The 72,089-nt window shown below is 41.8% G+C and overlaps 1 long non-coding RNA gene across 1 annotated transcript; it reads left to right on the top strand.

The window, feature by feature from the left end:
- The first annotated feature begins 30,589 nt into the window (after window positions 1–30,589).
- Window positions 30,590–68,909, top strand: LOC128791633 (uncharacterized). The gene is made up of 3 exons (XR_008432099.1): window positions 30,590–30,657; window positions 68,337–68,442; window positions 68,626–68,909. It is a non-coding gene; the product is annotated as an uncharacterized LOC128791633 (long non-coding RNA).
- The last annotated feature ends 3,180 nt before the right edge of the window (window positions 68,910–72,089 follow it).

Raw genomic sequence — 72,089 nt, 5'->3', positions numbered from 1 at the left:
TGGAGAGAGATGCAGTTCTTTCTTGTATTGTATGAGGAGTTTTATGTTTTGTACCAGCTTGCTGTTAAGGCATGGATTGTATGAGCTGTGGAAAAGCATGCCATGAGAGGGAGAGAGAGTTAATATAGAGACTAAAAAGTAATCTGTAGGAACAAAGGGAAGACTGACTGTCAGAAATATGAAATTGCAGCATTCAGGTTCAGGAGGATACCAGTGGAAGGGACAAGTATAATGTACTTCCCATTATGACTTTCTTAGTATTGTCTTAGGTATGTAATTTCTGGGATATTGTACCTGTGTATGGCATTTTCTGTCCACCTTCCCTTCTCCCTCAGAACCCACAGATGAGAAGACAATTCCCACCTTCCAGCAGAATGAACACAGTGAAAGTGCTGGGGACATAGGGGCTGCTGAAATGCCTCATGTGGCACTGGGATACAAAGCCAGTGCTCCTCTGAATCACAAGAAACAATGGAATAGGAGCAATAATACAGATAAAAAGACAGCTTAACATATGGCATCTTGGATCTGGGAGGCATCCTGCACCATGTGGAATTTCAGGATGCGGCCGCCAGTCAGGGCCACAGGCCCCTGAACAATTACACCGGCCCTGTAAGTGAGTTTTGTTTCCCTGTCAAACAAAACTCACCAGCCCAGGTTCCTGATGTCAGTTTGCAGGAGGAGCTTGGCACTGTGAAAGCAGCCTGAGTTGGTGATGCTGGCAGCTGGGGTCAGGGAGGCATCCTGCACCATGCAGTATTCCAGGAGGTGGCCGCCCACTCAGGACCACAGGTCCTTGAACACCAACACTGGCCCTTTTCCCTGTGAAACAAATGTCACCAGCCCAGGTTCCAGGATGCACATGGGTCTGTCAAGGCAGCTCAAGTTCCAGGTGGTGGCTGCTCGGGTGTGCATTATGTCCTTCACTGTTCAGAATTTCAGGAGGCAGCTGCCCAGTCAGGGACACAGACCCCTGAACATGAATGCAGGCCCTTTCCCTTGTGAAACAAAAGTCACTACCCCAGGTCCCTGATGTAAGTTTGCAGGAGGCGCTTGGGACTGTCAGGACAGCAGAAGTTCCAGGTGGTGACAGGTTGGGTCTAGGATAGGTCCTTTGCTGCCCAGAATTTTTGCAGTCGTCTGCCCACTCAGGGCCAGAGGCCCCTGAACAAAAACACCAGTTCTTTTCCCTGTGAAAGGAAACTCACCACCCCAGGTTCCTGATGTCAGTTTGCAGCAGGTGTTTGGTATTGGCCTGGCAGCCAGAATTTTATTGTGTATGGGAGATATGGAGTGCTCCCTCCTACCCTCACCTCCTTCCCTCAACCCTCTTCTGCTCTTTCCCTGTCTCCACCCCTCACCCGTACTTGTACTTCCAGCCCACCCCTTCCCCACCCTCTCTCCACCCTTCACCTGTCTCCATCCTGCCCCTGCCCCATCCCTCACTCCTCCCACCGCCCACGTGTTACTTCCTGCAGCCGCACGTGGGAGCCTGAACTCGTGGGGATAGTGCATCTCTTGCATCAGGACAACACCCAAATAGAACAGGCAGGGACGGCGTCTGTGGGCTGCGCGGTGTCACCTGGGGCACCTGGGGCTGAGGGGAGGGGGCAGAGACACAGAACATGGGGGCAGCTGAGAGGCAGAAGGGGTCTTTAGGAGTAAAAAGGGGGGCTCCAGGGTGGCACGGAGACGCTGAGAGGCTGCGGTGGGAACCTGAGGGTGACACAAGGAGGCTGAGAGGCAGGGGCTGTCCTGAGGGACAAAGTGGGGGGTGCCTGAGGGTGACAGGTGAACCAGCCCTCACAGCACCCTTAACCTCACCCTTAAAACCACCCCTGCCCGGGTGGAAAGTGCACAGTGGAGGTTAGGGGGCCACAGGACAGTGTCGGGGGGCTTGGGGTGACACACAGACATTGCGGGCTGAGGGGCAAAGAGGGGGGGACTTGACAGGTGGAGAGCTGACCCTGAGGGTTAGGGGTACAAAGGACAGGACACAGGGTACCAGGAAGGGTTAGGGTACAGCAGCAGCCCTCACCCCAACCCTAATCTCACCCTAAACACACCCCTAGAACACCAGTGTTCCTCAACAGCAGCTGCAGGCAGTGACCCTAGTGCTGGGCCAGCCCCAGAACCCTCCCAGCAGCTGCAGGCTGTGACCCTAATGAAAAGGTAGGGATGATGTTTGCTGGCTAGAGAGTGACTGGTAGGGGCTGGGGACTGAGCACATTTTAGGGTTTTATTTTAGGGCTTTTAAAAGATATTTTAGGGTTTTTTTTTTTTTTTTTAGGATCTTTTTAGGAATTTTCTGGGAATATTTATGATACTTTTAGGACTTTTTCAGACCTTTTAAAAGATGTTTTAGGGTATTTTAAGGGCTTTCTTAGTACTAATTAGAATTTTTAGGCTTTTTATTCTGGGGTGTTCTTGGGGCCTTTTTAGGGCTATTTAAAATTTTTAGGGCTTTTTCAGGACTATTGAGGGTATGTGGAGGACTCTTAGGACTAGAGTATTTTTATGTTTTTTGAGGGAACTTTTAGGTTTTTTAGGGTCTTATCAGGGCATTTTAAGGATTTTTGGGGTATTTTTAGAGCTCTTTTAGGAATATTTAGGGATTTTTTTAAAGGTTCTTTGAGGATTTTTAGGTGTGTTTTAGGGTTTTTTTTTTTAAGTAGAGTATTTTTATGGTATTTTAAGGGTATTCTGAGGCTATTATTAGGTTTTTGTGGGGCTTTTAGGACATTTTGAAGATTAGGGTTTTTTAGGGAATTTTAGTAGTTTTTTTAGGGTCTTTTTAGTGGCTGAGGGGCAGCTTGAGGGGCATTGTGGGGGCTTGAGGGTGACAGGCTGGGAGCTGAGGGAGGCACAGGGAGAGGGACAGTGGGTGACAGAGAGATGCTGAGGGGGGCAGGGGCAGCTGGAGCATGACACACAGAAGCTGGGGGCTGAGGGGCAAAGGAGAGGGATTAAGGGTGACGCACAGGAGCTGAGGGGCAGCTGAGAGGGGGCTTGAGGGGCAAAGGGGGGGCTCGAGGGTGACACACAGAGCCTGAGGGCTGGGGGGCAGAGGGAGAGTTGAGGGGTAAAGGACAAGGGCTTGAGGGCTGGACAGTGCAGTGGAGATCAGGGCTACAGGGTACAGCTTAGGAGGCAAGTTAGGGTACAGGAGCACCACCTCTCCCCCCAGCCCTAACCTCAGCCTAAGCAGCCCCCCTAACAACAGCCTTTCCCTTTTCAGCCCTGCCAGCAGCAGCACCACACAGCAACCCTAACAGCGAGAGCACACCGGAACGCTCCCGCTGGGACAAGGCAGTGACCCTCACACCAGGACAACGACAGAACCCTCAGAGGACAACGGGACCCACTGCAAAAAGGTAGGGATGACATCTGTGGGCTGGAGAGCAACAGGAAGGGTTTGGAGGCTGAGCAGGTTTCCTTGAGTGTTTTTGCAGGACTATTAGGAATATGTAGGGGATTTTGGAAGGCTTTTTAGGACTTTTCTGGTATCTTTTAGGGTATTGTTACACCTTCCTAAGGGCTGTTTTAGAATTCCTTAGTGCATTTTTAGGGTCAGGATAAGGGTCAGACGGGCTGCCCGCTGGAAATGCAGAGTATTACTGGAATGTAGTGCAATGCTTTGGAAAGGTGCCAGTGGAGGGGCAGTGGGCAGGGTCCCATGCTGCTGGTCTGAAGGTCGTGATTTCTGGGCCCAGCAAAGTGGTTGTGGTAAGGGCTACATGCTGGCAGCTTTCTCGAGGAGAAATCCAACACAGAAAAAAATCAAGCGCCAAGTTTTGTACAGTCCATTTCTAAAAGGCATTTGGAAAAAAAAAAATCCCCTGAGTATTTGGGGGTGGCAGATGGGGTCTCGGAAAAATCCTGCGCGGTTTCAAAATGGAGGAGGCAAAAGGACACTCGGGGCCTGACGCCCCAGGGGGAGTGCTGGGCCCTGGTCACAAACGAGAGATACCAACGTTGTGAAAGCAAACTCAGCAGCCCAGGTTCCTGATGTCAGTTTGTAGGGTTCCCTTGGGACTGGCAGGGCAGCACAGGTTTGAGGTGGGGAGAGCTTGGGTCTGCGATACACCCTTGTTTATTTGGACTTTTTGGAGGCGACCAGCCATTCAGGGCCAGTGGCCCCTGGAGACAAAGATCAGCCCTTTTCCCTGGGAAAGAGAAGTGGCCAGCCCAGGTTCCTGATGTCAGTTTGTAGGGTTCCCTTGGGACTGTCAGGGCAGCACAGGTTTGAGTTGGGGGAAACTTGGGTCTGGGACACATCCTCAATGCTTGGATTTTTGGAGGTGTCCGGCCACTCAGGGCCATTGGCCCCTGGAGTCAACGATTAGCATTTTTTCCTGGGGAAGAAAAGTGGACAGCCCAGGTTCCTGATGTCAGTTTGTAGGGTTCCCTTGGGACAGTCAGGGCAGCACAGGTTTGAGGTGGGGGCAGCTTGTGTCTGCTACACATCCTAGATTGTTTGGTTTTTTAGAGGTGTCCGGCTGCTCAGGGCCGCCAGCCCCTGGAGACAATGATCAGCATTTTTCTCTGGGGAAGAAAAGTGGCCAGCTCAGGTTCCTGATGTCAGTTTGTAGGGTTCCCTTGGGACTCTGAGGGCAGCACAGGTTTGAGGTGGGGGCAGGTTGGGTCGGCGACGCATCCTTGTTTATTCGGATTTTTGGAGGTGGTCGGCCGCTTAGGCGCACAGGCCACTGATCCCAAAGACCAGCCCTTTTCCCTGGGGAAGAAAAGTGGCCAGCCCAGGTTCCTGATGTCAGTTTTTAGGCTTCCCTTGGGACTGTCAGGGCAGCACAGGTTTGAGGTAGGGGCTGCTTGGGTCTGCGACACATCCTTGTTTCTTCGGATTTTTGGAGGTGTCCAACCACTTAGGGGCACAGGCCCTTGGAGACAAAGACTGTCCCTTTTCCCTGGGAAAGAAAAGTGGCCAGCCCAGGTTCCTGATGACAGTTTTTAGGGTTCCCTTGGTGCCGAGCCGTGAGGGCTTTTAGCCACTCGGCACGAAGCTCGGATAGCTGGTACATCTGAGGGTCCACCAGAAGAACGGGAGGGACACTCGGGCTGCTGAAATCCTGCTCGTTTATTGAAGGGTCGCAGAAGGGGCAGACAGGGAGACAACGAAGCAGAAGGGAGGCAGATTCCGAGAGCCCCGAAGGGCGGGGTGAGGATTCTTTTACTACGTAGGGGTAGGAGGGTTTAGCATTCGAGGGTACAGTCGGGAAAAGGCTAAAGGGAGGGGAAATATAACATTAACCAGTGGGAAAAAGGGAAAGGAGTGTTCTTGGTGGAAGAACCAAAGGGAAAACGTGGAACAGAGAAGATTCTAGGCTAAGGGGCAGACTTGAACAATAACTGACAGGACAGGGGGAGGGTACAATTCTCTTACAAAAGGGGGTGGAGAACTCATACAACTGCTGTTTTCCATGGCAACCCTAGACTGCCTTCCCCAACCCCTCCTCCTACACCTTGGGACTGTCAGGGCAGGACAGGTTTGAGGTGGGGGCAGCTTGGGTCTGGGACACATCTTTGGTTGTTTTGAGTTTTTGGAGGTGGCGGGCCAGTGAGGGCCATGGGTCCCTGGAGACAAATACTGGCCTTTTTCCTTGGGAAAGAAAACTTGCCGACCGAGGTTCCTGATGTCAGTGTGTGGGTTTCCCTTAGGACTGTTATGGCAGCACAGGTTTGAGGTGGGGGCAGGTTGGGTCTGGGACACATCCTTGATCGTTTTGATTTTTTGGAGGTGTCTGGCCACTCAGGGTCACAGCGCCTTTAAGAAAATTCTGGCCCTTTTCTCTGGGAAAGAAAAGTGGCCAGCCTAGGTTCCTGATGTGAGTTTGTAGGATTCCCTTGGGACTGTCAGGGCAGCACGGGTTTGAGGTGGGGGCAGCTTGGGTGTTGGACACATCCTTGATTGTTTTGATTTTTTGGAGTTGGCCGGCGGCTCAGGGCCAAAGATAATGAAGAAAAAAAGCGGCCTTTTTCCCTGGGTAGGAAAAGTGGCCAGCCCAGGTTCCTGATATCAGTTTGTAGGGTTCGCTTGGGACTGTCAGGGCAGCACAGGTTTGAGGTGGGGGCAGCTTGGGTCTGGGATATATCCTCGCTATTTTAGATTTTTGGAGGCGGCTGGCCACTCAGGGCCACAGGCCCCTGGAGACAAAGACCGTCCCTTTTCCCTGGGACAGAAAAGTGGCCAGCCCAGGTTCCTAATGTCAGTTTGGAGGCTTCCCTTGGGACTGTCAGGGCAGCACAGGTTTGAGGTAGGGGTAGGTTGGATCTGGGACACATCCTCGATTGTTCGGATTTTTTAGCAGCGATGTCCTACTCAGGGCCAGTGGCCCCTGGAGACAAAGACCGGCCCTTTTCCCTGGGGAATAAAAGTGGCCAGCCCAGGTTCCTGATGTCAGTTTGTGGGGTTCCTTTGGGAGTGTCAGGGCAGCACAGGTTTGAGGTGCGGGCATCTTGGGTATGGGACACATCCTTGGTTGTTTGGATTTTTTGGAGTCATCTGCCCGCTCAGGGCCATAGACCCCTGAGACAAAGACCGTCCCTTTTCCCTGGGAAAGAAAAGTGGCCAGCCCTGCTTCCTGATGTCAGTTTGTAGGGTTCCCTTGGGACTGTCAGGACAGCACAGGTTTGAGGTGTTTGCAGGTTTCTGTCTGGGACATATGTTACGTCCTCCGGAATTTCCTGCGATGGCCGCCCACTCTGGGGCACAGACCCCTTGCACCAAGACTCGCCCTTTACCCTGTGAAACTAAACTCGCCACTGCATGTTCGTGACGTCAATTTTCATGATGCGCTTGGGACTGTCAGGGTAGCGTGTGTTCCAGGTGGTGGCAGGTTTGGTCAGGGACATATCCTTTTTCTTTCTTATTTTTTGGTGGTCGCTGCTTTCTCATGGCAGAGGACCCTGGGCAGAAACACAGCCTTTTTCCTTGTTAAACAAATCTTTCCACCTTAGGTTCCTGATGTCAGTTTTCAGGATGTCTTGGGACTGTGAAGACAACCCATATTCCAGTGGTGGCATGTTGCATCTGGGTTGCATCCTGCACCGTTCGAAATTTCAGGTGACAGGCACCCACTCAGGGCCACATGTTGCTGCTCTGTCCTGTGCTTGTCAGCAGTGTGATCAAAAGTGATACTTTCCATTGATGTGGTCTAAGGGGACAGTTTTTTGGGCATCCCTTTCTCCAAAACTGGCTCAAGAACCTCTCCTCTCAAATCGCAACCCTGCACCCTGCTTTCCTTCCTTCTTTGGGTCGTAACCCTCAACTTATCTCGGACATCTGGGGATGAGAATCATTGTAGGATTCACAAAATTAGGCCACCTCACCATCTGGCAAGTTCCTGCTCTCACCGGGCTGTTGTCTCGTAGTCTGGCCATATAAAGAAAACCCAACATCACTACACAATCTTAGCAAACTGGCATCAGGAAACTCAGGGGGTGAGTTTTTCTGTGTAGAATTTCTCCCAGACCAAAACTGAGAGCATCTAACTCTAACCCTAACCACAACAACTTAGCAGGGTCTAAAACTTACAACCTTCAGACCGGCAGCATGGGACCTAACCCACTGTGCCACCACTGGCCCCTTACTAAAGCATTCCACTGCAGTCCTAAAACTTTGCCTTTTCACACGGTGTTTCCTCTGACCCTGACCACAATCTTCAAAATATGCTAAAGAATCCTAAAATATCTTTGAAAAAACCCCAACAATACCCTAAAAAATCCCAGAAAAGTCCTAAAAAACCTTCAAAAATTCCCTAAATATCGTTAAAAGTCCTGGAAAAAAACTCAAAAAAACATGCTCAGTCTCCAAACTTTGCCTCTTGCTCTCTAGCTCACAGATGTCATCCCTACCTTTTTGCAGTGGGTCTTGTTGTCCTCTGAGGGTTCTGTCATTATCTTGGTGTTAGGATTGCTGTCTTGTCCCACCTGGAGAGTTCCAGTGTGGTCTTTGATGTTAGGGTTACTGTGTTGTGCTGCTGTTGTTAGGAGTGAAAAGGGAAAAAGCTGTTGTTAGGGGGGCTGCTTAGGGTGAGGTTAGGGCTGGGGTGAGGGGTGGTGCACCAGTACTCTAACTTGCCTCCTAAACTATATCTTGTACCTCGAGGTGATTTTATGATGATGCTCTATTCCCTAATCATCTGCTTTATGCCCAGAAGTGGCTGCTGGAGCTTTGTGGTGGGTCTGGAGCAGTGGCGGAAGCCTTGGAGCTCCTGTGCGGGTTTTGTTCAAGGCCGGTCTCCTGGCGCGCTCAGCATGGTGCATATCAGTGTTGCTTTGTTGCTCAGACAGCTTGGTTTCTTGTTGGCTTAACGAAGAAGCTTCTTTTCTCCCCCTTTCCCAGGCCTGAAGAGAGTGCAGCAGCAATCCTTCAGCAGCCTTTGTTTTTTTCTTGAACTGCTTGGCTTGGTTTTGGTCTGAGGTCAGACAATCACTGGGAGACCATGGCTGGGACCTGTGGGAGCCACAGGAACCACTCTGCCTGGCCCCAGACCTTTGGAAAAGCTGAACCAAGACAAAGGGCACCAAAATTTACCAGCTTCATCTGCTGTGAGGGGGAGACCAACACTAGAAGTTCAGCAGGTTCCCATCTGTTTTGCTCAAGCTGTTGTGTGAACTTTTCCCTTCCCTGAGACAAAAAGCCAGTGCCATTTTGTTCCCCCACCACATGGCCAGCCAAATTGTTTCTTTCCCTGGTATTACGTTTTTTTTTTTTTTTTTTTTTGTTCTGCTGTGGGAGTGTGGGTGTGGGGTGGGGGTAGGTAAGGTTCTGGTGGTTCAATATCTAGCATCTATTAATTTTTTTTCCCGTACAGGAAAAAAATACAGGCACTTTGTTGGTCAATTAACAGCTGGTTTTTTGTACTTTCACCCACTGGTTTTCATTTTCTCATTGGCAGAAATTGGATTGCTGAAGCCCTTTTTCTTTAGAGGAAACACTCATTCCAGAGCATTTTCTCCTAAACTTGTCTCTAAACCGAGACACATTGTTTTCACTAACAGGAGAAAATACAAAATAAAAGTCAAAGTAAGAGGAAAAATTAAGTGAAATGGCACTGCTGCTGTCCTGAACTACAAAGGCATGTTGGCAAAATATTAAAAAAAACTTTAAGATGGGCTTGCTCTTTAAAAGGGAGTTCTCTAAAATGGGTATATAATTTAAAATGGAAATGCATTGGAAAGAATCTTGAGAAGGGCATATAAGCCCTATTTCATAACCTGTAATTGTGCTCTTCAGCTATAAATTGGTATTTACTAAGCTCTTAATGCAAAGTAAGAGTATGCTAATAGAAATGCATGTTGGAATCTGATTCTGAAAATCACAGGAAAAATCCATGATCAGGAGTATTTAAAGCTCTACTTGAGCCACTGGCTGTCACTATTTTCATAATTTCCTCTCTGCTTTTGGTGTCAGGTCGATCCTGAGCCTCTCCTTCCCACCCAAAGTAATTTCCAGTCTCTTGCCTGGAGTGTGAAAGGCAGCATTTTTCACGTGGGACTAGTGGGTATCTCTCCTCCTCACTGCCATCCTAGTCAGATGTCTGGAGGCCACCTGGACCTCGCAGATATGTCTTTGCTGCTCCTTTCAGTGGTTGCTGAAGCATGTCTGCATCTTCTTTATGACCCAGTTGCTATCATGCTCCAGAAGCAGCCAGGACTGCAGACTGGTGTTCCCTTTCTCCACTCCTCCCTTACTCCTTTTTTTGTGCCCTCTAGATACACTGAGCAGACTACTGCTGTATGCTGCAGTCAGGCAGCTGGTTGCTTTTCTAGACCTATATCCCCATTACCTTGTGCCATAGTCCAATTTTCATGTGGGGGTAATTTTCTTCATTTGTTATACCCTATTCCAGCATAAGAGAGATTGTTTGGGGTTTTGGCAATATTATTGATGTGGACTGAGTGGTGGCTTTTAATATACACAGTAGCAGTGGATGGTATGTCAAAAAAGACTGTTATGTGTCCTGACAAATATGCATGAGCTGTGATAGATCAGTAAATACTGGAGATAGTCAGTTAATGTTTTCTTACAGATGAACAGAGAACTTGCTTTAGCATGGTTCAAGGGAGTGTTGGCCATGCTCATGATTGTAGCTGTAGAGAAGTTAATATTGGTGGCATCCTCAGCAGATCACATGTAAAGATTTTTCTTTTTGTCTTTTGGAGGGTTTTGATGATCAGCTGATATTATATGCTGCTTGACTTCATCAAAGGAGTTTTTGCTCAGTGTACAACTTCCTATTTTTACTTTTTGATTAGTTGTGTGTCTGTCATCGACACAGACCTTAGTATGACATGTTCCCTACTCTCTGCACAGCTACTTACTATGTTCTCTGTGCCATGCTCAGGGCTGAGTTTAAATGTATGGCCACAGCTCTGTCAGACTCCCTTTAGCAGTGTGTGGGCTCTGGCTGTGCAAAACAGTAATGCTGCATGTGTGTGACAGAACTGCACAGCTCTAAGAAAACAGCTCAAAAGGAACAAAACCTCTCCAGAGCACTTGCAGCAGTTTCTGCACCCATCACATGATGCAAAAGAGCTATAGCAGATTAAAATAATGAGCTGGACATTGGACAGTTGCAAATTCACCCTCGTGGGGAGGAAGAGGAGAGGTCTGAGGACTGCCTTCATCAGCAAGCAGTCCTCATAGTACAGAACCTTGGCATGAGGACAGGCTGCAGCACTGCACAACCTGAGGGATGCTGCTGCCAAAAGCAAGAGGTTAGTTCCTACCTGGCAGCAGCTTCATGGCAATTATCAGGCAGAAATGCTCCTGCCCCATGACAAAACTGAGACAGCTTGCCCTACTTCCATGGAACGGCTGAAATAACCTCAGAATTACTCTTTAGAGCTCAGTGATAACAAAGTGCATCCCCAGCGGCTAGTAAATGTTACCTGTTCCTTTATAATCAAAGTCAGTTGTTGGTATATTCTCACCCTGTGTCCCTTCTACTGGGGACACAGGTACCACAAGGAAGCTCACATCACCTTCTGCTATGCTGAAAAGTATTCAGTAACCCGTTGTTACATCTTTGTACGCCGTAATACTCTGTTCTGGGATCACTCTTGAATTTTAAATGCCTGGATGGGAAAATTTTAAATGCTTATCTTGGATTCTGGCAAATGTAAGAGAAGAGTGTAAGGGTATAAATAATTTTTTGCCCTCTGTGAGCTGCTGACCAGTGCATCCAGCACTTGCTGCACAGGCTGAGCCCCTGCATGGAGGGAGATGTGTCCCTAAAGCCGCCTCGCTGAGCACTGACTCCTGTATCAGCAGCACCCTCAGTAGTGCTACCCTGTCTGCCTCTGCCTGCTGCCAAGACAGCATTTGCAATTTAGCATTTATTTTCAGCTCCAAACTATCTGCTGACCTTGCAAGAACCAAATTTCCTAATCCAACAAGTGTTTGTTGGCCCACAGTTCATTTAATCCCATCATGGAATGCATTTCCATTATCCTCTATTTGTCTCTATTTCTGGCAACCTCATGGTGGCTCCAAAATTACTTTAAAGGCTGAAGCTCTTTAGATTGGCTGACTTGTTCAGCCCTATAAGGCTGTTAAAACATGTTATCCTGCATGAAGTGTTTGATGCCTATGCATGCACTAAAAGGAAACAACAAGCACTGTTCCATCGCTGCTAAGGAATGAAAATGACAGATTAAGAGACCAAGGCTGCCTGCCATTAGTCATGCTGAAGGAGTCACATTGATAAAGTGTTGAGAAAAAGGCTTTGGATAAATACAGCATTGTGAGGTGATGGTCTGAAGAGAGGTAGAGTCCCCAGGCAGGTGCAAAGGAGAGATGCTTTATTCAAAAACCAGACCTTTTAAAGCAGTTAGCCGGTTATCAGCTACATAGTTTTAATTCATAACAAACATAGTCCGACCAACCACCATACACCACAATATGAACATGTAATGGTTATATAATTTGTTTTTCTAATTCAGCTGAGTCACTTTCCCATAGTCCTTTTCTGCTTAGCTGAAGTAGCAAACCTGAGCCATGATTTTACAAGGTCTTCCCTTTATAAGGTTTTACTTATATGCAACACAGCATCTTAAAGACATTTGCAATATTGGGGGTGAACATGTATTTATCATTGTTTGTTCCAGGGTAATTCAATTTCACTCACCTGAAGAAGATTATGGCGTATTTTATGTCTCCTACTATTCTTACTGTTCTATAATTGGGAGTAAATAGACAAGTTTATGGCAAAGGATTTGCTCTGAAATAACCATTAACTTTAACAGGGAATGTGGGGCTGTTTCTTTTAGATATCTTCCATATAAAGATCTCAAAACATGTCATAAATAAAAATTATATGAGAAGTTCAATAATTTCTTTGCTATTATTCTCCACCCCTCTTCCCACGCCAAAAAAAAAAAAAAAAAAGGAAATTAGGGCACTTTGAGTGCAGATAAATTTATTTACATCAACAAATGGCAACCCGTTTGCTAAGGTATTTTCTGTGCATTTTATAATATGGAATAATCCCCTTGTGAGAAGGGACATATCTACATAAAATATGCAGGCACATGTGCATAAACTGCTAATATGATAAGCAGCTTTCCTTATAATGTGCACTTGCACATGTTGTATTAGCTGTAGCATTTTTCTTGTACGAGTGGTGCTGGTAAGCTGAAATTATAACCTTAAGTTTTTCTTAGGGGATTTTAAATTTTTTAAGCTCATTCTTCTTCAAGAAAAAATGCTAAAGGACTGGCATGCAGAACATTTCATAATATGAATATTTAATACTTAAAGGTTAAAAGCAGGAAACACATCAAAAGGTGATTGACAAAAATGTTTTTCAATAGGTTACACACAGGTTGTGACCCTGAGTAGCTCAAAAACAAATGCTATTGCAATGTCTGGAAGTCAATGGGAAGAATGTGCTCTTTCATACCATGCAGGGGTGGCACGACTAGCAAAGCCATTTGGAGTCACTGGGCATTTTAAACATTTCTACAAAAGGGAGTTACAGCACTACCAGCCTTCCAGGAACTAATAAAACTGACTGCATGTTAAATCATTGCACCTCTCCTGCGCTCTCAAGAGGAGAACAAAACCAGGCTGCTGTCAGGTTTATAAAGGCAGATGGGTTGTTTTGTGGTGGATAACTCAGGCTCTTGCTGACCTTGCTTTCCGAAGGGCAATATCTTTGCAAGGCTGAACTACTTCTAAATGCTTTCTCCACTATGTTAAATATACACACAATTTCCCAAGCAGGCTTCCTAAAGAAATACTTTATTACATATACTTAATTTATCAGTGGAAAACCCCATGCTGCAGTCATGGCTCTGTATTTCTTTATATTATAAAGAGGAATTTCTGTTGTCGTTGACATGGTGCCTTTGCTGAAGTCTGTCAGATGGTTCTTCTCCTTCAAATCACACAGCATGAACTGGCGACTTTTTAGTGCCACTGACTTTCTGGGGGTTGAGGCTGAAATTTCCTTTTGGCATGTAAACCTGCAGAAATGAGCATTTATTCTACTATAACACACTGACTGGGTAGCAAAGCCTTCTCAGTCAGGAATCACATCAAATTCATGGCAAGAAGGGAATCCATTGACATTGTAGGATCTTTTTGAGAAGTTCAATCCATGAAATCCCATAAATTTTCCTTATCTTTTTCATGTGAATACACCTGGATATAAGTGATACATCCTGGTGCTATCTTTCCATTTCCCCTGAGCTCTGAATTTTTTCTCACAGATACTCCAAAGACAGCTCATAGATTCTTTCCTCTCTGCATCTTAACAGGCAGTCTCCACTGTCCAAGTGCCTATGCCTCTCATCTCACTTTCAACCTTCTGCATCTCCCTCTTAACTTCCTTCCACCTCCCACTGCCATTGCTTTTTTGAGATCATACCTAATATACTCTGGGCTGGTTTGGTGTTTTTTCCCTCTGTTGCTTCCATGCCCTAATTTCCCCTTCTCCATCCTTTCCACTTGACTGGTATGGCTTTTTAATCTTGCCCTTCTCACCAGTATGAACATTTCACCTTTGTCTACACTGACAATACACACAGTTGTAATGCTGCTTTGATATTTAAGGAGAGCCCTAAATATAAGTGAGTGTGATTGAGTAGCATATTCCCTTGGATTTATATACTGTAATATTATGCACTAAGGCCACTGTACTATTAAGTCATGAGGAGAAGAGTTCTCATACCATGTAGAGAAATGTTTCTTCTAGTTTCAGAAAGTGCAGAGATGTTATTATCTTGTAGACCAGGGCTTCCCTGGGATCACCTGGTTCCTTCTTCAGCAAAACAAGAGGGGAACAAGGTCATTGTAAACTCTTGAAACCCCTAAACCCCTATAACAGGTCATGTTAGGTGCTGACCCTTAGGGAAATCCAAGTAAAGACATAGTTCTGCAATAGAAAAGTATGTGGACAAAGAAGAAACATATCTATGGATGTACCACAGAAGGAAAATTATGTTTTCTTGGCATGACAAATATCCTGGCTTTAGTCACAGTTAAGGGATTGCCATATTCAATAAAGATGGAGAAGCATTTTAGCTGAGCTCCAAAGAGAATATTGTATGTTTAAAGTAGAAGTACACTGCAGGGTCCAGCAACATTTAACTGAGACTTAGCTGCTCAGAGCACAGAAGGTCTCTGTGGCCATCAATCTGTAAATGCACAGCAGTTTCTCAGTGGGAAATACACAATAGGAAAGAAAAAAGCTCTACTTAGATACATGGCTTTTTAGTAAGAAAGTATGTCACCAGCTGGGAAGTACTCTGATTTGCCATCATCCTATCAAATCACCTCTCTGTGCTTCCAGCTTGCACTGTTATGTGGAATTTATTACTGATTTCCTCTGTGAGCTAATTAGATGACAGTGGTAAGTATTCTTTTCTTGCCCTTGCTTGAAGTTGCTGACTCTTTCCTCTTACCACCTTCTCTTCGGTCATCTGGAAATACTATCTTCCCTTCCTCACATATTTGCAATTATTCAGCTCTACAGTGAAGTGTTGACAACTCCCAAAATATTGTTTTCATTTGTTATTGGAACTTATGATAACCCAAAGAGTTCTATTTTTTTTTGTGCTGATAATGTGTAGTTTGGAAAATTTTGCTTTTCAGCTTTAAGCCCTTTATGTACGCTGAAAAGAAATCCCATAAAAACATAAATTTTACAGAGTCAAACACTGGATAGCAGAAATTCAGAAACTAACTGCTCTCTCACCTGAGGCTCAGAATGATGTGGTTTCTCAAGTGTGAGTTGGGACAGTTATTGTAGAACGAGTGAAGCCCTGATTAAGTGGAGGGGATGAAAACTGCTTTCCATGTGAGGTTTCTCTGGCCAACACAAATCAAGCAGCCCTTCCTCCTCTCAACACATGTGAGTGCCAGCATCGCTAAGGTATATTCCTGACCATTGGCTCTCTCATCAGCAAAGTCTCCGCTTATTCCCTTTCCCTTGGTAGGTTAATGATAAGAGATGTTTCTCACCTTCCCTAAAATCTAGTGCCCTAGCTTGTCCCAGATTTTCCAGCAGTTGGTAGTAGTTATTTCATGAGGTGATACAGGCAATTAAATATAAAACTGTGACCATTCACATGTGATTAGCTCAGATATTTTTGTGATTTTCTTTCCCCAGCCCTGTGAGCACACCCTGTGCGGCAGGAAGCCTGTCCTTGCATCAGGGAGGGTATTTCTGGGTTTTTTCAATGGCCAGTTTTATTTCATCCACAGAGTTACTGACGAAAAGCATGGAAAGGGGAGTGCTCACCTAGGCCTTTGGTCGGCTTATCCTCCACCTGACTATTACTTTCTTTAATTAGCTCAACCTCCTTTCTATGGAGGGCAAATGATCAGGGATGTGGCATATATTGCAAGTATTTTAGCCCTGCAGTTCTGGCCTGGGCTCAAGAACATGAGAGATGTTTTTCTGGATCCCCTGGGAAACAGCCTGCTCTTGAAAATGTGGATGTTGGAAGATGAGGGCCTGCAAAATTAAGGAGATAAAAAAAGCTGGAACAGAGCATAGAGAAGGTAAGAACTGAATACTAAGAGTCTGCATGGTAAATTGAAGGAGTAGATGGTAAATGCTTCCATACATGAATACCAATTTTTTACAGCAAAAGAAGGAACAACTTAGCATGCAAGTAGTAGCTGGTGTCTCCCACCTCTGAGAAACATTATTTTCCTCTCCTCTTCTGTCTGTGAGGCAGCCAGTGAAGATACATAAAAGCTGAGACTACTTGAAGTCCAAGGAATACCTGTCTCTTGTGAGCATCCAAGTAAAAGTATTTAAACAAAGACAGGCAAGACCTACTTACAGGATGCTGTTTAACTCACAACTCTGCTGATCCTTGCCAGACAGGAATAAAAAGAGGACTTTCACTTTATGTTTTTCTTTCAGTTTATAAATTTTATGTGTGCAAGTGATGATAATCAGGAAGAAAAGCAAAGTACATATTTAGGAATTTTAAAAGAATCCAGAAAATGAAATTTCTTCATGAATAATGGAACAAATATTTTCTCAGTGGGGAGAAATAGAATGGGGAAGCTTGAGGTTGTTTCTCTAGCTGTGATTGCTGTCTCACTTATTTACACAGCAGCAGCTCTTCCAACTGGGGAACACAAACACGTATGGGAAACCAAACTAAGGTGACTGAATCCTAGAACGGAAAAGCTCTCTTTTAGTTTCTAAAATGGCTGCGTGAATAAAATGAAAAAAAATTAATATCTACTGAAGTACACAAATAAGATTCATGCTGACTTCACAAGAATCTGGATCTTAATCATCCAGAGGAGGGTCTGCAGTGAGGATAATAGTCTTTATGGGGGCTGTACTATTATAGGTGTCTTTAGTGCTATGATGGTGTCACATGTATTTGTAAATGAACATACTTGGTGGTTTTCTTTGCACTTGACCTTGTTTCCCCCAACTTCAAATAATGTTTTTTTTTCCTAGTTGGAAGGTGGTAAAATGCTAATGAATGCATCTGTTTCCAGTTTTAAATTTAAGTAAGTAAAGTAGAAAGTAATCTACTTTCAAATGAGAGCAAGATTCAGTAGTGTCCAAATCAGAAAAAAAACCTCCAACCTTAAACCATATTTTTTTCCTTCTTCTGAACTTACTGGTGAAAGAACCATAAGAAATCTCTAGATTTATAGCAGATATATGCATAAAACTGCCCATTGGATATGTTATGGAGGAGTCAGTTATATCTCTAAAAAGTATCTTTATCATATACTTGCTGGTTATATCTGACTGCAGATGATAAAGGAAAATTATGCAATTTCATTAAAAAAAAAAACTTATCAAATGTTTGTGGAGAGTACTGGTTTGGGTAGTATTAATCTCTTTAGTTGAGGAGGTTCTTTCCTCATTCTGGGACAGTTTGGCTTGTGAAGAGCCAAACTTAGGTGACTAGGTATTAGGTGACTTTAAAACTAGGTATTAGGTGACTTTAAAACTAGGTATTAGGTGACTTTAAAAACAGCCACACAAACAGAAATCCAGAACTGCATATTAAAAGACACAGTGGCACTACATGAGATCCAAGAAAATCCCATGTCTTGTGGATTTGGCATGGCAGCATATCAGACCTTTCAGAAGCCCCCAGCCGGATGCACACGGGTGGCCGCTGGCATCTTGGGGAGCTGTGATACACCCCTAGAACTGCCTGTCCCTGTGGTGGGTGCTGCTGCCCAACAATCTGGGATCCAGCTCTGTTCTCATCCTCAAATCTCTGTCTGAGTGGAGAGGGTGTGTGTCCTGATGAGGTATTGATGCTTTTCTTGATTTTCTCTGTAAGACCTTCATCAGGAACCTGTTCCTTGAGAGCATTATAGGAACAAACCTATGGGTTTCCTTAACTAAAAAGACCTGCAAAAAGTAAAAGCATCCATAGTACATTTGCTGAACATTAGGGAAAAAGAGATCCTCAGATACTACTATATGTTTTTTGTATTTATAATGCAAACAACATTTTTTATTTTTAGATAGTCTTCCTAGCATTTAAAGAACATATGTCTTAGGCATAACTCAAATTGCTGTAAATCAAAATCTAGTGAAGAATTGATACTTTAAGTAAAGTTACAGTTGTATATTAAAACAAGGGTGTTGATGAGATTTTTTTCAAGGAGTCTAGTAGAAATAGACAAGAACTCTATAAAACTTCAGGGGCTTGTGGCTCTTGCAGTTTCTCAGGACTCTTCTACGGCCCATTCTTGGTTCCCTTGTTGTACTGTTGGCGCAATACAAGCCAGAAAAAATCACGTTCTCTGTTGGTTTTTCACTGAAGATAATAGAAGAGGAGGATGAACTTGAGTAATTGTGATGGAGTAGTGAGCTGCTTATTTTGTATAGTAATGAGATACACCTCGAAAGAATTTAGGTTCCAAATTAGCATGCAGGAAGGTATAGAATGCCAAGCAGCTCTGGTAAAGTAAATGAATTAAAGACTCTGACAGCAAATAGTTATTAAGTGTTGTCCTCAATAACACAATAACAATGCTCTTTTAGAAACTTTTTTATCTTTGTGACATAGGTGGTAGCAGTCCTGAAAGTAGCTGATAGATCACAGTCAGGAAAGTACAGCTTCCAGAACAGAGACACATGAAAGCAGGGAATCAGTACAGACTTTCAAAAGCTTTATCTTAGTGTACTTTTTTAACCAGGGTAAACAGATCTGAGGCCAGATCTGAATAATCTGGAAGACTGCTAAAGAGGTTTAAATATACTTTATTTTCAGCTTGAATCTTCAGATGTGGCTGAAGTTTCTGCAAGCTCTGAAGGTTGTAAGCTGTTCCAGCAGTTTCATGAGGCTTGTACTTTCCATTCATTGCTGCATAGAGCTCTTTGGATTCTTTCCTTTGTCCAGGTAATTTGATAGAAAGAAGGTTTGGGCTATTAACTGACAAGAACTGTAGAATTTGGAAAGTGGTAGTTATAGTGTGCCTGCAGTGAAGGAATAAAAAATTTTTGGTGCAACTAATGCAGAATTGATATCTTGAGGGAAAGAGACTGTTTGAAGAAACAGTTGTTTTCCTGTGTATGATATATATTGGCTTTTAAAGTAATACTACTGAAAACTGAAACAGCACCTACTAAACCAGGGACTGCATATGTGACTGGCACTTGCCAAGCAGTAATTACCAGGAGAAAAAGTCATTATACACCATATACACCAGGACTTTGTGCCTCTGTGAGGCTTCCTTTATTTCAATTTTTTGGTCATGTTTCATGTCTGTTCTTCATTGCCATCCCCAATTATGTTCTCCTCCCTATCACAGAGTCCTATGTTGCCATTTGGCAGCTCTAATTATAGCAAGGATTCTTATCAGATGCCTGAAAACTGTTAATGAAATGTACTCTGCTGAAGCATTGAATATTTTTGTAAACTAAAATGGTATAAAATGAATCTTTACAGTTACTTTACTCTTTTCAGTCACCTATGAAGATACATCTAAGTTGTGGAGTGTAGAACCAAGTCAAGGCTTTGATCACGGCATGTCTCAGGAGCATTGGAATGCTTGTTAACTCTGGCTTATCTCCTGAGTGTAGTTGTAATATTTCCTGTCTTCTTGGGTATAGATTTGGAGTCCATGCATCTGTGAGGTCAGGTGTTTAGACATCTATGTCTTTGTGTCTCTGAAGATTTGATTCTCTTTAGTTTTTTTCTGATACAATGCAGGAGGTGTGGGTGATATCTGTTCCAACCATCAGTGCACCTTCCATCATCATTCCTGGGAATGTTGGCTGCTGGAAGTAGCAGTAGAGGCAGCTAAGAAGAGAACTCCTTTGCTCAGCTGTTATGAGCTTGTTTCCTTATGTTCAAGTCCTAGAATTGATTCTACCAAATCATAATTTTTCAATAAACTCAGTCACAAATGGATGTCAGAGGAACAGGCATGTATTTGGCTGTTAATGCTGAAGTTAGTGTTCTGCATTTTATCTGATTCAGATTCTTACGCATGTAGGGAAAAAAATAGGCATATTAAGGTGTGTAGAAACAAAGAAGAAATAATGTTTCAAATGCTGCTGTAGCTTGCAATCAATTGGAATGCATTTAAATACAGCAGCTAAAGAGAGGTATTAAGAAGAAGTGTTTTGCCCCTGCTGCCTTGTTAGCCTTGCTCATAAGTGCTTTGTGCTCATAGTTCTGGGAGCAGGATGCTCTCTAATGTATCCTGTGTCTCTTGGAGTAATGGGAAGCATGTGTTCCCTTAGCACTCTGACTGATGTTGGCAAGCACTCATGGACCATAGCCTTGTCCCTGCTGCTTGGGCATGCTGCCACTACTGCATGTTACCTACTTGTACAGTTTTCAGCTGACTGAGGATAGTAATTTGGTTTTGAATATTTTTAGTTTGCTCCCAGTTTCACTTGACCAAGGCTGACTAAACAAGTTCATCACACCAGGACAGATGGTCTTATCTTGATGGCACTGCTTGCATGATAGAACTTCTTTTCCCTTATATCTTCTTAAACTGATGCTGAAATAGCTAACAGTGTTCATCTGACAGATTCCCCAAAGAAGCAGCAGCTCTTTTTGAGATACGATTCTGCTCAGACCTTCCTGCAAGGGTCTGTGGGCTAATGAGACTTTGAGGAAGCTCCAGGCTGCATTCATCTTCTATATCCTAAATGATACATTATTATCTTCAAGCCAGTATAGTGAGTTCATTTGTTTCTACTTTCTGACAACTTAGAAGGAAGGGTAAAAGTTGGGCTTCTTTCACTGTTGTCCTCCCCACAGGCTGATGTTGGAGATGCAAGCTTCCTGCTGCCATCCTCCCTCTCCTCCTTTACCTTGCCACTTTTTTCATAATGACTGAATATTTTTATTCCATGTCTTTCATCTCCCAGAAGTTCCCTTGAAATGCTCCTCGAGTTTTGTGAATGGAGAAGGTAGAGAACTGAATTCCACATTTGTTACCTGTGATTGGAACTAATGAGAACTGAGTATCACAGGAGAGATGATAACAGTCTTGGTCTGTGCTATCAGTTACAAGCCTGGCCTTTTCTAAGGGCTTTTGTAAAGCAGTTGTCTGTTTTCACTGGGAGCTGTGTATAGCAAAAATAGCTGTAACTCAGTCATGCAGATGGTTAGAAAAGCATCAGCTGAAAAAAAAAATCTTTCTCCCCTCTGAGAAATTTCTTCTTCAATACACCAGGATTTAGGTTTTCTTCTAGATAGTAAGGTTTTTAACATATATAAGTTTTCAATTGCACCTCAGCCACCTGTATTGATTTATTGGCTGGGAGAAAGGAAAAGCTGCTCTGTGAATCCTAGCATTTGTTTCATGCAGCTGAATACTTAATTTGGGATGTATGACTATTCTCACAATACATTTATAATTTGATAAGACATTATGAAATGCAAAAGAACATTTCTTTAAAGAATTGTATTTCAAATCAGATTTCCTTATGTGATAATCCAGAGTTGATGTCTTAATTTTACCAATCTAACTCTGAAATTAAGCTTCTGTGTGGTACAGTGAAAGCATGGTCTTTCTAGGATTGTTCCAAAGCATTCAGCTGGATTTTAGGGAAAATGAAACAAGGCTTTTATTTTTTTCTCATCAGATAAAATCATTTGCTCTTGTCTGCAATTACTGGGAAATTGCTAATTGTAAGGGTTTTATGCTTTGCGAGTGGGGGAATAACTAAAGATAAAAAAGAGGGAGGTAACTCAAAATATTTGGTTTTGTCTTTGTAAAGAAAGCCTATTTGTCTGCTGTAGGACTTCGAGTTTGGTTGCTCTCCTGCAAGAGTACTTGCTGCTCCTTGATTTAAGAACTCTTAGGGCTACTTAGTGATACAAGTGAATTCAAGATGATTTTTGAAAATAATATTTGCATGTAATAAAAGCTAGCTGATAGTAAGTAAACATTATTTCATCCTGATGAGGGGTACAGGCTTTTGAGGTAAATATTGAGAGTTATGTGACTCCATGCCTGAAGACACTTTCCACCTTAGTTTGGCCTTGAGGGCGTAATTATTTTCCTTCTCAGTGCAGGCATTGCTGTCATTCTCTTATGTTTTACACCCTCATAACTTGATTATTGCTTGTGGCTGTATCTTAAATCAATCTAGAAACTTCGCTTGGTGCAGAATGCTTAGTAGTGTACTGAATAATAAAGCTGGAACACAGCAGAATTTAATGTTCTCGGTTCTATTCTGAGTGAATTCAATGGTATTTCTGCAAGGTACCATGTGAACATTATTGGTGACAAATGCTTCTCTTGTCACCTGCCACGGTTGGTAGCACAGCAGGCTTCCCTACATAGCTCTGCAATCTGATTTACAGAGATCTTATGGGTGGGCAAAATATCCTTTAAGTTGTGCACAACCCCCCTGTTTTTCCTGTGCTGGCAAGACTTGTCAGCAGAGGCAGGAAATTAAGTGGGCACCTGTATCTCATACTGGACTAAAGTTCTTTAATGTCCACAGGGAATGGAACAGGCTTCACCCTTTGGTCTAGGTGGAAATTCCACATTGACAAACAGCAGGAGATGCAATTTCTCCACTTTTAAGATGAAAGATTGGTTTGTGTCTGGCTTCAGTTTGAAGTTAAAACTCCAGGGAGACTAAATATTTTAGTCATCACCCTGTTAATCTATTCCCTGAAGTAATACCAGAAAGCTCTACTGTACCTTATTCTGTCTTCCTTTCCCTAGAAGATGTGTCTGTGCAACAGTATTTCCTTATCAGCATATATCCTGGGAATACTGTCTTCCAAATGGAAAGCAAGAGAGTTTGTGTGTCTTGATTTGAGACAATTTAAAGAGGTGAGCACTCTGAAATAGGTAGCCTCTCCTTTTATTCCAATTAATCCCAGCTAATAAGGAATGAGATCCAAGTAGATTTGAGTGAAAAAATAACAGTTTATTAGCAAACAGAATGCCAACAGGCAGGGGGAAAAAAGTAAATAACTGCTAGATACCAAAATGCTAAATTTCAACCCCACGGGAGCACGGGATGGGACTGGTCTGTTGACTCTGGCATGGGGTGTCCTGTCCCCCAGACTTTGCTTGCTTTTTTTTTGCTGCCAGCAGGTTTGCAAAGTTCATTTTGAAACAGTTTCTAATTATGAAATGCAGTTTCTATGAATGGCTACAGCTGCAAACCCAAAGCTGTCACCAAAGAGTGAGAACTCTCCATCAGGGCTGGCTCACTGGAGCAGGGCCTCCTGTGGTGACCTGCAGGCACCCAGGGCAGTTCGAATCCACTGACTGCAGCCTCTCCAAAGTAAGGAAAAAAACCCAAAAATTAAAAAAGGACCCAAAAAGGGAAGAAAAGAAGAACCTTTGCCTGAGCAAAGGCCAAACAGCCCGTGAAGCAAACACCACATGGTGAAAAGCAGGAAGCTGTCTGGGCAGAGTGATTTTAAAAAATGCCCATGGTAGCATCTCCCCACAAAAGGTCCCCACTGCAGGGTATGAAAGAGACAGGAACAATTTTTAGGCACAATAACTGTGTAATACAATATATAACATTCAGGATTACTCCAGGACACCTGCACAGAGACTTGTATCCTGTCCTAAGTAGTCTGCTGGGTAGAACTAGTCAGGAAAGGGTTTGGGTTGTTTTTTTTGGTGTTTTTTTTTTTTTTTTTTTTTTTTTTTGGTTTTGGTTTTTTTTTTGGTTTTTTGTTTTTTTTTTTTTTTTTTTTTTTTTTTGTTTTTGTTTTGTTTTTTTTTTGTTTGTTTGTTTTTTTTTTTTGGTTTTTTTTTTTTTTCAATGTATGATTGCATGTGGGAGAGCGAAACTCATATATATGACTTGGAGCAATCACTTGACTTTGGGTCCCGTACTGGGTACTGGCTAGTTTGTAATAAACACCCTTTTTTTACGACTGTTCCTAAAAAGTGGAGATTGGATTTCATGCTTTAAACATGTTGTTTGTTGTATTTCCATCAGCCATGAGTTTCTGTTTTTAAGGATTATTTATTAGGATGGCAGGAATGCAGAGAATTGGAGCAGGTGTCTTAGCTCAGTGGAAAAGAGCTGTCACATCTCTGGGATTTGTGGAGATTTGAGTCTAGATTTCACTTTTTTCCCCCATCACATTTTATGTGAACAGACTGTCTGACATGATGCTGCAAGTGCCTGTGCCTCCACACTTGCAGAAAAATTGTTTGTTATCACCTACTGAACAATATGTCTGTGTTTGTACCAACTAATTTTAGTCTGCTAGACTCCCATCAACATCCTTATGTGAGGTTAAGCTACCTAATTAACAAGGTGTAAGAAAACTGTAGTTATGACTTGAGTACCTGAAGGCAAAGGAGAAATAGAGCACTTAGTTATGAAGTATAAATTGTATGTGTGACTTAAAAGATGTGGCCAAGCTGACTCAGTACTTGCAGATTCTGTGCTGGAGCTGCACAGCAGATACACAGAATAAGCACAGTGGGCAGAACAGAGTTGGAGTTAGGAAAGTAGTTTACATGGGTGTGTCTTTACTCTCGGTTGCGGTTGTAAAATTTGTTGAAGCTGCTTTGAAATCCTTAGAAGGATTTTTTAGAAGTGTCAGCTGGTATAATGGCTCTTGAGAGATCTAGCAGTGCATGTCCCTAGGTTTCTGTTGGTTGTATTCTTTCTAGGACTGCTTGTTTTCTCATGTTGTTTGGTGATCAGCCTGTCTCATTCACTGTGTCCCTACAGCAACACATCTCCCAAAGGGAGCTCAGCTTGTTTGAGGTGCTGAGGGTGGTGGAAGGCACTGCTCTGGCTGAAGGTGTTGCTGCTGTAGGCTTAGAAACAAACAGAACTTAACATTTACTGTATGCTAAAACTGCAGATCCTATTTTTTAAAAGAGGGAGAGAAAATAGTATCTGATAAAAAACTTCCTATGTTTTTTTGAAAACAATCTAATGCAGGAAATCTGTTTGGCCTATGATGTGATAACAAGAAATACTGACTTTAGATTGTGTGCTAGTTCAAAGCCAGTACTGGCTTCCAGAAAGGACTTTGCTTAGCCTTTTAACCTCATGAGAGAACGCAGCATGCCAAGATGGAGCAGCAGCACCAGAGGCTTCCAGGTGGAGATGAAGGTGATGTTCTGGACACTGGTAACCAGGATCAAAGGTCTGGTGTTCCCCAGAGAATCTGGGCTCTTTAAAAAGTTAGAGCAGCCATCCAGGAATTCTTGGAGCCAAATGAAATGCTAGGTCAAAGTATACCTTTCAATGCAGATGCTTTGGTAGGATCTTTCCCGAGTAAAATGAATTCAGGGTGGTTCTGAAGCTGCTGGAGTGATTTCTGTGTATGCACTGTCCTTGCTGAAGAAACAAGAGAACTAGTAATTTACCACTTGAAGTCAAACTTTAATAGTTAAATTTCCAGTGGTACTGAAATAAAACTGTTGAAGACTCTGTATCAAATATCACAATAACTGTATAGGCAATTCTTGGGTCAATTTAGTGCAGGAAAACATAAAATCACAGAATGGTTTGGGTTGGAAGGCTTAGAGACCATCCTGTCCCAGTCCCTGCCATAGTCAGGGACATCTTCCACTATCCCAGGTTGCTCCAAGCCCCGATCACCTTGGCCTTGCACACTTCCAGGGATCCAGGGGCTGCCACAGCTTCTCTGGGCAACCTGTGCCAGGGCCTCACCACCCTCACAGGGAAGAATTTCTTCCTAATATCAAATTTAAACTTTGTCTCTTTCAGTTTAAAGCCATTCCCCCTTGTTCTGTCACTCCATGTCCTTGTGAACAGTTCCTCTCCAGCTCCCTTGGAGCCTCTTTGCATTAGGTCACCCCAGAGCCTCCTCTTCTGCAGGCTCAATGTGGGGCTTGCTGTTCTTTGGACATAGGGGACCTAGGTAGGAGCAACAGCTCTGTCCAAATAGTGATGTGCTACTGATGTGTTTCTACTGTTACTTCATCAGGAGGGAATCCCTAAACAGGATGCTGCTTGTATGCAGAATTCCCAAAGTAAACTATGGGAGAGGGTTTAACATAGTGCAAAATCCACTGTGCACTCTAGCTGGCTGGGGAACAGGCTGCGCTGCATCTTGCAGTACCAGAATTCTGTAAAAGACCCCTGCAATTCAGAATTAAAAAAAAACAAAAAACCAAAAAACCAACAACAACAACAACAAAAAAACCCCAAAACAAATTCTAGAGGATATTAAAAAGACTGGAGAGTAAATTAAAGACTAATTTTTTTAGTGTGAGCTTGCTAGTTTTAATGGTACCCTCTGGCTAGCTGTGGTCATGCTGTAATTCTGTAGCCTGTAATTCTGGAAGATGAGAGCTGCTGTGGTCTTGTTCTATTTCTGTAGCTGCCTTTGTTTTTTTTTTTCCTTCTTGCAGCCAGAAGATAAGAATTCATTAACTCCCTCTCATCTCAACATCTACCTTGCAGGCTTTGTTCTTAATAGTCTTTAATAGTTTTGGGAGCAGTTGTTCCTTTTCATTTGTTTGTTTCCCCTTTTTTTTCCACTGCAGTAGGCATGCCAGGTCATGCCAAAATAATACTAATCCATTTAACAAATGGCGACTTATTATTGGAAAAAAAAGTCTCCATTTTTGTTGAGGAAATGAGATCCATCAGTGATCTAAGTACATTTCATAAAGTTAGCCTTGCAAATCCATTAGTGACCTTTGTGCATCATTGAATTTTGAGCAGTGGGATATAATCCAGCAATATAATCCTGGCAGGTCACCTGCCAGTACCACTAGACATTAGCTACAGAATTAGGAACAAACAGGTTGGTGTTTGGGTTGGACTGGTGGGTTTGGTTACTAGTGGTATGATGCTTGCGCAACCTGAAGGAAACCTTTCCGGTTTTGCTGTGTAAGGCTTCAGACCAACCTACTTTATTTTCCTGTTTTCCCTTTTCTTGCTTTTTGAAAATATTTTTTTTTATCTTCCTTTTTCTTCTTTTTCAATTAAAAAATAATCTTATTTGTCATTTGCCACAACCACTGGTCATCCACTGGCAGGTCTTAGTTTTATCTCATAGCAGTGATCTACAGAAAGGAAATGCTTCTGTGACACATCTGCATAAGTAACTCCTATCTTCCCTTTGTATTCTCTACTGGAGTACTTGTGAGTGGCTGTCAGTCTGTCCAGGTCTATACCATCTGACTGCCTGATGGGCAGTACTTAGAGACCATTCAGCTTGCACTAATAGTTAGCCTTGTACTTGGTAACGTTGTCTCTGGCTCTGAAAAGGTGGGTGAGCAGAACCAGGCTGGAATTTTTCCATACCGTCCTCCTCTTGGTGGAGTAGCTCTCAGCAGGAATTGGACACTTCACAAGGAAGGGAAAAAAAACAGCAGTGTGGTGGTCTCAGGTGGTCTCATGGCACAGCTTTGGACCTTCAAAGTAACTGCTGAGAATCCTGGGGGCCTGCTTGAGGATTAAAAAAAAAAAAAAGTGTTGAAACAGGGCCTGAGTTTGTTATTTTTATTCACTGAGTTGATACTCCAGATGGACTAAAAAAGGGCAGGTTACTTTCAAAAGTTCAAAGTGCAAAATGCTGGACTAATTCCCTGCAGATTTATCTGGCTGGAGAGATGCTCAGCAGATGCACTTCTGAGAGCCCTCCCTACGTGTGGTAATGTCTGCTTCTCAGTACGTCTTTTGGATCAGCTTTCTGCTGTCACAGTGAGCCAGATCCCCTGTGAAGGCCTGAGAGAGCAGAGTAATTCTTGGCTACTTTGTAAGAAATAGCCTGTGGAGCAAAGGAGCAGACACAGATGCTTTGGGCTCCTAACTTCTCCTTAGGTCCTGGAACAGTGATGCCAGGAACTCCCATAGGAGTCAGCAATGTGAAAATCGGACTTCTACTGTAAAGATTTCTACTTGGGTAGATTTTGTGACAGCAGATGTTATAACTAATTTAAATTCCCTTTTCTAAATAAGAATGCAGTAAAGACTCATTATTGAGTCATATTAATTGTTTTGTTTTGAGAGACAGGTGTATGCCAAGGAAGGTGGAAACCTCCCTTGGAATGGAAAGTATGAGCCTCTTAGCTTTGAATTAATATAACTTTGAATTTAGGGGGCTTTCAGGCAAAGCTGTGTGTAAAGGAATGGCAGTTCTTTACTAGTATGTGTATGTATAACAAGGCAAACAAACCCCAGCCAGGGCAGCAGCACCAACCAGAGCACAAACCCAGTCCCAGCCGCTCTCGGCCGCGGCACTTTCCCCTTTGTGCAGTTCCGGTCACAGCCAGCAGGGGCGCTGCTGGCTCCTGGCCGGGCACGGCCCCTGCGCCTGCAGGGGGCGCTGTGGCGTGAGCTCCGCCCCGTTCCCCTCACGCGGTAATGGCGGGCACAGCCAGCAGAAGGGATGGAGAAGGGGCTGCCTTCATGGACCCCCAGGGCCAGCCGGGCACAGTGCTCCTCTGGATGGCGAAATGAGCTCTAGCAGGGACCTCGGAGCAGCAGCTGGAATGGAAGAGGCAAGCCAGATTAGTAAATGAAATGTATCAGAAACTTGGCAGCTGTAGCAGGAGCCAAGGGGTGTTCCGGCAGGCAGGGGGTGTGGGGTTACAGGGTAGTGAAAAACCCAGAGCAACGGCAGAGAAATTATAGGACTTGGCAGTGGCGGCTGCCTGGCTTCTGAATGCAGCCAGGAGAGGCTCCCCTTGGCAGCGTTCAGGATCCTGGGTTTCCCCCTGAGGCTCCTGAGTAGATGCTGAGGGTCCTTTCTAGTCCCAGTGCAATGGCGGCTCTTACGAGCAGGGCCTCACTCATGGTAGGAGAGGAAAGCAAAAGACAGAACCCTGCAGTGGTGGCGAATTCTCCCCACAGCGACCGCAGCCTGTGTCCCCTCCGATCCCAAAAGCAAGTGAGAGAGAGGGGAGCTGAGCCCAGCTCATTACCCCCCGGCCAAAATTTCACGGTATTTCTGTCCTTCCAAAAGAAAGCCCCTCAGCTATGAGAGTGCAGCTGTACCCTCCCCCACCTTGGACACTTCTTTTTTCTCTCTTAAGCATCAGTTGTTATTGTCTTTTAAGCAACAGATTGGAGAAAATTCCCTGAGAGAAAAAGGAAAAACAAAAGGAAAATCCTAACCTCCAACACTAATGCACTTCAGAGTGTTTAAATAGTCTTTCTTATCCTAGCAGTGCTATGCAGGGGCCAGGAGAACCACTTTAATAAAACCAGTATTTAAGTTTAAAAGACCTTATCAAATGGAGATGGAATGCAAAAATTCTGCCCCTATTTTTCTATTCCAAAAAGTTAATAATAACAGGTGTGCTTTGCTGCCTTTAATTGACTGCCTGTATGGTTCTGTCAGAAGTCTCAAACAGCTCCAGGCTTCTGGAGTCTGACATGGCAAGATTTTAGGAAGGTGTACAATTTGCAGCCTGACCATAATGCTCTTTCTTTATATCATCCATGCAATTATTGTTGACTTCTGAATTACCCTTTGCTGTCTAATTGAAGCTGGACATGACCTGTATGATCCCATTATATGTAAAGGACTGATCTTGTGAAAGTAGACAGTTCTACTCTTCCCATTCTATCACTGGTTTTCAAGGTGATATTTTGGCCATCTTCTGCTTCATCCTGTTCCTAGGTAGTTTTATCTGCATAAACTACTACTTTGTCATTTACTTGTATTTGAGAATGTACCTTGGATCTTCTAAACGTTCAGTTATTATGCTAAACTTCATGTAGTTAAAATTGAGTCTGAGTCTCCTCCTTTTCCCCGTCCTTATCCCAAGAATAACATTAGGCAATTATTTAGCATGTTCCAGTTGTTTCTAAATCTTGCTGACTTTGCAGAGATTTATCCATTCAGACAAAAAGTCCCCTTGCATCCTCTTGTCTAGTTTTGACTCTGTCCATGTTTTAAATGCAAACTGAACCAAATTTGGTCTCTTTCATTCACCTGGAAAGATGAATGGAACAGAAGAGTCAAAGTTCTGTCACTGACTTCCTTTCAAATGACAATCTAACCTTTCTTGTCTGTGTTTGAAAGCCTTTCATAATACAGCCCTAAACTAGCTAAGATAAATATTGCATTAACATTTTACTGTATCTGCCAGTTCCTTCTTTCCTTCAGTTTCTCTGTTTGTTTTTTATTTTTTTTTTCCATTCCCTTTGTTGTCCTTTGTGCCAATTCAGGACTTTAAATTTTTTTCTGATCATTCTTTGTAGACTGTCTGAATTAGTTGATAATTAAGGGACAAATCATATTTAAAGGGTATGGTGGGCATATAGGTCTATACTTTTGTGTGTTAAAACTCTTGTGGGTGTAGGCACACAGTTTGTGGTAATTGGGAGTGGGGCTGCAGCCAAGCCTCATTCCCAATGGGCTACAGCTGTGAAAAGCAGGTGAACAGCATTGAAAGCAGTGAGCCATGGAGTGCCCAGGTGCGCTGACCAATCACCAAATGGAGTAGAAGGCACACAGGTGTAAAGCATGTAAGATGAAGAATATAAAAGGTTGGGCTAAAGAACAAGAAGGGCAGACACTTGAAGCTTTCTGAAGTGGTATGGTGTTACCCTGTCTATCGTGGCCCTCTCAATTGTGACATATGCTGTGATGCATGGTGACCTCAATGTGACTTGGGATTGGGTTGTAGAGTGAGGTACAGATGGGGACAGAGACCAGCGTAGCATTGAGAGAGTGAGGAGATGCTGCCTGGTCTGGACCAGACTGATTTTGACACCTGAGGTACAGGTGAGCTGCTGGGGACATAATGGGGAATAACTTATTAAGTGAAGAACAGATTGTATTTATCTATATTGCTTTCTCAACTGTGACATATGCTGTGACATGTGGGTATTTTGGATTATGAAAGTGCTCCCTTTGCTTAGGTTGGCTTCCGATGCCTATTTTGGTACTTAGATAAGAATGCAGTTGTGCTGATTCTTATGCCCGCAATCTAGACAGTGTAGATAATCTAGATGTTTTCAGTGTTCTGTTTATTTTTTGCATTGCCACCTTTTCCTATTCTGTAACATTTTATACTGTGCAGTCTTCTCCTGTGTGTTACTTTATTTGCATGCCTTTCATTGTTTAAAGCTTATTTGTTTCCTTAGAATTACTACAAATGGTAGTGTCTTAAAGGTACTGCTTGAGAGGTGACCTAGAATGTGTGGTTTCAATGGGCTTTCTGCTGTGTTTGGTGATGTCCCAATATGTGTAATTTCCATGTTCCAAAATGCCTGAAAATAGTTTTTGAATTTGTAAAAACACAGTGTTAAAGCTGTGAATTTTCTTCCTGTTTGCTTTGAGTACTCTTGTCGACTTCTCTCCTTTGGGAAAGTTGTTTTTAAAAATTTGAGGTTTATATGCTGAAGTTTTCTGCTTTGTTTAATTTTCTTATTAAATAGTTGAATATTTAATATATTCTCTTATCTTACATGTTTTGGTTGGCCTGGTTGTGAAAATCAATTTGTAGGAAAGCAGCTAAATACTTATGAATGATTATGACAATGAAAGATGCCTAGAGAGAAAATACAAAATTTGCAAAATTCTGAATGTTGATTCAGTGAACAGGAGGGTTTGAGTTCAGCTCGACTGGGGTCACAAATATAGTTTTTAATATATATATATATTCATACAATCACTGACCTGCAATTTGTAATTTGAGGACATGTAGTGAAATTAATTTGAATGGGACAGTATGTAAAATTTGCTTTCATGATTTCTTTGACGCACTAATCCACATATATGGTATAGTTGTTTGTTTCCTTGTAATTCTTATCGTGAGAAAAAGGACAGTTGGATTCCATCTGTACCTTGTATTGTTGGACAGAATTGCCTTATCTGACCAGTTTTTTCATAGTAGTTTTCTTTCACAGAGAAATGAGAATATTGGTATTCAAAAGAGGCTTGCACAGATGCATTAAATTTTTTTGGTAATTAAGGCAAAGCAGATGGTTGCTTGCTACATTTATACTATTGCTTAGATTTTTTTATTTTGATTAATTAATGGAGACTGTAAAATCACAAAATGAAACAATAGAGACATGCCAAAAAATGGAAAACAGACTATTAGAAGTACTTCTTTTACCAAACCAATAACAAGTAAACATAATTGTCACATTATATATATATAGCTTTCCTTTAGCATAAATACTGTTGAATATACTGGGTAATATTGCCAGTAATGCTGGATGAATCAAAGAATTTCCTAATAAATTGGATTTGGATGACTCTTACCAAAAGTTTATAGGAAAAAATTAAAAAGACAGGACTCCTAAGTGTTTTTTTCTCTGTTTTCCTTAGTGTATGAACTCTTTCTGATACAAGGTATTTCTACTGAGTTTCTCTGTAATTGGACTGCTTCCTGTAGCAGCAATAAAAAAGAGAGTATTCAAAATATATTTAGTTCTTGATTTATAAAAATAGTGTATGACATGTACTCTTCGCCCCATCTGAGCCATCTGTGTCTCAATCTTTCTGTGTCTGCTGTTCTGTGAAGTTCAGGCCTTTAAAGCATGTTTTTCTCCATAGCTGAAATGACTCCTTTAAGACAAAACTCCTCTAAAAGCAGGAATTTCCTGAGGCGGCCAGAGTAAGGGCCAGGCTGTTGCAGGTGCTTCCCCATGGTAAAGGAAAGAGATGCCCTGACAGCAATCCAGTGGGGATTTGCATACGTTGGGAGTCTCAGCCAGCTCCTCCCAAAGGCTTTAGGCTAAGTTTTATAGCTTTTGGAGTTTTTCAAATGGCAGGGTGTAAAAATGCTGGAAAGTGTTGTTTGGATTTGATAAAACATCACTCTTCTCCATATGAAAAATCTGTGGGCTTCCTCTTGTCCTTTGGGCCCCTGTTCATGAGAGTCTTCTGGTAGCTTTCACCCAAAACCTCTTTGGGGCCACCCCATGTTCATGTCAGGGACTGCCTCCAGCTGCATCAGCTGATTTGCAGCCCCAGAAGAGCTTTTCAAATAGCTTCTGTTGTGTCCACTTAAGCCAGAGGCAGGGATGGAAGAAGTAGTACTTCCTTAGCAGCCAACAGCAAATGATTGTGCATTTTCAAATCTGATTTTCTGAATAAGACTGTACATTTTCTTGGCATAGCAATAATAAATTTTTACGATTGCAAATACACTGCATTTTATAGGAAAAAATATTGTTTATTTTGTGTTTTTTTTTTTTTCAATATTGCTCCTCTCTTATCACATTCTCATTATTTTTGTGCCTCCTTTTAATTCTTCTAAGTGGCTAAGTAACTCTGTAGAGGACAAAATTATGACACAATTTCTTTTTTATTGTTCTATTATCTTGTCTTTCCAAGTTGAGCACAGGGCTCTTTGTCCTCTGCCTTTTTGCTGTGAATTCCAGAAGCTGACAGTAGGTTATTGCAGGTTTGATGTGAAGCATGTTGCTCTTACTGTGAATCTGACACAATGGGCTCTCATGTGTAAGACTTATTTCTGTAGCCCCACTGTTTCTGAAAGCAAGTTTGTATACTACTACTGGAGCTAGGCAGCTAAACTGTGTTTAATTTCTACTTCTGTGTCTCTACAGTAATTGTAGCTACAAGAGTTAAGCATTTTGGAATTGCAGGCACTGGGCAGTTCTTCCAGCTTCAATGCCATCTGTGTTCCCTGTGGTAGATAGGGACAGGTGAACGGAAAATCTCGGGATGTGACGGAAAGCTAGACCCTTCCCCCCTTCTTCCTGCTATAGTTAATCAATCACCCCTGAAGCATGCAGCCCCTCCTAACCTCAGTAGTTTTCCACTCCTTACTAACCCTAGCCAGACCCACCATCCCCTTTTGACATAGTGAAGCCCCCTTGACTATTTAACCCCACGAGATGAGATAATAAACGCCATTTGACCATCCACCACATTGGTGTCTGTGCATGTCAGTGGACCGAGTGACCCAGGGGAAGCCGGGTCGCCGTGCTGTGTCTCGGAACCAGGTCGCCCGCCTTCTCTGCAGAAGGCGACAGTTCCCAAGCATCCTGTTGTTTCTTATCTAGATTGCCTGCCGCTTTCTGGGTTCTGCAGGTAAACTCTGAATTCAGAAGCCCTGCAGTGACCACATGTGTGCGTTTCACGAGGATACCCCATGACACACGTTCTTGTAGGATTTTGAAGGAATACAGGGTCACAGGTTCACCCTATAATGTGGGAATTTCCTGTAGACCCTTTTCAACCACAGACTTGGAAAGCAGCATGTACCTGGGGCTGTGCCAGGTCCCTAGGCACATGTGGGATGCTGTTCTCCAGGTGCTGTGTTTACATATCCCTGCAGGGAACTTCTCTCCTCCATGCCATCCTTTTCACATGCATGTCCAGAAGCAGCTCTGGATGGGATAGTCTCCAGCTGGAGAGGAGGAGGGAGAGTGGATCTTGTATTTGTATACTGACTTTAGCAAAACTTTTATGGAGTTCTACTTTTGCCAGCTGTTGCCTTCTAGTAAGGGCATCCAGGTACAAACCCAGTGTTTGCTTGTTGCCACTGCATAGTGACAAAAACCAGGGATTTGAGACATTTTGTCCGTAATTGTTGTGATATAAACAAAGGAATAAATGTATTAAATATTTTATTTTTGAAAGGTAGAGAATGATGGCATAATGCAGGAACAGCTGTGGGATCTACTGAGGGAAGATGTACGCTGTATACGAAATCAATCTATATGTGTTTATACAGTGACAGCAATAAAATGCATAGAAGCTGCCAGTCAAAATGCTGACAACATGCAAAACTATAAAACAATAAAGCAAGTGCTTCTGGTGTTTAGTGATGAAGTAAATGTTTATCCCTTTCAGTTTAATGCAACTGCAAAGAGGAGGAAAAGGGGATGCATTATGAATAGCCATCTATCCCTGCTACTTTGTAGCAGTCCAAGTATTTCTCCTCTTTGACAGAAAACTCTCCCTTCCAGCTATGCATTATGTCATTAATAGGTCAAGGGTTCATACAGTATAGAAATTAAGCATCAAAGGGATGTAGTTCCAGCCCCCTTTTATTTAAAGGACTGAACATCAAGACAGTTTCTGCTTCCATCTCTACTACTTAAGTCTTCAGCAGATGTCTTTTTATTGTTCCTGAGCTTTATGTTGCTAAAGGGAGTGTTCTGCTGTATCAAATATTGTAACTCATCTGTAAGCTTTCCTGTCCTTCTTCATTCTTTATTTCTTAGCTCTTTTCTACCAGCTATCTTTAATATTTTTGTGTTTGCCAGAGTAACAGATGAAATAATTTCTAAGTGTTCTACAGCCACGTGAATACCCTGCAGCATCTGGACCATTCCTGCCATCTTGGTCTGCAGTATAGTTCCTGGAATTCACCTCTCTCTTGTTTGTATGTGAGAAATTCACTGCAGCCTGAAGGCAGTACGGGGGTAGCACTTTGTCTAGGATCTGAAGGATGAATAATGGAATCACTGAACTAAAGAATATCTTTACAGAGAGTGAAATTAAGAGGCAAAACAGGAAATCAGTCTTAGCTTTAACAGGGGACAGATTGATAAAGCAAAGCAGCTTTAGACAGCCATCTTTCCATTTGGGTCTGGCTGGATCATTCAGCATGAGCTGTGGTTACAACAACTGAAATGTTGCTCAAGCTTTTTATTCACATCTTTTAGAAACCTGACCAGGTGGTTACAGCATTAGGTGAACTATAATACAGCCATAAAGCTAACCTTACTCAGGCTCTTCCTCCACCTTTGCTTTCACTAGTGTTTATCCCAAAGATACAAGATTTTAATGTAACTTCTGCATTTTGGCATATTTGGAAAGCATGAAAATTGGAATTTCTCTTCCTTTTTGTTCTCCCCCTCTCCCACTGAAAGGGAAGATGATTAATAAGGAAAATGGATAAGATAGGGGGAAAAAGAAATTGAAATCAAAAAACTATGCTAGTAAGCAAACTTTGAACTCTTTAGCTATATGAGTTGAGAAAGCTTGTGTTACACAGGGCCTTCAAGGTGAAGGTGAGAAGACTGCATTGAAGTGGAGGTAAAAAGTAATTGAAATGAAGACTGGCTACTTCTGATAGCCAAGAATGTAGTGCTATTTGTGGCCTTGGCAAATACACCCATATTTGTGAACTTTTTTCTTGGAAGTAGCAGGATTGTTGTTCCTTGGCCATTGCTGTGATCCACTTCAATTTTGTTCAGTGTGGGGTGCAAAAGGTATTACATAGAGGGATGCAGTGCCATTGTAGGTGTGCTGCTCTCTGGAATATTAGTGTGTTCACCTGATACTTAGTGTTTAAAATGCTTTTATTGCTACAGTATAATTCCCAGCAAGGTACAGTAAAAAGAAGAATTTAAAAGCTTCCCAACTAAAACTATCTGTCCTGGTAAATGAAATCTAATGCTCAGGGAATCGTCCCACTTGGTAAACTGGAGGGAACAAATGAAAGCTGATCCCTTCTCTTTGCTCATCCTGCACAAAACTGGACTGTTTCCTGGTAAAACAGTGAAAGTTGTTTCAAAGGAGAATGAATGATGTTTGTATGACCAGGAATGCATAAACATAGCTGTAGCAAGGCAAGAATATGAATGCAGGTTTTCTCTGCAAAGTTGTCAGAGGTAGGGAGGAGGGGATTTTTTTTTTTTTTTTTAGATCTCATCCACAACCTTCATCAACTGTGAAAGACATTAAAAGTGGAATGGAAGAGCTTGTTGTGAGTCTTTGAGGCAGAACTTTAATTTAAAATGCTAAATTGTGAGCCCTGTGGGTTTGAATATCAGATATTTTATACTGTGACTGATAATGCAAAGAGATTAGGTTATTTATACAACAGAAGCATTCATGCAGCAGGGAGCTTAAGTATCTTTCCCTTCAAGCAGCTGATGCTAAAATACAAAGGAAACAAATATGCCTTGAACTGAATTTCTTTGTCTGTTAAATTAAGCTGTTACATACCAAAGAAAAACTCTTCCCTTAGAGCTGAGGTTGAACTTGTTTGGGATTTTTCTTCCTTTGTTTTCTGATTACAACTAGTGAAGATACATTCTCTTAGCCCTTCCTCCTACCATATTCTCTGAATAACCACAGGAGTCCAATAAATGACCCCTAAAACTCAGGTGCTTGGGTTGTATTAAAACAAAGGGAAGGTTGGTGTCATATTGGGATGTTTTTTTAACTGAAATCCTGGAAGATTGTCTTAAATCACATGGAGAAAACTGTGCAGATACTAATTTTGTGAAACGCAGGTGCAGGACCGTTCTTTTACGGGAGGGTGGATTGGGAGTTTCACATTTTTAAAAGATGGGGTCTCTTTTTAAATATACAAAGCTTCCTGCAATATGTTACTAGGGTAGAAAACTTCAATGCAAATGTACAGCTTGACTGAATAATTCATTCTGAGAAATGCTAAGTGATGCTATAAACCTGAAATTAAAGAAATACATGTACAGACATTACTCCTGACATTCTGAAAACTTCAACAAGCAATTTTTTTGTTTTTGCAGACTTTAATGACAATTTAAGGTCTAGATGAGATCAATTCTTGTGTGGCAGAGCTGCAGCTGAAGCTCCCATTCTTGAGTTTCCAAGTCCTCTGGGAAGAAACATTGTAAGGGTGTCACCACAGGCACACAGAAGCTAAAGGACATTTGCCACAGGCTTCAGTGGCAACTGTGTAATTTCATTTTTGAATCCATGCTTCTCTGATCCATACTGCAGAGGGGCAACAGCTATGTGAATCATGGCTTCTTACTAAGTTCTAAAATCATATTGGTGTAGTGACTGGAACCACGATGAAATGGGAATAACTTGTATTTGTTAGTGTTTTGCGAGCAGCAGTTTGTATGATTTATTTGTGATTCATCAACTGTGAAAGACATTTCCTTAATTTGATTTTGTAGCCCTTCTGGGAGGCCAGAGAATTTGTTGCATGTTAGAGTGTTAAAAATCCTGCAAAATTATCCTGTCTGCAAAATATGAATACAATGAAGTAGTTGATGGTTCTGTTCTCTGAAGGCTCTGAGCTTTTGTGAGTGGTTTTCAGTTTGCTTAAGCTTTAGATATTGGGTTTTTGCCATGTTTTGCTGAACTGAACCTATGGTATGGAGAAACTGCCAGCATCTTGCATATGATGTGAGGCAGATGGCTCTGCGTCTTGGGAACTGATGCTCCATTAAAGGATTTCAAAGCTGATAAAGTGCAGGTGTGGCAAGCACATTTCTCCCTCTCTCAGGATTTTTTATTGAGGTGCACAAAGAGAAATGAAAGAGAAAACAATTTCTATTTCTGCTCCTTGTTTTTCTCTTGTGGAATGTGTTTGGAGAATTGTTTACCCAGAGTGAGCGCTTGGTTGGATCATGGTGGATTGTTTGGGCCTGAGAGCCAATCGGATCCACCTGTGTCTGGGCTCAGAGCCTGTTCCCGATGCGAGCTGTGATGATATAGAAGACCCCCAGCCTGCGGCGCCGGCCGAGGACCTCCCCGCGCCGGCTCCGCCGCTGACATCGGCTGTGATGCGCGCCTCGCCGCCCGCGCCGGCCCCGCTGGTCCCGGCTGCCCCGCCGCCTCCCGCGGCTTTCGCCGGGTCGCCAGGCGCTGCCAACAGCAACAGCAGCGAGCAGCAGCAGCCCGGGGCCGCGTTGGAGCGGACCCCGCCGTCCCCAATCAGCCCGGGGTCCCCTCCCAGCCTGTTCTCTGCTGCTGGCGCTCCTCGGCAGCTCCTTGCAGCTGCCGCGAAAGTGAAAGTGATGAAGTTTAGTGCCTTTCTGGGGAACAGTGTTTTTCTTGGTCCAATTCTTGCTTGGGTGGGGGATTCTCGCCGGAGCTCGAGGCCCCTCGCCCCTCCCGCTCACGCTTGGGGGGCGGGGGAGATGAGTTCTGGGAATGCAGCCGCTGGCATTGTGCCCGGAGAGCGTGGGGCTGCTGCGGCCAGGGGTCAGAGAGCTGCGTGCCGGCCCAACCGTGCCGCAGGTCCTGAGAATCAACATTTCTCTGGGAAAAACACCTTCCCTGCTGAGCCCTGGGGCAGTTCTTGTGTCATGCCCTCGTTTGAGGGGCGGGGGCAACCGCGTCCTGAGAGGCTGTGGCTGCGGCCACGGCCAGGCGCGGTGCGGGATGAACACGATGCTGGAAGACTTTGCCGAGACACTGGCCGCGTGGTGGGGCCGGGCTGTGAAGATGAAGATCCCGCCCCGCCGGTCGGGCTGGGACCGATTGGTCCAAGCCCCCCGGCCGGGGGGCCCCGTGTGCCCCCACAGCCGGGTTTGGGATCTTGGCTCCGCCCGCATGGACCGGGGCCGCCAGCTGCGCAGGGTCTTAAAGCCTGCTACTTGCTAGGCATTCTGATTCCGAGATTTAAAAAAAAAAAAAAAAAAAAAAAAATAAAAAAAAAAAATTAGATTTACGATTAATTAAATAGAGGTGGTTGAAAAGACAAAAAACAAGAAAAAAAAGTGGTTGACTTAAGAGTTTTTGCCATGGCATTTCAGAGATTTTTTTCAGTTTTTTTTAATTTGGTGATGGTTTTTGCACAAGAAAGGTATGTTTGCATGGTTGACAATCAGCCCAGAGTTGGTTTTATCAGTTGTTGCAGTTTCTGGGATGACATTCAGTGTTTTGGTATTAGATCATTATATGATGTCACATTTGGTTTTTGTTTATGGGTTTTTAATTGTTGTTTGGACTTCCTTCAGTTGTTTTGTTTCAGGATTCAGCAGTTCTCTGTTTCAGCATTGAGAAGGACTTTTGAGGATGTCAAGATCAACATTTCCAATCAATGGACACCTTCTCCCGAGAATCAGTTGTTTGGACTTGAAATTTGAGCATTATTTTAATTGTTGTTTGGGTTTTTATGTTGTAAGTTTTGTTTTAGAGATTTGATAGATGGTTTGCAGGTAAAGGATCTCGTTGAACATTCCACATCAGCATTTGATTTGGCTTTTGATTGATAACTAGCAAATTGATAAGGGGACCTCTTGAGATGTGTTTGCTCTCTTTTGCAGGACCCTGCAGAAGAATTGCAGATGCAGTTTTTTTATTTTATTTTTTTTAAATTTATACTAAAACGGTGATATGTGGCAAGCACATTTCTCTCTCTCTCAGGATTTTTTATTGAGGTGCACAAAGAGAAATGAAAGAGAAAACAATTTCTATTTCTGCTCCTTGTTTTTCTCTTGTGGAATGTGTTTGGAGAATTGCTTACCCAGAGTGAGCGCTTGGTTGGATCATGGTGGATTGTTTGGGCCTGACAGCCAGTCGGATCCACCTGTGTCTGGGCTCTGGAGAACAGGGTCACGAGCTGTGAGTTAGTTAGATATGATAGTCAGAGAAAGTAGCATGTAGTATTTAGTATCCTCTTTTATATAGCATATTAATGTATTATAACATAATAAAGCAATCATTCAGCCTTCTGAAATGGAGTTAGACATCAGCATTCTTCCCATTGGGTTTGCCGACATCTACAACATGCAGGCACAGGATAAACCCAATTCTTTTGTGGCAATTGACCTCCAGGAACTGCTTGCTGTTGTGCACAGTCATGTTCACAAGCCATCTCTTGAAGAGTGTTTATTTTAAATGCACAGAGATAGAAACCCTCTAAATTCTGGACTGTAAAACTTGCTTTTTTGCTGAAATTTTTTTTAAACAAGCAGCAGATGTTCTGTAGCAGGGTTTCCTCTGTTTTCACTCAAGTCTCAGCTGTATTGTGCAGGTTTTCCTTTGTGTGCTGAGTTCCTCCTTTTATTAAAGGATTTTCAGAAACCCATATGAATTACAAACTACCCAAGATAAATAGAAAGGAAATGAGACCAATGTTGCCTTACCACATCATATCTTAGTGCAGTTGGATACAAAGAAAGATCTTCCCTTATACTCTCAGATGATTTGCCATTTGTGTGACTGTTATGTTATCTACAGGTGGGCACTTTGTAAATTCTGTGTAAACATGAAGAACAGCCTGCCTGACAAATAAGAACAAAAGCCACAAGCACTGCCTCTGTGTGAGGGGAAGGGTGTGCTGATTTGTTGGTGGGTTTTTTTGGGTTTTTTTTCCCTTGTGGTTTGGTGTGGTTTTTCTTTTTTTTTTCTTTTTTTTTTTTTTTTTTTTTTGCTGTTGGTTTTTTGGGGATTCTTTTTTGGTTTTTTTATTTTTTATTTTTTTTTTTCCCCATGCATAAGTACTATACATTAAAATGGCACAAGTACCTTAGAGAATTTTCCCAGTGAAATGATAGTAAGAAATGGATGGGCATTTTTAGAGTTCCACTGCTTGGGTGACATGTTCTGCTCTCTCCTCCAAGAGCTGTGCCTTTCTAACCAAGCTACACACTCATTGTTACACAAAGCTTCTAAACTTTATTGCAGCACAAGGAGAATGTAATTAACTCATTAAGGCTTTTAAAGAAGGTCAGTGTGTATGGCTGTCCCACAAAACTTACTTTTTGTCAATAAAAAAAAAAGGCTTTATATTTTACAACTTGCTATCCTTCTTTCCACTGTTTATTGTTTTGGCTGCAAAGTCACATTGCAGAAAATGAGTACTTAACTCTGTCGCTGTCGAGCAGGACGGGAACAGAGAACTCCAGATCAGAAGGCAAAGAAAATGAGCTCTGATTTATTTCAAATATACCGCTCTATATATAGAGAACATCGAGAAGACTGATTTCATTGGTCTTAGAGTAAAAACATGTCACACCATTGGTGTGCAGTGAATGACACACAGTAGCAGAGCATATCTATAAACAATGTAAATAACAAGATAAATTAGAGAATTATTTACATTCCTTCCCAACTGCTTCCCAAGCTCTCGCTTAGCTAGAAAACCCCTCTCTTTCTCTCTGACTAAGCTAAGAACATCCACATAACTCCTTTTCAATTATTTTTTTTTCCATAAAGAAGCTTGTACAGAGCTGCTCTTTCCTGAAGTTTGTACCCTTTGCCCTGGCTAAGTGAAATGGTTCCTGCCAGCTGCTATATGACCCACCAAGAGCCAGCCTGTTTGAAAGTAGCCCTTGAAATATTTTCTTTTTTCTATAGGCCCTATTCTGGAGCAACAAGAACTGCAGCCCAACCCTGCTGTTCTTTCAGAGTGGTTTGGTTCATGCTAGTTCCAGCCTTTCTGGTTCTTGAAAATGACCTTTCATTCCCAGTATTTTTTTTTCCTTTTTTTTCTCCTCAGCCCCCTCCCAATACTTTGTGAGTGTGGAATTCTTTTGCAGCATGGAAAACTGAGAACTCCTCCATTGAAATATACTACATAAAAAAGTGCAGAGAAATGAAGTATGGCAGAGATGAGTTTGATTAATTGATTGAGGGGAGAATATGCCATTATAGTGAGGAGGATTTACAGGTGCTTCTTAAGAGGTCTATATTGGTTTCCGGGTTCATGCCCATTTATTTTCCTTGCTGGTTTTGCCTTCTGATTTGAAAATTGAGGATGTTTTCCCTCCAGCTAAAACTACCAATTCCCAAAGCTGTATTTGACCTTTGTGCTGGTTAACCAAACAGAGAACCAGTAAAACAAAATGGTCTGAGTCAATAGAGAATAGCAGGAGAGGTCTTTTTTTCTACTTTTATATTTGCTTTTATGTCAGTAAATTAAATCTATTTCATCTAAAACTTGCTTTCAAACTTTTTCTCAGCGATGACAGACTCTCTTTTTCCACGTTTCCCCATCTTGTTGAAGCATCCTTGATTTGTCACCCTGGCTCTGAGAGGCAGTAGGTTGAAATGCTGCTGCTGTTCTTTGGTGATTGGGGAAGTTTGCATGCTGGGAGTACTGATGAAGCTCTGCCTTGGGACTGTGTAGCAGATATGGCAACTCTTCCTCCCTGGCAAGCCCAGTACTGCTTTTTGCCACAGACTTCCATGGTGGTGATAACACTGCTGCATTCAAACAAGACAAAAATTTGCTTTTCTTAAGGCTTAAATGTCTTATGGATTTAGATTACATTGGTGGCATTGTGTGCCTTTTAATGGTATTTGTTTCTGTAGGAAATGGTCAGATGTGTAGGAAAGATGCTCTGAGATTAGTGACTGACATCTCCTTCTTCATTTAAGAGATTACAGTGGGATGCAGTGTCTGTCATGTTCACATCTTTGTTTAATTCCTCTTTGGCATGCTGAATTTTGTATAAAGAAAAACCTTACTTTGTTCCTTATTTTGGTTGTCACATTTTTAAAAATACGTAGGAAAATCCACCAGGGTTACAGAACAGCCTTACTCATGAAATACAGCCTGTATGTGCCTTATAGTATAAATTGTTCTTTAGCTTTTTACTTTCTAAATCTTCTCTTTCAAATGACTATTAAAAAAAGGGAAAAGATAGTCAATAGTCCAAGGATTTCTCACTGAGCTGAATAAAAGATGAAAAAAAAGGGTTAACTTGAAACTGAAGTGGCCTAATTAAAAATGGAGAAAAGGTGTAAACTGAAGTTAATTAACTTGTGTAGCAGTTACATTGGGTTGCTACAGATTTTGTGGTACTGTAAGCAGCTAAGCAAAGACTATTTTTAAAGGACATAAGACTTCAGTTTAAGTTGTATTTGGCTTCTTGCAAAAAAAAACCCAAACAAACCTAAAACCAAAGTGGTCTTTGTGACGTGGGATGGACAATAGAGGGGACTATAAGGTCATAAAATATATAGGTTTCTGATTTGTGCCTCTTCCAGTTTGAGATCTGACATTGATTTACCTGAGAGCAAAAGTGATTTTTGAAGTTTGCTAATGGTGCAAGCCCTGTTCTTTCAGTTTCAGTTATGCCTGTTGTGCTCTAATTGTGTAGTGGGCTGTGTGGGCAATGTTTACATTCATTAAAATGTCTCATGTAGCACAAAAGAATACCTGATTGCTGGACTCCTAGGTAGGAACATGCTCTAGAACTGCTCCATATTTTCTGTAAAAGAGGATTTCTACTGATCTTGAGTAAATTGCACATGATTGCATAAACAATGTAACATTGGTAAACTTGGGCTGTGTTTGTGCAGGCTTTGGTGGCTTCTGTAACGATGGCTTTGTTTGTGCATGCGTGCAGACAAAGCTGGCAAACGCAGAGGAAAATCTGAAAATTTATGTTTGTAGATAATAAAATTAATTTCCAGAAATTTGTCTGTATGCCATCCTTATTAATTAATTCACTAAGTATTTTTCCCTGAAATGGTGTTACGAAAGGGGAGTTAATTTTTCAAGAATTGATATGCATGAGGTAGGCTGGCAATAAGGACTAGGAGGAATTTTGGAAAAGAGTTTGCATTTTAATTAAATCGATCCTTTGAATTTTTAAAAAGTAGTTTGAAAACAAAACAAAACTCATTCTCACATTATTCATTCTAAGGCCTCAGGACATTCCAGCTAATCAGGAGATTTTTGGCTCTAAGTATGACACAAGCCCTAGGTATTAGACTGAAAGACATGTGTCAATGTATAATATAGAAAACTAAACAGTGAAGTTAGTTTTTCTCTTCAGAAAATATTGACCTTGTTTGCCCATGAATAAAATGGAAGAACTGTCAGAATATTTTGGTAGAATGAAATGCTGAAAATGAGAGTGAGTGTTACATGATAACTAATTGTCTGAAAGAGCAAACAGTGACTTTTGGTCGTCTTCTGTTGCCACTAAAAATCCTTGTTGGGAGTCAGATCTGAAATGATTGTCACTGATGGGGTATTTATCAGGAAATTCATCTAGTAGGAAAGTCACTGGTCTTAGGGAGAGCATGGAGCCAAAGCCTCAGAAGTCTCACTTAAAACTGGAATTTAATTGCTGTAGCTGCTGTGGCTTCCAGCAGAAGTGAAGTTCACTCTTTATGAAGTGAAGTTGAATATATGTCTTAAGTTTGGCTGTGCATTAAAACAAAGGAAAGCAGAGGCATGCTGAAAAATCATTGTTTCAGTCTGCTGCTAAAAGATGTTGTCAAAATTGACTGAGGAGAACAAAGGAATTGGGAAACTTCTTGGAATTAGGCATTTAGCTATCCCAAATTTTTCTTATTTAATGTGATGTCAAAATGATGATAATTTCAAAGCAGGGAGAGCAAAGGCTATTTATTTTCTTCAAGTGAATAAATACTGCTGGATTCTGTTGCTGGTGCTGTGTCTGGCCCCTCCCAAGGTCCCTGTGAGGTCACCCCAAGGTCCCTCCCTTCTCTGGGAATAAACAGCTGGATACTGCTCACCCTGGCACTGCTGTGCTCAGGACTTTCCATGGAAATGCTATGACAAGTCCTGAATTGCAATTAAGGACCCTATGAATCATTATGAGACAGTGGAGGAGCCCCTGGATCAGTCCTTCCCACTGGAAGAACACACACATGGCATCTTTCACTCTCCTGCCTGGACCTGGTGGTTTCTTCTTGTTGTGCTTAAAACAGTGAAATCTCTTCGTACCTCAGGATTCCTTCAATTGAGAAACTTCTGTTCAGCTTTGAAAACTACTCACCAGTCATCCTGGTAAAGCAATCTTCTTAATGATTTGACACAGGACACATCCCTAAATACTCCTCTGCCAGCTAAGAAACTCTCTGCTGCAACTGAAAGTGTACACAGGTTTATTTATATGGCATATGAAATTTAAAATAACATATTTGTTCATGGCATTAGAATATGTAAAGCAAGCAACCAGGAGGTACTCTCAGGAAAGTAAAGAGGAAAAAATAACTTGGAGTCCTATGATCCTCCTTAATGCATGGAAACCTCACTGAATCTATTTTGGCAAATATATAGGAATGTTTTTTCAAGCTTCTTTATTTACTGCTAATGGGAGTTTTACTTGCAGCTTCCCACGCTCTGCAGTTAAGAATGACTCTCCCTTTTAATGTTGTTTTAACATGATTTTCTTGTCATTTCATTACTTATTGTGGATCACCAGAATTACTGGTTTGCAAACTTTATCATAGTATGGTAATAAAACTTAATAAGATCAGGAAACATAAAAAAAGACCTAGCTACTATATTTTTCTGCAAGCATTAGACTAGCTGTTACTTTACCCTTGAACAATAGTTTAACTCTTTATGGAAGTGGAGATGTTGCAAGAATGATGTCATAATGTGATGAAAATGTGCTTCACCTGGGCTTGTAGTAGCTCTTGTGTTATGTGTGTAGGAGCTGTGTACAAAGGTGAGTAGTTTGTGATTTGTTCTGTACTGTGTCTGGGCCACATCTGCCATGGCTCCGGCTGGAAATGAGGGTCTTTTCCTTTTGGCATGGCTCAGTCCCACAGCTGTTTGGTCCTTAGCCTGAGACAGGGTATTGGAGAAGGCCAGTGATGGTCATTCTTGTTATTATAGTCATTATTATTCCCTTAAATCTGGATGCTACCCAGCAGCTGCCCAGTTCTGGCACAGGAGTTGTTGTCAGGGCCTAGGGAAATGCTGCTTTTGCCCTTCCACAGCTGGCTGGGGAGTGCTGCACCACTGGTTTATGGTGCTGCCTGAGGGAATATTGGTCCCAGAGCTGTCAAGGCGATGTGTGACTAGAATACAGCAGAATTAATTTAGAAGGAATGGTGAAGAACTGCCAGTGTTGAATTAGTGAACCTGTGTTTGCGTTGTACAAAAGGAAACAAGAAGCATATGCAAAGGCACAACTTTCCATTGGGTAAATAAAATTACTGTGGCCAAGATAAAACAGAAGATAGAACCAAGTGTATATGACATTAGAATAAACAATTCATGACTGGAAGAAGAGGCAATTAATCCTTATAAGAGTGATTCTAACACTACAAGGAGCAACAACAACAAAAAAAGAATAAAAAGTGAACAGTGTTGCATTCTGTAGAATGAGAAAACCATCAGTTTCTTAGGCTTGAGAAAACCATGAGTTAAAGCTATTTGCTGTGGAATTAAAAGAGGCCTGCAAACCTTAACAACCAATAGAAAGAGAAAATTTAGGGAGTTGGTTTAAAAAACAAAAGTAAAATACAAAATTCATGCAAAACCCTCTCTAATTCAGTGCAGTGGAACTGAGGTGTCTTCAGAACTTGATTGAAAATGAAAAAAACAGCAGGCTTTTATCAGGGTGAAGTGATGGAGTCTTGCACAGAGGGAAAATATGCAAGTTAATCCTGAAATGCAGAAGTGTACAACACAGCTATAGAAGAATGTAGAGACTCAAAAAATCATAGGGAAAGGAGACAATACGAATAGTGTCTTGGAGAGTGTTAAGGGTCATTGTATAAGAAGAGTAAATTATCATGAATGTTGATTAATGAGCTTGAAATGAAAGGTTTGCACTCTGAGCCCCCCCAGACTACATTGATCAAGCAGCCAACATCCAACTTTTGTGAGTCTATACTTAATACTAAAACACTTATATTAATGGAGTTCTATGTTTTATATGTTAAAGGAGTCCTGTGTTTAAAGGAGTTCTCTATATCACTATTTTAGAAAATTATGCTAGGACATTATGAAACCAAGACTAGATTTCATTAACAGTATCATTGTGTGAATTTCTTGTGTGTAAAAAGTATTGAAATACAGAGGATAGCAAACAGACCATAAAAAATGTAGCTAGCATATGAATTCAATGAGTTTTCAATTCCTTTCAATGCTGGCAAGACAGAATAGAGATACTGCTGTTTTTTGGGACTGTTGGAGGAGATGTGTTGTTCCTTGCAGGTAGTTTTAAAAGCCTAAGGGAAAAGGGGGCCAGATGTCCTTTGATACGTGGGGTTAGACACATACTTCCTGAATGTCTCCATAGCCTAGGACCATCAGGTGCTGGTGAACAGTAATTCCTCCCTATTACTGATGTGATCATGAGGAATTTCTCTGTTACACTCTGCCTGGGCCATTTATGGGAAACATTTTGATCCTACATTTTGTCTGTGTGGAGCCATGCCTTGGGGATGTTTTATTACCCCATATAATTTTTGGGGGTTTGGTTGTGATCTGTTTTGCCGATGGCCGCTCCCCCCCCCCCCCCGCCCCCCCCAACCCTCCCTGGCTCCAGGACTATGGCTGGTGTCTCTGACCAGGGTTACTGCTACTTTGTGGGGGTTTTGCCTGGATTTTTTTTTTTTTTTTTTTTTTTTTTTGATTGATTTTTTTTTCCTTTTGGCACTGTGACTCGATGGACCAGCCAGTGCCGGTGAGAAATCCAGGGAGCCTTTCCCGGTCGTGTTCGGGAGTCGGGCTGCTGCTGCCCTACACCACTGGGTGAGCCTGCCCTGCCGTCCCAGCTTGCTTCTCCTGAGGTTTCTGTCACGGCTCCTTTCGCTATACAGAGATCAGCACCAGGATCAGCTCCCTCTTTGAATCTGTCAAGGAAGACTCTTCTCCATCCCGTCCTGCCGTTTTCCATGTGCACAGGCAAGGCTCTACATCAGCTGAATTTTCATGGAATTTTCGCTACACTGTCATGACTTTTTCACGGATTTTTTGTGACGGTATTTTTTCACAGTATTTCCACGACGTTTTCAAGGAATTCTCATGGAATTTCCACAACATTTTCAAGGAATTCTCATGGAATTTCCACGACGTTTCTGTGGAGTTGTCGCTGCAGAGACCTTTGAGCCGGTTACCCCACTGGAAGAGACCACTGTCCTTCCCCCAGCTCCCTGGAAATTCTGGGCTGGCTCTCATCCATCATGATGCTCCCAGAATAGGAGGTGGGGGAGAAGGCAGCAACCACCCTGGACGCAAAACAAAACCAAAAATGGCACAGGATAAAAACCATCCCCAAGATGGTAGTATACATTAACTAGGTGAGAGAGTGCCTACAATTTCAAAGCAAATGTCAGTGAATATTTAATTACAATGTTGTAGAACTTAAAAAAGTGGTTCTGTGGAATGGCTGATAGCAAAAAAGACGCACAGCAGCAAATCTCTGGTAGTTTTTTTCAGAAGAAAACAGGAAACCTCTACCTCCTCTAGAATGTCATCTCAGGAGAAAATGGCCAAGAGAACTATGTCAAAACTAATCCATGAGAATATCCCTATACTGCAGTGCAGTTGATAGCAGTGTGGTTTAGGCAGGTTTGGGCATAGCTGTGGGAAGCCTTTCAGGAACTGGAGAACCCCCAGAGCCTCAGGATCTTGCTAACAGAAGGAACTGGCCAATGCATCACAGTGGTGCTAAGGGAACAAACAGGTTTTTTTTATACTTTGGCTCCTCTACAGCTGTGGTGAGCAGGTGACCCTCCCAATAAAGGGCTTTCTCCATACTGTTGCTATTTTGGTGGATTTTTCATGTAAATTATCTTGGCTATATTTGTAATCCTGTCCTTTCTAGGGTCTAGCAGGTTTCTCTGTAGTGTGCCAGCCTGGGAATAAATTATGGAAGACAAGGTTGTCTTTGTGTGTTATAGGTAAGTGTTTTGTTTGCTCAGACAAATGGCAAGCTGATAACAGAGTTACCGTCTTTTAAATTTTGTTTGTAGTGTAAGTGTTCCCCATGTTCTACTTTACTGCCTTGTGAGGTGACACAATTCAATTATATTAGATTCAGTCAACATCTGAACTTGAATAGACAAAATATTAGGATGAGTTTTTAAAAAGGTTGTATTTTCTTTTAGATATAGTTATGTGGGGAGAGAAGAATGGTAGTGAGCTAATTACATTAGTTATGCTACCAGTGAGGTTTGGATTTGTTTTCTTTATATTAAGGATGAGAGGTAATAAAAGGGCTGTTCGTGACCTGTAAATACCATAAATAAAATAGCTGCAGTGACAGTGCTAACAGTTTCAATAGAATGTTATTTACCATTGAATGGTTTATGCCAACTACTTTGTGTGCTTAAACATTTCAATTTGATGTCCCAAGTCTGTGCATTCTTCTCAGTTCCAAGGCCTACTGTATGCCAGAGCTGCTTGCTTACTACCTCTTACTACATGTTGTAATACAAACTGATAATTGCCAAAGATCCAGTTGCTTTTCTGGCTGATGCTTCTTTTCAGGGAAAAGATATTTTGTAATATCCTTATTTAAACGATTTTTTTTCCTTGATTTGCAGCCTTATAGTCAGTAATTGTCTTACACTAAGAATACCTAAAACTACCAAGATTATGGGCTTTTTGGTAACTAATAGAAGTAACAAGTATTATATATTTATGTAGAACAATGTCAACATCTTTATATAACAGCTGTAGTATTATTTTGCTATGTTGGCAAGTCAGGTTATGTGAATTTGCCTCAAGCTGAAGAGACTTTGCCTGATTCTCAGAAGTTTTAGATTATTGTAAGTATTTCGCTGATTTAAAGTGCTTGATTCTAGAGAACAGGCAGAAATAATACCCCAGTTTTGACATGCCTACTGTGGATCAAAACAGCACCTTGAACTGGACTTGCAAAAGGCAGAGGCTGAGAAATCACCTATAACTATCCTCTCATTTTCCAGAAACACATCCCAGTCATATTTTGAACTGCCATGAGGAAACTAAATTAATGTCTTCTGAAAGCACCTGGTAGAAGGCAGAGTCAGTAAGAACAAGCTGAGCTCCCTGCACTGACAGAGGGATGTAGCTCCTCTGCTGGTTACAGCTGCCCATCCACCTTCACTCCTCTGAGGTTCACCTTCCCTCAGCTCCTGGGGTGGCTGCATCCCAGGCCTGATCTGGCTGTACATAGCCAGTTCTCATGGAAGGATTTGTGTCCCTTTGCCAAGATCTGGGCTCAGAAGCCTTTTCATGAGCAGTTGTAGCAGAAGGTCTTGCAGGGTGTGGTTACCAATTGCAGAGGCAACCATTCTTCATGTGGGGGAGAGGAGGAGTATGGGTGTGAAAGATCACAGCAGGAAATAGTTTAGTTGAAAATAGTGACATCCCTCTTCCATAGTCTCACTTTTCCATTTTCTCCACTAAACTTTCCACGTATCAGCAGTATGGACAAATAGTGGAACAATATGCCCCCAAAGCAGCTTCCTAGATCTGTGTGAATTTGAGCGGCAGGGGGGGGGGGGGGGGGGGGGGGGGGGGAGATTGAAGTTCAAGCCAAGTTGCTTAAGCTAAAAAAGACCTTCTTCATATTCCCAGACAAAACAACTGTATTCTTGCAAGACAGGCTTGTATGACCTCATGCAAAACCCAGCTTTCTTGTCTATGTGAATAGAAGGATTTTGTATAGTTTGAGATGGTCCCCACAATATTCCTGTGTGTTTTGTATAACCAAGTGCTGTGTGGGACTGAAAGCCAAACCAGGTTGATGATGATGTTTATAAAAGACATTGTTGTTCAGTGGTAGAACAATGGATTCTGTGCCTTGAAAATGTCCTTCTTATTGGGAGAGAAAAACCATTCTTCTGCTGTGCCTGATATTATCCACTCCTTCAAAGTCATCAGCAACCTTCCTTCTTTGTAACAGTCAAAAATATTTGCTAGGAACACACAGAAATAATTCTGGTGTCTGTTAGAGGATTGTATTTTATACTGCTTGTAATACTTATTTTTAAATCCTCTCCATTCATAATAAAAGAACTGAATCTTTTTTGTTAGCTGCAATACAAAACATGACCTTCACTCTTTCTCCTTCACTGTCCATAACGTTTTTTAGCATAGATAGCAGTTGCTTATTGTCTGTTACTTCAAACTAATCTCCCTGCTCTTTTGTAGAGATATAGCAGACCTGGAATATTTAATTGATTGTTTTGTATGTTTATAGCAGGCAACAAAAATATTTGTTGTTACCATCAGTGGTATCTTCTTTGTGCAATCGGAATTCAATGCTGTTTCCTTCCAGAAGTTACCAAAGCGTTTATGAAAGGAGTGAACACTATGTGTAGCTCATCAAGACTGTTCAAGCAGAGACCAGAATGTATTTCTTAGTTCTTTACTGGGTTAATACTGCCTCGTGTCCTGTCATTTCAGGATATATTTGTACATAGCCAAAAGAAAAACCTTGAACTTCTAAAACTAGCACGTGTTGAAATGAGACATGAATTTCCTATCAGGATTTGACATAGAAAAAATGGTGATAATTTTATCCCTTTACAGAAAAATGTGCTATGTATAGATATGCTGCAGACACCCTTATATATTTTTACAATCTGGGCTACAGCTGCAGAGTGGCCCTAAAATAAACAGTGCTCAGGCACGCCCATAGTAACCTGTAGTATTGGGAGGGGGAACATCTCACATAATTCCCTTTCATTTCTTGTATTTGAACCTCCAGGTGTGCCCTGAGCCTTGGAACTGCTTCGTGTAGTTCTCCTAGAGAAATCTCCTGTGTTAGTGAATGAAATGCTGTACTTGGGATTGAGTCTGTTTTGACCATAGTTAAGGCCAAAACTCTGTTTCTTGTAAGTAATGTTTTCTTTTTAAGAAGAAAAATGAAAGGAGTAGTTGGTAGAATGTGATTTGTTTTTCATGTTTTCCTTTATTTTTTGAAGTTGGCAGCATTGCCTCTTCTCATTTTGCCCTGTTTTAGCATATGCTGTACACATGAATGTTTCATATGCTTCGGTGGGTTTTTAATAAAAGACAGACACAGAGGACAGTCTGATACTGTAAATGTTCCATGGCTGGTGGAACAAATTAGGTAAGAATACCTTATGGCTAAATCATATGTGGAATCAAAGAAATTACAGGAATTGGTTGCCTTGCCTGTGTCTGTGGAGGTGAGGAATTGCATGTCGTTATCCTTGGAACACTTTTTTAGACAGAAGAGTAAGGTGATCTTGCAGGGAAGAGGCTCATGGGGAGGGATAAGTGTGCTTTGGATAAATAAAGCCAGATGAAATCTCACTGGACTGGCTTAAATAACATTTGAGCTGTGCTTATTTCTTTTCAGGGAGACATGCTGCTTTGGAGAAGCACAGTATGGGGGTGGTGACACTGTCATTCAAATATTTTTTTGTAGTTTTTATTAATCAGTTCCTTTTATTGTTACCTCTGTCACTGCTGGGCATGCTGTACCCAATAACAACTATGAATTAGCATTGCCTGAGCTATTTTCAAGTTGCATTTATAATGGCAGTGAATTAGAAAAGAGTGAATGCAGAGTATGTCCATGAGCAGTGACAGGAAAACCTATTAGATACTTTGATTTGATTTCTAATCATGCTCTTCAGTGTTTCATTTGACTGGGCATTGCATTGAGACAAAATACATTCCAATTATCTGTAATGGGAAACTAAAATACATTATTCAGAAGAAATTCTGACAATACCATATCAGGAGAATGTGAAATAATACAATGTTTTTCTGTATCCTTATGATACAGTAGCCTGATCCCCATTGTTCTGATTTCTAATGGTGTGTCACAGAGGTATGCCTGGGACTGTATCAAATCCCCATTGTAAATCTGTGTGGTACATAGCAACCTTAAGAATAATGTAATGTTGTCTCTTTTTATTTAGGATGTATTTTAATGGATGTGGTTTTGTCAGCTAGACAGTTCTGGAGACCATTCACATATCAAAGTGACAGATGTCTGGCTATTCAAGTCCTGCATTATGTTTATGAAGGAAAAAATCTTTCTTTTCCACAGACTTTTTGAAGTCATTACCTTCTGAAGCTCTCCTGGAGAGCTTTTCATGTAATCTGATTTTCTTCTAGCATTCTTCTGCTTCCTGTTTGGTTGGTGATTCTCACTGTAGAAGACCTCAAAACCAGCTGTGGTGTGTGACCCCTGATGCTCACCTGCCCCTGGTATCTGGAAGGTGAAGGCACAGCAGCTGCAGAGCAGCTTTGTTCCTTTAAAATGTCTTCTGAGGTTTTTTAAATGGATGAGAATCAGAGTTCATAGGGGAGATTATGAAATGCAAGGAAGTGAAAACAAGGTAAAGTCAATATACTAAGTTTGATGTAGTTAGTGGGGGTTTTGTTGTTGTGCTGGATTTTTTTTTCATACCTTCTGCTTAGTACCAAAATGAATTGGATTTTATCATTTAGGGGCTTGATTTTAAGTATAATTTTGAAGTACTGTCTATTGGTACCTCATGTGAGGTTAACCTGCCTTGAGGGATATCTGGCAGTGCTCAGAGCTTGCTAATGAGATTGGCTGGGAATATCTCACGTGTCCTGAGAGGCTGTTCAGGATAATCCCTTTCTGCCATGGAGGCCCTTGGAAGGACTTGTGGGACAGAAAGGAGGGAGAAAAATACTTTGTGTTGTTTCTGTGACACCTTGCTGCCTAGTCTGCCTCACTGGTACAGAAACATTGACACATTTGCTACCCATGCTGTACTCAAAGGAGTTTTGGGGGTGCCTTAGCAGAAAATGAGCTGTGGCTGTTTCCCAAGCCAGGGGTTTGTTTGCTCCCAAGGCCATAGCAGGTGTTCTGCAGAGATAGGAATGGGACAGTCCCAGGTGCTCACTTCCATGTGCTGGAGGTAAGTTTTGGAAGTGGCAGTGGCTTTTTGGTTTCAAAAAAGGGAGCTGTTTTTCTCATATCTCAAAGAATAAATAAAATGCAAGAAGAATGAGAGACTTGAGAGACAAATATATACAGGTCACTCTTGTGACCTTTTCAGTTTACAATAGTGCTGGGAGCTTCTGTGTTAAAGGAAAAAAATTGAACAGTTATTTTCTGTCTGTGTAAGAGAACTTTTAAATCTGTGGTTAGTCAGCACAGAACAGTAATTTGTGTTTCAGAGAGAAAATGTTAAATATTGCTGAAACACACCACAACAAGGTCAGAGTTCTCAATGTGAAATTTTTTGTCAGCTTTCTTGCTAGAGACAAAGAGGGAGGGAGTGCCTGGTGCTTCCTTAGTTGGATCAAATTAATGAGGTTATGGGTACTCCCTTTTAATATTTCAGTGATGTGTGAAAGCACACACAAGCACAATCCAAGTTAGTGTTAACATTTCTGAACAGGAGAGACAGCCTTTGCAAGATTTTTCAAGTCAAACTAGACTTGAAGTCTCACGAGCTGACATTCTCATGGAAAGAAGCTTTATTTGTGGTGTGTTAGAGGAATTGCTGGATACACCATCAGTTACATTCAGGACAAATGAAAGCTGAGAGAAAATAAATTTGGAAAGTAATTGAACATAGGCTTTATGAGAAATGATGTAAGGCTGAAGTCTTGAAGAGGTGTGAGGCATTTTGCAGATTGACATGTCGTATTAAGACGTGTGCAAGTCATTTTACGTGCTCTTCCCTTTAATCTTTTTAGTAACATTGTGGTGCTAGTTATTTATTTTTTCACTTTGCTGAAGTCCTTGGTGAGATCTTTGGATCACTTGACAAGTGCTGCAGCCTGAGCTGCACTCCTCCTGTCCCCACGCTTTGGAGAGTGGGCCAAAGGAAACCCAGAGACATCCAAGCCTTCCAGCAGAATGACTTTGTATCTATAGAGAACTACAAAGTCACTAAGTCTTTCTAGATCAGGAAGGATTTGGATGGCCTTAATTCACGTTTGTTGAGGAAAAGAATCTGTTTCTAGTTTTGTACAACTTTCATTTGTCACAGTTAATGGCCTATGAAAATTTGATTGCTTTACAGGACAAAGTGCAAAAACTTAAACTTCTAAAATGTATTTCACACGTGACACAAAAAGGTGTGGTAGAAATTTACTTGTTTTTTCACACATATTTGGAAGTCTCTCTTGCAAGAAAAATCATTGTCCTAATTTTAAGGAGAGTGAAATAATTTTGAATTATTTTTGCCATGCTATTCTCAAGTTCAAAAATAAATAATAGCCAGTATCTCTCCCTATTTCTCTTTTTGTGTGAAAAGATACAATTTGTAGTGAGGGAGGAGGAGTGTCTTTCTGGAAGGCAATCATTCTGATTTCTGAGTATCAGATATATTTTCTTTGGGTAATTTATATAGGATGATGTGAAACTACTGACTTATGCTCTTGCAGCCTCAGGATGAAATCACTGCTTTTTCTTGTAAGAAGGTGGCAACACCTCACCAGATGTCATAAGAATGACACAGATTCTGGATATGATTCCTATTACTCCAAGAGGTCTGAAGTAACATTCAGCAGTTCTAATTTTGTTCATCTGAGTCCTGAGGGCAGTGAAAAACAGGATGGAAGAAGGGCTCCAGGCAGAAACTGTAGAAAGAAACTGAGCAGCTTTCAGTAACTTTTCTAAATATTTGCGGGGATGTTTTGCTCTGATATTGAATAAAATTGATTTCCTCTGGAGATCTGCTTCATTCCCAATTCATTAATCAAAGAGCAAAACTTAGCACTGTTTATAAATGCTCTTTATGTTGTAAAATTCAAAACATTCCCAACACACCTGGATGTGTTCCTGTGTCACCTGCTCTAGGTTACCCTGCCCTGGCAGGGGGGTGGGACTGGATGATCTCCAGAGGTCCCTTCCAACCCCAACAGTTCTGTGAGTCTGTGGAAATGCATAGCAGCCCTGTGATCTGCTCCTCTAACTCCTAACTATACCTGAAGCCACATAAAATGTTTCTGTCTTTAAGACTAACCCCAGCCAGGCCATTCTGGTGTTGTGCTGCTGTCTGTGTCCCTGCTGAGTCACAGCTTTCTACTGATGGGAGGTTACAGCTGCTCCAAGGGTAGTTGGATCATTGGGGTCCCAGCTTTTTTAGCCCTTAGCAAATCAGCTGAAATTGCTCAGCTGAAACATGAAACGATCTACTTTTAACTGAGAGCAAATATGTTGTGCTTTTTTTGGAAAGGTAATAGAAGAATCCTGAAAAGATGAAATTATGAACTACTCAGGAGTCTCCCAGAGAGCTAATTTTGTACTGAGTCAGAAGAAAAATACTGTTGGGTTTTTTATATTTTTTTTTTAATTATGGGAGGTTTAATGGAGTAGCTGGAGCTCAGAGGAAGCTATTTATTAAAGTCAAGTCTTCTTAATTAGGATATAGTTGCCTTTTAGTTTACTTCTGGGCAGGCCAGTAAAACCCATGTTCTCATCCATGATAGTAACCTCCAGAAATTGTTTTCTTATTTTCTAAATTACAGAAGATAAAATGAAATTATACCTGTAGCAAAGTTAAAATGGAAGTTCAACTTACATCATTGGGGTTTCTGTGTTTCCTTTAAGTAAAATGCTGTGGACCTTTTGTCCACATTTTGATCTCCCATTAGGATCATGATTAGTGATGTTTTCTTGAATTACCATTCCTTAATACTGAAATAGATTTTAGACCATAGTAACCCTCTGAGTATTTTCTAGAAATAGATTAATTTTTGTTTTCTCTGCCAACTTTGGGAAAAATAGGAAAACAAATTGAAAGGTTGTCTTTATTGTGAGGTTGCAAAAAATGGTGCAGCTTCATCTCAATGTACACTACAGAAATAGACAAAACCCCCACTATTCTGACTCCTCCCTTCTCTGCAGTTCTGGTGCTGCCTGGAATGTCCAGGGCAGTTCCCTCAGCAGTGGTTATTGTCTCTGTACATGGAATTACAGTTGCTTTTCCTACACTTCCCACTGAATGCCTTTACTGGGAGGTTGCACTGCAACATGATTGAAATGACACCACAGTAAACCGGAGGAAGACATAGGAATGTAGGTAGTCCTTCATCATGACAATTTTATGGAAAATATGTTTATTGTACTGCATCCTTCTTTCATGCATTGCATTTGTAGCCCATTGAGGTGTCCCCTGCTAGAGGAGGAAAAGAAGTGGGCAGCTTGGCAGGAAGCCAACTAAGGAGATGATCTGTGTTTGCAAACACTTACCAGTTTGCTCACAGGCTGCTCCTGCTCTTTATCAAAGGCAAGTGACCATGTTCATCCCTTTGAAACAGGCAAGATGCTATCAGAGAACACATATAAGAAGCACACAGGCATTCTTAATTAAGTTTATGATCTCATTGTCCTTTTGTGTTGACACTGCAGTTCTGGGAGTAGCCCCTGTGGAAGCCTAATGTGATGGGAATAGCTGCCTGCCTGAAATCCACTTGCTGCAGCTCCTCACTTTCCTGCAAGCACAATTTCTTTTGATTGAGTCCCAGCTCAAAGAGGGGAAAGTACCTCTATCATATAGGCTAGAGAGAAGTGAAAAGTTTTGCGTTTGCTCCTTGCCAGAAGACATTCAGTCCCAAGTCACAAACTATGCAGAACTCTTGTCTGGTTTCAAGTTTTTAAGGAATATGTAGTTTCTGTAAGAAAGGAACTCACAGTCATGGCATTACCCTTTTCTGGTTCAAAAATTTAACTGTTTCTTTAGTTAAACTCCTTTTTACGAAGTTTTTCCTCATAAAGTTTCAGCTATGCCTTAACTTCTCATCTTTCTTGATGTGCAGATTCTTACTTGACCTTAATTAAATTTATGTTTTATTTCTGTGCTTATTCCCAAATGTCTGGTCTCTAGTGAGCAAAATGCTCAAAGATTTTCTGCAGGTCTCAAGAGAGCTGCAAATTTTATTGCTATGTGCTTGCATTTGCTGCAGATACAGGTGACATTGAAAGAGGTGTTCCTTGGCCTTGACTAATCGGTAATTTTGACAGCCCTGAGTGTATTTTAAGAGGAGTTGAGGATATGGTGAGTTGCCAAGAGTCACTTGTACATACTATCAATTGCCTTGGCAACTCACTGTTGTACATTACAGCTTTGACTGGCTTCCAGTCTGAAATACACTATGAAAGAGGTGGTTATTTATATCCCTGAGGCTGTCCTTCCAGCACTGTATGGAGACAGGAGCACATGTGATTAAACCACACCAACACATGAAAACCTGGAGTGAGTGGAGGTTTTCCTACAGTGCTCTCATGGGAGGAAGATGACTAATTGACAGTACTGAGCTGCCACATCCTGAATTTCTAGCTCCTCTGATATTTCTCTTGCATTTGCTGGCATCCAAACCAGGCAGAGCTAATTACAGGGGATCAGGGAAGAGTCAATTCTCATGAGAACACTTAAAAAGGACAACAGTGAACAACTGACAGCAGAGCTTGTAGTTTCTGTCAGCCCTATTCATTTTGAATGCTCACTTGCATAGCATGTTAATAGCTCAGTAAGCTGTTAAACTTAGACTTTTAAAATTACAAAAATGAAAGCCACAAGGTCTAAAAACTAAAGGAAAATATGTGTTATTGTAGGAGTTCTGTGAACATCTAGAGGCAGACAAAAATAGCTTAAAGCTTTGTTGCCTTTCCTCCATAGAGGTACTCTCTAGTCCAGTTTGTACACCTGCAGCTGTGGGGCTGCTGCAGAGCTTTTTCCTGCCCTGTCCCTCCAATTGCCTGTGGTGGCATTAGCTTTTCATAGTTCAATCTGCATCAGATGTAACAGTATGAAAATAATCAATTTACTTTCTTGGGTAGAAGTTAGGCATAAAAACATTTTGTATCAAAGTTTTTACATGCCCCGTGACTTGAAATGGAGAATTTTTGATTTTTTCCAGCATGAGTTTCTTCTGTTTATTATTTTTATATTAATCAAAGACCTAATGGAAGTCATTAAGCAGAGGAGTGTTTTGTTTTTGATGAAAAATGAAAGGCATTCAATACCACAAAGATTAATTCTATACAGTAAGAAAGACTGGAGTCTTTAGGAACAAATTAAGTCAAGCATCCTACAGGCAAGTGAAAAAAAAATTGAACTGGAAGACAAATTCTTGAACAAGAGAGATAACAGAAACCTCAAAAAGTTGTCAGACATGGTTTGAAACTTGTATTTAATTTTGCGATGTGGTAAGAGATTAGAAGAGTGAGACACTGAAGCACAAGAACAGGAGTGGAAGTGCCAGCAGTTTTCCACATGTGCTTCCTTCAGGGCAGTGATGTGTGTGTGTAATATGTGTAAAATGGCTCGTGCCCAATGTCATGGACTCTGAGCTCTTGGTGCTTCTGCAAGGCTGGCAGCATAACGAGGATTTGGACAGTCTGTAATTCAAACCCCAGACAGCTGAGACTGGTAAATCTAGAAAAGAATGACCTTGGCTCGCAATTCCAATAGCAGGCTAAGAGAACTGAGTTTTTTCAATAATCTTTCCTAAACTGGGGGAAAAAATCTACCAAATCAGAATAGTTTCATCTATTGATGGCTGGCAGCCAAGTGCCTCAATAATTCTGTTCAGGGCAAAGTAGCAACAACTTTCAGCTATGGCCAACATTGTGGAGACACAAACATTTGAATTTATTGAATAAATTCAAATTTCTTTGGAGATAATGACATACAAAATTGCATGACATTCTAGAAGAGTAATTTTTAATTAGGATGGTGCTGCAGCAGTTCTGGGGTAGGTATGTGGACTGGACATCTGTCACTGGTCTAACAATCTCTGTTTCCTTTGCAAAGAAATCTTTCCCATTTTTTGCCCCCACCATGCTTCCATTTTTTTTTTCCCTTTTCTCTCTTAAATGACGTGAAAATATTAGAAATGTGTTCCATGGTCAGTGGCACTGTGGCAGGATCTATGCACCTTGTGTAATTTCTCCTCTCTGCCCCACTGGTTTTGTGCCTGTTGCAAGGGTTAGTGTGCTGTCCTTGGACACCTCTCTGTTCACTTGAACAGCTGCACACAGCACAGAAGAAAATAGCTGAATGTTCCCCCCCCCCACTCATCTTCAACAACCCTTTTAACTCCAGCTGTGTGAGGAACCTCTCCCTTGCTTTGTGGGTAATTATTTCAATTCCCATGTACTTTGGTTCCTGTTCTTGGCCAGTTGATTGTTGGCCCTTACAATAATGAACAGTAATCTTGGCTTGTTGCAAAAAAGTTTTGGGCACAGGACAGCCCAGAGTTTTAAAATTAAGCTGTAAGATTTCTGCAGCTGGTTGACTAGAACCTTTCTGAGGTTCATAAAAATGAAACACTGGAGAATGACAATATTGGAGTCTACCAATATACTACTTCATTTGTGAGCAAAGGCAACACTGTACTTGGAAGATTACAGAAAGCTGTGGGCACCACTTACATCCCAACAAGAAGTTTGCTGCTGACCAAACAAAAGACTTTTAAATCACTTTTGTGTGCACTGAATATCTGTGGCCATGGTTGCTATATTTCATATACAAACAATAATCCATTTTTCAGCTGTCCTGGTGGATCATCAGGTCACTGCTGAGTATTCAAGAGTGGAGGTATGGAAAAGGCAAAATCACTGATGTGTGATAATTTTATAGAAGTAGCCCATTACTTTGAGCAAATGGCTGCTTTTTATCTGTTTGGTGGTTGAGCTGGTGCTTTTTCAGGACAGCAAGGTGTCTGCTTCAAGTACAGCATGCTTTTCATGCATAATAACAACATTTCTCTAGCCTTCAAATGTTTTGGTTTTAGAAAGGCCTTTTTTTTTTTTGCTTTTGTGGTTATAGAACTTAGACAGTTTAACAACTTTGTGCTGTATATGAGCTGGGATTTTATTCTAGCATGAAGAGTTAATTTAATAGAGTAGTTCTGAGTCACTTGTTTCCAGCACTGTTTTACTGAAAATGACAGGTTTGACAGAAATCTAAGGAAGCCAGGGATCTCAGAGACACTTGAGGACTCAGAGTTATTCAGGAGATGTTTTTTCTTTTGTGACTGGACACATATTAAAAAAAAAATTCTATGATTTATCAGTTCTCAACTGCTGTTTTTACCTGTGGTAGAATAGCTAGCATCTACTTATTTCCAGATGGGGCCTGGACTTCATTAACTGATCAGTACAATCTCAACAGAAATTCAAATTTTTTTTTAATCCTTGTCAGGAGTGTCAGAGTAGACAATTACTGTTGCAATGTCTGTCTCATTACATGATAAATTGAAGCTTCCATTACAGTAGACTACATCTGCTTGTCTATTGACAATGAAGGATGCAGCCATGCATACTTGACGAATATTAAGAGAAAACAGAATATCAGCTGAAACTTTGTCTGACTAAGCATCTCTCCAAGGGCTTTTGGCCCTGAATTGTTTCAGTGTTCTGGGAGGCGGGAGATGATGCTTGTCAGAGTGTCTGTCCCACCTCTCCTGGGACTGAAGGGAGGCATTAGTGACAGCTTTCTCAGCTGTTCTCTCTGGGCCAGTTAGCAGGGCAAGTGACAGCAGAATGAGCAGTTTGGGCAGCAGTGGGATGTTTCATGCCACGCTTCTTTCGCAAACACAACCTCATTATTAGTTAATTTTTTTTCATTACTTAAATTATAGAAAAAGCAGCAGAACTGGCTTGATAAAACTTGCTTCTTCTTCCACTATCCCCTTTTGTCAAATCCCCATTTGCCTGTATATGAATAAAACTTTATCAGTGTAATGAATTTTTAATAAGGATTAGTTATATATGTATATTATTATTAGCCTGTTGCATGTGGAGCATTTGCCCAGACCAGAGACCGTGACCAGAGAGCTCCCAGCCACTGCTGTAAATTAGTGTGGCCAATGCAGTGACATCTCCTACAGGCATCCTGCTTGTGCCTTACAAGAGCATTCCAACAGTATTAGTTGGGAGTCAGAAACTGTGACAGAGCAGATTCTGCACGCAGTTGTTCTCTGAGATTTGTAGTGTAGTGACTCAATCCATCTGCCTGGTGAACAGCAGCAATTTCAGCAGTTCTATATAAATAACACCTGTGTCAGTTTTGCGAGCACATAGTAGTTGAGTACATTCTAGGGATTAGCAGCTTGAGCATCAAAGTGATAAATTTACAAGTTTTTTCTAAACCATACCTATTTATATAGAATATTCCAGTTGTTTTGGGTAATTAAATAAAGGTTAAATTTGGTTTTATGTCCCTAATGCACACAAAATAATATAAAATTTATATTTTGCTGTGAGAGTATCTGAGTCAGTCTTAGATATTTCACAATATAAAAGAGAAGTCAGACATCATTAATTGGATTCCATCTGTAGCTTTTTTGTAGTGAATATTTTTTACCTTTGTGGCTTACTGGAACCAAAGATGTTTTCTTGTTCTGGTATCCTTGCCCAAGTGATAAGGTCTCCCACTCAGTAAGCAATCATCCAGAGGGAGGAAGGAAGCATGAGATTGTTTAAGGTCACTACAGCTTGAACCACGACTTGAACATTGCAAATTTATTCTCTCTTAGTGTGAACTCAATCTGAACTTCTCCTTCTCTTGTGTTCTCAGTCTCTCTTTCTGGAATGCATTAGATTAATGAAGACCCTGTTATGAAAACTGTTGGTTATTGTGGGTGTTCCACCTACTGACTTAGCACATCCCAGCGATCTTCCCCAACTCTTGCTGGGCACCAAAAGGCACTACCTCCTCTCAGGCATACTAGTTCTCTGCCTGAGAAATTACCTAGTCCATAGTGCTGGGACCATGTGCCTCAAATTTGCCATTCCCAATGCTTTGGTGTACATCAGGGATCTGAAAAACCACCTGTAGTCCAGCTCAGTTATGGTAAAAAGGAAAAAAGTTGATATACAAAATGCAGAACATATACATGTTTATGAAGACAAAGATAAGCGTGTGAAAGGAAAAACATATGCGAAATGAGTTATGTTGGAAAAGACAGAAATGTCCAGCTAATTGCTCGCTGGGTGCTTGGCTAATACTTCTGCTCCTGACCTTTGTTCCCTGTGCAGGACAGGTGTATTTAGGACACTTCCCAGGAAGGGCTCTCCTCACTTACAGTGTGTGGGTCCCCTGCAGGCTCATGTCTTTGTGCTCCTCAGTCTTGACAGCAGTGGCCCTCAGTGCGCTCAGATGGTAATTTCAATGTTTGCTCCAGCACTGCTCTCATGTATTTAGTAGTGCCTGTAACTTAAAGGCAGAACAGGTGCCAGTCTCCTGAGCTCAACTGGGGTTATGCATATTTAACTTTTTTTTTTTAGCAGCCAGCGCTGTTTTATAGGACTATGAGAATGAAAAGAAGAATTGAATTTCTCAAATCCAGTGTAAACTGAGGTTACTTTTCCTACACATCCCTGTCATGGTTTCATTGACACTACATCTGTCTGTCATACTAATTTACATCTACCTCTGAGAGGCCCCGTGTTTTCCCAGATAAACTACACATTTTGGTCTAGCTGATCGTGACTGTTCATGTGCGTAGTGGTGATGCCTATTTTTGCTATGTCCTACAGAAAAGTACAGAAAATGAATTTCAGATGTTAAGTTTCTGTAGAGTAAGCGAGGATTTGGTTATGGGACTGTCCATATGGAAGCTGTGGTGATTCATAGAGGAAAATATGGAATCACAGACTCTGCTCCTTTGGGCATTGGTGAACAGAGGTTATGGTTTAGACATGTGGAGTTCCATTGGGTTTTGTGTTTACTTAGGAGAAAGCTGGCAATGAAGTTTGGTGTTGTGTGAAAAGAGATAGCATAGAATTGAGCTGCAGGCTGTGGAACATGCTTGCACAATGCCATGGCAGCACAGGGAAGTTTGTTTCCACCTGACTTTGGGGGAAAGGAGGTGCCACATGGCAGAGCCCTGTGGAGAAGAGCCTGTGGAAGCTGACAGACCCCTGAATAGCAGGAGATCACCCCTATAGGGACATGAGGAAAGCTGTTGCTGACATGGCAATGTGTGACAGGTTGCTAAGTGAGACTTCCCATATAGGGAAATATTTTGTCTTGAAGAAATGTCTAAACCCAGCTTGTTGCTTTGAATAAGCAGTTCAGATTCCCTGCTGGTCTGAGTCCATGTCTCAGTGGTTACAGTGTTGTTACTCTGCTAAGTGAGACAAACTTTTCAGATGATGCTGTTGAAGGGAAAGGAAGTAGAATGTAAATTCCCTTTCAGGCCTTTTTGATCTCCCTTATGCTTTAAACTCATGTTGTGTATGGGAAGAGAACACACTGTCCAAAATTATTTCGAGGTGATAGGTGGTAGGATCCCAGCAATACTCCCAGTGATGTCACCTCAAGTCTCAGTGGAAGCTGGACAAAGATTTGGGGCAATTCAGTGCAGTTCTTTAACCTAAGGGAGTGACAGGTATTTCTCTGGATGTTCATTTGTCTGTATAATAGAAATCCATTTTTTCCTTCTGATGTTGCTGGATTGCTGAGCATGTTAGACTGGGCACAGACATCAATGTGATTTGGTGGGCTTGGGATTGCAACCTCTCAGGTTTGGGGCATGAACAGCAGTTGCTCATATTTGTATGCAACGTGTGTTGGCTTTTATACCCTGAGTGTATGGATTTCTGACTGGCTGTGGCTTGCCTGGTCAGCTGTGTGGGGTCACCACAACTCCTCCCACTCTGCCCCTGCTCCAGTCCTCCTCAGCTGGCTGTGCTTTAAAGTGATAATCCTGTTGCACTAAAAAGGATGAGAAAGGCTTGCTAGGGTGCAGTCTGGGAAGCTGGAAAATGGGCTGCCTGTCACTGGAGAAGGGCTGGTTTAAACTGTTTAGCTTGTGTTGACATCAGCAGTGATGCTCAGAATAAGAGCATATAAATGGGATTTGTCTACTTACTATATAGGTGATACCACCTTTCTGTAGTTTTCACTTCCTAACTGTAAGCAAATAGTGTTGCTCCTGCAGAGGAAGAACTTGTGCTCTGGGTTTTATTTCATCCTTCAGCATAAAGAAGTTCAAAATAGATAATGGTGTTTGGAATCTTTTTACTTATTTTGAAACAGAGGTTGGAGTCATCACTCATGAATCATCATTCATGTCAGTGAAATGTTGCCAGCATTTCAAGAGAAAACTTGTGATACACTAATCTATCATGAACTATTTTCCTAAATTTATTACTCCCCACTCTTGCAAATTGTCCTGCTAAAATAATTTTCAGTATTGGTGGGAACAACTCTGTCAGGTAGTTTGAAATCTGACTTTGAAAGACCTCCATGGTTTTTGTGAGTGGATCATATCCACAACATAGCTGAGGAATGTGCAAACTTTGGTTTATCAGACATATTAGAAGTCATTAGGGAGTGGCCTTTTTTTTTTTTTTTCTTTAATCTAAGCTTTTATTTTTCATGAGAGAGCTCAATTTAGTTAAGTGAGGACTTAGGAGTAGGTTATTATTCAAGCCACCTTACTTAGTTTAGTTTCTTTCATAAAAGGTGTAAAACTCAAAGTTGATTGAGGAAGGAAATTATGTGAACTGGGGATTCTAAACAGATCTGCAAAAGCACATGGAAAATTAAACACAGATATTCTGTTCATGTACAAAGTAATTTAGATGGTGAATGGAAACCATATACTGTGAAAATCAGCAAATATTCCATGTTCATAAATAATTGAAACTCCTCAGGGTAAAATATTCATTTGCAGTAGGCACCTAATACAGCCAGACAAATACAAAAAGGACATAAGACCACTGAAGAATATCCAATACCTGATAAAGGACTCTATTGCACCTGCATCAAATGTCCCAGGTTAACATATGGTGTCAAAGTGAAACTGATGATCACACAAAGTGAAATAATAGAACAAGCTGATTATCTACTGATAGTATCTAGTAGAAGAACCTTTTGCCAACCAGTATGCATATTCATAAAGAACAGTAGGTTTAAAACTTACTTCTGTCTTAAACAGCAAGAAATAGGTACATGGCAGTTGAGGTTCAAATATTTATTCTGGAGATTGATGTTTTAAAAAGTATCTTTTAAGTATATTAAAATAAATTAAGAAGAAAAAAATTACCCAGAAATATTTTGCTACTGTGCTGGGACATGTCTATCTACCAAGTGACTATTTGTAATTCCAAAGATGCTTGTAATTATTACCAGTGCTTGTTCAAACAGTGAGACAAAGCCTGCTATCGGAGGAGGATGTGAACACAGGAAAAAATCTTTTAATTTGTTATCAAAAACTACATACACCAGCATTGGAGGCATAGGCTTTTAAAATGAGGTCTGACCTCAGATACATTGCTGCTGCTGTTGTCAGAAAAAGGTTAATTATGGGAGTTAAATTTTTTCCATTGCAGATTCCTGGATTATTGCCACTATAAAACACAACAGTGACCATGCCGTCCCCTCAGGCAGAGGGGACAAACAGACTGAGGGACAGGAGCACAGACAGTACTGTAGAAACCAGCCCCAGGGCATCCTGCAGTTGCTCAGCTGGGGCACACAGCCTCTGACAATGGGAGTGAGCACTCAGACCTGTGCTTTGCATCTTTACTAAATACTGGTATTTTCACAAAGGGGTGAAAATAACTGTAATGAAGGTAAAGATTAAACTGATGCAATGAAGACATCTTGGTGCTGTCCTTTGGTTAGCTCCAAGCAATGACTTGCACCACTGAACTGGCTTTCACTCTGTTAATGCCCAGGTTACCATATTTCTGTTCTTTCCTAAAACAACCTCACCCAAACAAATACTACCTGATCTTAAGAGATTTTCTTTTACAAAACAACTTGAAAGTTATCTTATACTTATAACTTATCTTCATGGCAAATTTCTTCACAAAATGTGATGCTTCATAATCACACAAAACCATTTGATACGAACTCACAACCAAACTATATCAGACGTGGATATTCTTTAGCTCTTTTGATCCTGTGGCCTAGCTGCTGAATTGTTTTGATTGTTTTGTGGTTCTCAGCTTTTCTGAGTATTTCAGAACTGCAGCCAGCTGTGGTACCATTAAGTTTGTTTTCTAAAAAGTGTTGTTGTTTTGGTGTGGGTTTTTTTTTTTTTTTTTTTTTTTTTGCTTTGTATTCATATTCATCAAACTGGCCTCTAAATCAGTCTGGGATCTTTATAAGCTTACAAATCTAGTGTGACTCACAGAGCCTGGTCTAATGGTCTGATATTCTAGTCTTTGTGCTTTGTGCAACTTCTAAAAATATAGAGGCTAAAGCCACAGTAAGCCCCATGTTATCAGTAGCTGCTGGTGATTGTTAGGAGGAATTACAGCCCAGCAACCCATTTTTGTTTGCTGCAGCAATAAGCATATCCCCTTGATTTGCCCTGAATACACCACAAACCAGGGTCCTTTTCCCCCACTATTCTTTTTGTGATTAGTATTGCCTGTCTTGCAAACAGGAAAGAATATGGACAGTTTGAATTTTCCCTCTCGTATATTGTTCTGGGTTTAGCATCCTATTGTACAAAATTCTGGTCTCAGTTAATCCAAATTCTGGGAGATTTCATATGGCTGGGAGAGTCTGACTTTGTGTCCTGAGCATTGTCTTGTGGTCAGAACAGGGTGCTGAGACAGGTGAGCTTTTGCTCTGCCTCACTGATTTCTGATTTCCAGTTGAAGACAGTGATTTTGAGTGTCACTCCTTTATGGCTTGAGCATTTTGTAACTGCACATGAGAGGGGATGGAGATTCATGCTCAATAAGTGCTTTCATCTGAGGAGTAAAAAGCCTGGAGTATGTTATTATTTTGAAGTCTGTAGTTAAGTATTGCACTTAATTAGAAATAAGCTAAATATGTGTAAGACTGCATCTTGCAAACTAGCTTGCAGTTTTTTACATGTTTAGTAGTCTCTTGGGAAAGATTTTACATACACTTTCTATCACACAGTGCTGATGTTTGTTTGCTTTGGAGGCAAGTTTCTTATGTTGCGTTTCTTGGGTGAATCTTTACTGTTGCGTCAATCAATTGTTCACTACTTATTTATTGACATAATAATTTCCCTTGCTAATTTTCCATTACCCATTTATTGTTGTTTCTTTCATAATGCAGTTCCTAAGCTCCCAAGTGAAATTATATGTTTTCTAGTTCAAGGGGATTTTTTGGGTTTGATGTTTGTTTTCCTTTTCCCCCTCTCCTACATCTGCTTATCATTTTTTCTTAATTAGAAAATGAACATCATCAAGAGGTCCTTACTTTGCCAGCTCAGTCTGAAATGCAAACTACAGCTGCAGTTAAGTGTTGATAGCTCCCAGGAGAATTCAGATTACCATGGTGAGGTTTGATAACTGTGAGGAAAAAAATGACCAAAAGCTTCTGAAAACACAAATATTTTGAAAATAATTATTTTGTTATTACACCAGTGTGTTACTATAGACATACTGGTTAGTTGGTTTTGTGGGGAAAGAGAGGCACATGCACAAATATAACTATTTTTTTTGTCTTCTTTCAAACTAGGTCATATGGAGCTGTGTCTCTGCCACCTTCTCTGCTCTTTTTTTCTGAAATTGACAGGATTTAACCTATTTACAAGATGTCTTTGCAAATTAAGTATGCGCACGACTCCAGAAGCCAAACATAGTCTGCAGAGCACTGAAAGCCAGCCTTTTTCTTGAGGTCACACATTTAATGACACTGGACCTGAGTTTCTGTTCGTGGCACTGCCTCCTGATTTCTGCTTCTGTTCCACCTTCTTTGCAGCTGCATCACGCAATCCTTTATTTTATTTTGACAATTAATAAAGTGTGGGTGGGGATTACTGTTGTATAAATGAAATGAGGATGCTGCTGCTGGGAGAAATGGAAATTATCTTGCTGTTGAGGGGGAAAGATTGGTGAAGATTGTGAAATATGTGGAGATGTTTCTTCCCTGCACTGTGCTGTGTTTAAAAGCTCATTCTGTTTAAGGATACATGAGCTACCTATAAAATCTTGTGAGATTTTTGAGCCAGTTAGGGGTTGGGATGGCTTCCAGATATGGTGGCAGTGTCCTCACTGATGGTACTTAAAAAGTCATTAGAAATATAAGAACTTACGTTTGTTAACAGAAAGAAATGTTAATGAGAAAATTCCCACTGCTAGGCACACATTAGTCTTGCAATTAATTTTTTGGGTTTTCCTCTGTGAAGCAGAGGTGCTGTAATGTGAAAATGAGAAATCATTCAGAGCACTGAGGCAGCTGTGGTGCCCACCAAAGCCACTCTCAGCTGGGCAGGGGAGAGAAAATACAGCAAAATATTTGTGGGTCTGAATAAAGCAGGAGAGGTCCCTCAGCATCTACTGTCAGGGCAGAACAAACTTCACTTGGGGAAATCAGAGTAGGATAATGAGAAATAAAAACTCATATCCTAAGACACCTTTTCCCCTACTCTCCCCTCTTCCCAGGCTCAACATCACTCCCAATTTCTCTACTTCCTCCTGACAGCAGTGCAGGAGCACAGGGAATGGGGGCTGAGGTCAGTCCACCATGTGTTGTCTCTGCCACCTCTTCTTCCTCAGCTGGACAACTGCTCCCACTCTGCCCCTGCTCCAGCACAGGGTCCCTCCCATGGGAGCCAGCTCTCCATGAATTTCTGCAATGTGAGTCCTTCCCAGGGGCTGCAGTGAACTCCTCCAGTATGAGTCACTCCCTTGGGATGTAGTCCTTCAGAAGCAGGCTTTACACGGGGTCACAGCCCCCTTTGGGCATCCCCCTGCTCCACTGTGGTCTCCTCCACGGGCTGCAGGGGCACAGCTGCCTCACCATGGGCTGCACCTCAGGCTGAAGGGGAACCTCAGCTCTGGTGCCTGGAACATCTCCTTCTGCCCTGCCTGGGGTGTCTGCAGAGCTGTTCTCTCACATATCCTCACTCCTCTCTTCACTGACTACTATTGCGTCCTGTAAAGTAACTTTTCCTTTCTCAGTTGTTATCCCAGAGGTGATAACAATTAAGCCATCTCTGCTGAGCTCAGCTTTGGCCACCAGCGAGTCTGTCCTGAAGCCAGCTTGTGTTGGCTTCATCGGACACCAGGGTGGCTTCTGGCAGCTTCTCACAGAAGCCACCCCTTTAGCCCCAAAATTTGGCCATGCAAACCCAATACAGAAGTCCACAGAAACATTTTGTTCCTGATCTCTTTATTTGTTCTCTTCTTACTCCTTTGCTGTGATACTCTGCATCTGAGAAATTATGCAGCATGTTAAAGTACCATTCTCATTGCTTCACCTGACCTCACCATCAAGCACAGGTGTGCTGCAGAATTTTGAGGTATGCTTTCTTTCAGATTTGGTGGTTTTTTTCCCACTTTGTGGTTTTCTTGTTGATTTGTTTGTGTTTAACATTGCTGCAGGTGGAACCTAGACCTGAAGGGAGATGGAGTGTAATCTCAGACAGAATTCCTGGCTGGCAGACCCCCTGTGACTACTGGCTGCAGCATTTCTCTCGAGGTATTAGCTGTCCAGTCATCAAGACTGGAATGCTTCCCAGCTTCTCCCCTCTGTCTGGGCAAGGGTGTTCATCAGACTGCAAATAAGACAGCCTGGAAAAAAGGAAACTACTCCTAACTTTATGCCTTGGAATGCAGCCTATCTCTGGACATAGGCAATCACAAAAATTGTATCTGGTAACTAGCAGGAGCACAGCTGCAGCAGGGCTGTGGTGAACTCTGGGTTGCTGGTGTTGACAGGCTGATGAAAACAAGAGAACTGTAATTAAGCTGATCCATGCAGGAAGCCATGGACGTTTTCTTTCTTTTGTCTCTTGTAAACTGGAGCAACTCTAATCATTGTATTGAGCCTAACAGAGGGAAAAAAAAATCTGTTTAGGAGCGGAATTATGGTTTGTGGCCGTTACAGCACAAGTACTGCAGAGTAATTAAGGAGTAGGTAATGAGGTAGAATGGCTGTTACAGGGGTAGACATCACTGTTGGGGGATTTTTGTGCAGCAGTGTGTCATACACAGGGCTGTATTATTCAGCTGCTTGGTGTTTCCCTAGTAAAATGTAAGTTTTAGAGAGAGCAGGCTTCCCAGCTGAAGAGAAGAGCAGAACTGGGTAAGTCCTCTATGCTCAGAGTAGTTCTGCCTCTTTGAGCTGGTGTCGCCCCCTGGTGAGATCCTGGAAAGTAGCTGGATTCAGAAGGATGTAGAAATAATTTGATTTTTGACAAACATCCTGTACAGAGCTCTACATGAAGTCAAAAATAGGTATTACCTTCGGCATTGTACAATGAGAACTATAAAACATCTTACGGGACAAGAGTTTGTTGCATAAAGTGAATGTATACAGTCCTATATTGACTGTCTTCCATAAGAGAAGGCTTAACTCTGAACCTCTAGTACAATATGCAAATCCTGTGCCACTTACCAAAATGAGATATCAACATAGTGAAATATTCACTGCTCCCAAAACCCATCCTGTTTTCTGTCTTGCCTGTCCTACACAATGCACCTTGGTGGAGGAGAGGACTGAGTCCATGTGTTGTGCATGAGCATGGCCAGCCCCTGGCTGAGGTTGCTGGACAGAAATGCAGTGTAAGCATCCCCTGACCTCTGCTGCTTTGTCAGCACACACAGGTTTGGCTCCTGTTGCTCACTCCCTGGGGTGTATCTGATCCTTGGTCAAACTGAGCAATTCCCTCAGCAGTTCCCTCTGCTTCCTTGTGCTGTACCACCAAGTCCTTCCTTTGCAGGAGTCTAAAGGGAGATATGCAGTCTGGTTGGGTTCAGCACTCCCGGTTAGCTCTGCAGTCCTTCCAGGATGAAATAATTTTGTTGCCATCCAACTTCACAACACGTGCAGGGGCTGTTGGGCATGGACTGAGGATGCCATTTGGGCAGTGCCCAGGATTCTTCCCCAGAATAGCACTTCACCCTCTGCCAATCAGGTTGTCTGCATTTTAGTGAGCAATATGTAGGTTTGGTGTGTCTGTGCAGATCTGCACTGAT

Source organism: Vidua chalybeata, chromosome 8, assembly GCF_026979565.1.
Source record: "Vidua chalybeata isolate OUT-0048 chromosome 8, bVidCha1 merged haplotype, whole genome shotgun sequence".
Classification (NCBI taxonomy): Eukaryota; Metazoa; Chordata; class Aves; order Passeriformes; family Viduidae; genus Vidua; species Vidua chalybeata.
Note: the sequence above shows the minus strand (reverse complement) of the source record. Positions and strands in the feature narration are given on the sequence as shown.